Source organism: Toxorhynchites rutilus, chromosome 1 (genome assembly GCF_029784135.1).
Source record: "Toxorhynchites rutilus septentrionalis strain SRP chromosome 1, ASM2978413v1, whole genome shotgun sequence".
Lineage (NCBI taxonomy): Eukaryota > Metazoa > Arthropoda > Insecta > Diptera > Culicidae > Toxorhynchites > Toxorhynchites rutilus.
The window spans coordinates 48,899,546-48,971,634 of record NC_073744.1 but is presented as its reverse complement, the minus strand read 5'-3'; the positions used below and the strand labels follow the sequence as shown (position 1 = coordinate 48,971,634).

Below are 72,089 nucleotides of genomic sequence, written 5' to 3'. Positions count from 1 at the left end.
CCCCTTCGTGATGACCGGCACGGTAAACGGGCAGGTTTACCTTAAGGAGTGCCTACAGAAGCGCTTACTACCACTATTGAAGCAGCACGAGGGCCCGACCATCTTCTGGCCGGATCTCGCTTCGTGCCACTATTCAAAGGACGTGTTGGAGTGGTACGAAGCCAACGGGGTCACCTTCGTGCCAAAGGAAATGAACCCGCCCAACGCGCCGGAGCTTCACCCAATAGAGAAATATTGGGCGATTATGAAGCAGGCCGTTCGGAAGAACCCAAAAGTTGTCAAATTGGAGGCGGACTTCAAGAGAAAATGGATTTCTGTTCAAAAAAAAACTACAACCTGACGTTGTACAGAACCTTATGGACGGGGTAAAGAGGAAGGTGCGAGCATACGGGCTTGGGCTCGAAGTATGAATAAGAAGAAAATGCCAAAAGTTGTTTAATAGTTTTTATTTTACTGTCTAAAATGTTCAAAAGGATCGGTCTACTGGGCGAATTTCTACAGCGTTTTTTCCGTGATGCAATTTGATGTGACACACCCTTTAGCACCAATGAAAATGTCGTGGTAGTTAATCCAACGAATTTGAAACTCTGCTACCCTTCATCTAGAAGACAAGCAAAGCCGGAAGAAAGAATGCTTTGCGTCAAATGAATCAAAGTTAATGGAGCGGCTTCTAGCAGCAAAAGCGGAATCTCGATGAAAACTTTGGAAAACGCACAAAGGGAAACCGAAAGATTGCAAGAAACAATCGTTTGTTGAAATCGTAACAGTTTCGTGAAACTGATCTACATTTAATTTATTGTAAGATATCGACAGACGTTCATAAATTTAATTGTTTTAGCTAATTAAATGATTTAAGGACTACAACTAAAGAAATAGTAATAAATTGATTATTAGTTTCCAACTGGAATTTTTCTGAAAAATTACTGAAATATCAGGGAATGTTAGGGATTTTTTTTGGAGCTAAAGGTGTCTCCCGAGATAAAGGCAAAATATTCCAAGATGGCCTCTAAGCTTCGCGAACCTGGTCACGACAATAAGGGCCCGTCATTTCAACAGAAACTAAAATTTCAGTATTTTTGAAGTGTTCTAAACTTAATTGCAATTCAATTCTACTTCTCGTTACGTCGTCCAAAAACGTAAACGAACTAAGTCAGAGACACACAATATTTTGTTCCTTTGACGGATAAACATTTGGCAGTGCATGGGATAAAAGGTTGCAAGTTTTTTTCATGTAAAATCTTTTCAAGTTGATAAATTGAATTGACTCCGTATGACTTAGATTGAGACGAAAAGTTTTCTGCTTGAGTTTTAGTTTCTGCTTGAGTTTAGTTTTAGTTTCACGACTGAAGTTTTCAGCAACCTAATGGTGAAAAAAGTAATTCCAATTGTTGACAAAAGTCAAACTTCCATGAAGTTGCTTTAGAATCCAAACATAGTAGACATTAGAATACTATTTCTGAAATCAAAGAAAAAATTAAACATTTTAGTTCGTGATATGTTCTGTTTTTTTTTTCAAAATGCGAAAAATATGATTTGGAAATCTGTAATTAGCTTCCCCTTTCAACGTTATTCGTTGACACATTCAATTTTCTACCATTTGAGTAACTGACTGGTATGCCTGGTATGTGAACTTCCTATCTTACTGGCTACTAACACAATCAAAGTTCAACACAACCAAAACCCGTGAATCTTCCCACCTTCTATTCTTCATCTCGGGTAAAAATGCGAAATACGCTTCATGGGACCATCTGTCATTCAACAGAGCTGCCAACTAGGCAAAACATAAATGAATTCACACAAAAGAAAAAAGAAAAAAATGATCGGTAAAGAGTAGTGCCGTCTAACGACTTTCCACCATCAAGGAAATAGGAAGTGCGCGCCGGAACAAGTAAATTTTAATCGCCAGAGTGCATCGAAAGCAAATAGAAAAAATAGAGAAAGATTGTTATAAGAAATAAAAGGTTAGTGGAAAAGGAAGGAAATATTAGTAATTCAATATTTAATTTATAGAAATTATAAGAGAAAAGATAGGAGAGCTAGAAAGAAGAGGAGAACCGGAAGAGAGAGAGAGAGAGAGAGAGAGAGAAAGAGAGAAAAGATAAAGTAGTGTAATGACGAGAACCAAGAATAAGAAATAATGCGCTGGACAGGTCCTTTCAGAGGGCTTTTTCTTATATTTCGTTTTTCTTCTCCTTCGACAAGTGTAGTATCCGCCATTTGGAAAAAGGACGTTCCACTGAACTATCCGCCATTGTTATTCGGCGACGATTCAGGATACTGGAACCAAAAGAATCCGATCAACTCTTGGTGGCTACAGCGGGGGTCCCGTTAATACCACGGAGAAAGAACAGAGAAGGAGAGAAAGATACGAAAAATACTCCAAGTATGGAAGCATGAAAGTCTGTGACGGATATATGCGAAAGTAGTAGGGAAAATAGAATAGGGACAAAAGTAAATAGGAAATAAGGAAATAGGGAAGTAATGGGGAAAATAGAATAGGGACAGAAGTAAATTGAAGAGTAGATTTGAAAGGAAGGAATAAACGAAGAAAATTGTAAAAAAATCACATTTATCTCCTCTATTGCGGTGTTGAAAAGGAGTCGCCAGCCCTCGTCCTCGATTGGTCAGCGGAGTTGACTAACATTGCTGAACCTTTGAGCCATTGTTGAGTGTAGGCATAGATGATGGCTTTACAAGGGTGCGTAGATCTAGTGGAGACGTACAAAACCGAAACTGCTCCTTTTTGCTGGAGGAACAGATGTTTGCGAGTAACCAGCAGCAGGTTAAACGACCCTGAGAAAAGGAAATCCGAATTAGAGAGTTTCATCCTCAAATAATGTGAATTGTAGGTTCTGATGGGAAAATATGATGAATTTACTGCAAAGTTCTACGGCAAACTCAAATATTGAGTGATTCGGCCCTATAATAGTAATAACAACACCGATAGGTGCGCAACATGCTATATTCCGATAACCATCTGTGTAAGCCGCAATAAGGCGCAAAATTACACATCATCTACCGATAGTTAATTCAGTTCCACGCCGTTTCTAGACGTGGTTTTCTCAATAACCTGTGACTTTCGAAATAATATTCATTCAGTCATTCAAACTTCGGATTAATATCCGCTGCAATGCTCAACGAACCACATTGGGCGGAATAAATTTTCCGATGGCTCCCAGAGCTAACGCTTCCGTCTTGAGGTGACCTCTGGAACTGAAGAATCGTACAACAAATGCGCACACATTTCGACCGTAATTAAAATTCTATCGGTTATTGTTCTCTTAATTACAAACCCAGCAAGAACTTCAACGCCGTACCATTTAGCAAATGGGTTTTCCCAGCCATCAACTATCGCCAATTCTCGGCAGCGCTGCGGAGAAGGTTTTTATCATTTTCTAATTATTTGAAATTCATATGCGTTTGTTACTGCATGGCTCCATGCTAGGAGCTATGGACAATCGATTCGCCAGTCACTGCTGCCGGCAGTGCTGCTTACGATCGCCACCCGCAGAATGTCCGATCGTCACCCACTGCAGCGAGCCCAACATAATCGACATCCGTGTAAACATTAAATTGGACAAACCCGAGCTATAATAAGAGATGAGACATTCATGTATCACGTTTTATTTTCTTCCCGGTGCTCGCTATGTATGGATCTGTAGCATCTCGTTTAGGTTCCTGTTTTATTAGGCAAAGCGAATCCCCCAACGTGTCCCGGTCGGGCCCTTCACCCGGTCCGGGCTCTTCCCATATTAATAACGGTTGACAGTAACCACATCGGGAAGAGATGCCCTCAGGTCTGCGGGCAAATACTGCCGCAGAACGCTCGTTATAAATGTGTCTCCGCTAATTATTGATCATGTAAATTTCCTTATTGCGTATTGCGTTACGAATCGTAAATAGCCTTCAATTACCTCCGGCACTTCGGAGCGTGGTGCCACTTGGCACTGCGGGACTCGGCCGCGATTGTCATCTCTGGTCGCGCCGGTTTGTTCTATTGAAATATGCGATCAATAATTGGACAGGGATACACCCATGCGTCAGTTATCGAATGAAAAATATAATTCGATTTCCTTTTTATTTGTCGAACTCTTGTTTCGATATGTGGCTTAATTTATTGAACTAAAAGTTTTATTTATTTATTCTTATCAACGGGTACAATTATGCCCTAATGACGATCACTTACTGAACTAAACTTACATTTTACTTATATATATATATATGAACGTGAAAAAAAAATTAATCGCTAATAGCAGTGGCTGTAATTGCGGAGGTGTATCGTTTTTTAAGTAATGCGCGAGACAATCCGAAATCGAAGAAACGACTGTAGCAATTGAACTCACGGCACATGCTCGACAAAGGCTCATTGTAGCCATAGTTTGTGTTAGAAAACGGTATTTGAAGGAAACTGAGAGACCTCAGGTTTCTTGTTTGCACGTTGAAATTAACCTTCTGCAGAAGCTCTGGACAATCAATATGTGACAATATCAAATCTGATATGAAGCAGGTTTTGGCAATCCTTCGACGATCATGCAGTGTTCCTATTCCGATAAGTTTGCAGCGATTTTCATAGCTGGGGAGATTATGAGGATTACTCCACGGTAGACGGCGCAATGCAAACCTCATGAACTTCCGCTGGACAGCTTCCACACGTAGAATACCGTTTTGGTAGTAGGGTGCCCAAACAATAGAGCCGTACTCCAATAATGAGCGGACCAGGGCATAGTATAAAGCTTTTATGCAATAAATGTCCCTAAAATGATGCCTTAGAAATTATGTATGCGCTATGCTCACGAAACGTAAGCCTTGAGTCCAGTATGATTCCTAAGTCCTTAACACAGTCAACACGTTGTAGAGTTATGCCTTTAAGCTTATAAACATAATAAGCTGTTGAACGTTTACGAGAAAAGGATATTATCGAGCATTTGTTTGGGTTCAAAATCATCCTGTTCGCGTCACACCACGCAGCAAAGGTATTTGTTTGTGTCTGAAGAAACTCAGCATCAGCTTCACATTCAATCTGATGGTACAGTTTGAAGTCATCCGCATACGATAATTTCTGGCACTCAAGAGAGAAATTGATGTCGTTGAGGTAAAGTAAGAAAATATATGGACCGAGATGACTTCCTTGAGGAACTCCTGAAGTAACCCGAAAGGGCTTCGAGATAGTGTCACCAATTTTCACTGAAATTTTTCGGCCTGTCAGATATGATTGCATCCAACCCAGAAAAGAGCCACTGAAGCCAAGACATTGAAGTTTGGCGATTGTTATCTGGTGATTTATGGAATCGAAAGCTGCTGAAAAATCAGTGTATATCGCATCGATTTGTTGACGCGACTGTAGAGCCCGTGTTATTGAAGATGTGTAAACGATCAAATTCGTTGATGTGGATCGATTGGGAATGAATCCATGTTGCTCTTGGACTATGTAGCTTTTACAGTAATGAGAAATGCAATCCAGTACAATTATTTCGAACAATTTCGAAACCGCGCATAAGCAAGCAATTCCTCGATAGTTTTTACATCCTTTTGACGTAGGACTACGTCTAACCGGAAGATATAGGGGGTGAAATGGAAATCTAGGCACTGAACATGTAGGAAAAAATGCAAGATTTGGAACGCTTATAACTCGAGCATTTCTCAATAGATCGCAAAGGTTTTTGCAACAATTGATAGGAAATATATCTACGCATCTATCATAACGAATAACATTTCATTTTTCTTGAGATAAATAATTGAATAATTGTGAAATATCAAGCATTGTCCAAATGCACTATGTGCCCATTTTTGATTGGTCCATTTTGTGCTCCTCAAATCGTACCGACCAAAACGGGCAATCAGAGCAGCAGCGAAATAGAATGAAGCACGATTGGAAAGGAAAAAGAAAAAAAAATAGGGAAACATTGGTCGCAGTCTGACACATGCGTAATTCTCGAGCCAGCCAGTCAGCTTAAAAATCCCCGCTCCGCTGCCGTAACGATCATTCTCATCCAAACCGTACACCACATCGGTTCGCATCACAACACATCAACAAACCAACCCAAGCAGCCATGTCTGGACATGGTAAAGGAGGAAAAGTGAAGGGAAAGGCAAAATCCCGCTCGAACCGTGTTGATCTGTAGTTCCCTGCAAAGGTAGCTAGGCCGAGCGCGTTAGTACCAGTGCACCAGTCCACCTAGCCGGCGTTATATAGTTTCGGCCGCCGAAGTGATCGAGTTAGCTGGCAAAGCTGCTCGCGACGATAAGAAAACCCGCATTCGGAACAGAACACATTCGGTTCGGTGGACATCAAGACAACAGGCAGTTGCAGCGAGTGGCGAGTGGCAAACGCAATCGCAAAACGGCATCAGGTAGCAGAAGAAAAAAGTTTGTTCTTTATACAAACTGCTTTGGTGGCAAATCCAGAACAAGGCGGCATCGAGGGCGTTCGAAATGGTTTTTTTCAAAACCACGAGTACTAAGTTTTCTAAATTGGAACCATTCCATAAAACAAGGCGCTTTTCAGGGCCATTAAACCTTCCAAAAAAGAGTTTAGGAAATACAGTTCAATGCTTTCTAAAACAATATCCAAAATAATAATAAAACACAAATTGATTTTTTCATAATTTTTTTGCCAGGATATGATGAGTATGTGAATTTGGCAGTTTTTCTGAGCTTATTGATAGTTGGGGACTTTCCTGATTATTCAATTTTCACCAATTCTTAAATTGTTTCCAGATTGAAAGTACAGTAATTTACAATTAGTTCGACATTTAGTTGATTGGACGGACATGTAATGCGACTTATTTAGTTGGATATTTTTGTAAACATAGAGATCCAAATTATGACCCCACATTGAAAGTCGACACTGTACCACTGTCATTGCAAATGTTCAATTACAGGTTAAAATTACCTCCAATCCGACACTGAGTGGTGGTAATGCGACGTACAATTGAATGTAATTTACTGTAAAATATGTCACAAGCTGGATGGGAAGAAATTTTCAACTGTGAAAGCGGTGGCGAGTGGCAAATGAAATCGCTAAACAGAAAGGTTTTGCCGAACAAGATGGGGATATCGAGTGATAACTCTCTTTTAAACTCTTTAGATTGAAGATAATTTTGTGATCCTGAAAAGGACCCTTTTTAGCCTGCATGTGAATCCAACGAGCGAAAAAATCGTAATGAATGTATTTTTTTGCCATCGCTCCCTTTTAACGCTCATTCGTTCGTCTCGTTGGACTCGCCCCTTTGGCTGAGTCTGCCGATTTGTCTCTATCCTGTGAGTGTGTACCGCTAGAGTACAAAACCACTGATGACCACCTATGCATTCCCTATCACAGCCATCATTTTAATTGTACGATATGTGCATACGCCAAACGTTGCCCGGCGTTGATAATTACAAAGGTTTCAGAAAAGATCAAAAATCAACTAACAGATAGTGAGAAAAAAATAAAACAATATATTTAAAATATATATTTAACGGTAACGGTATTGAATTAAAGAGACTTTAAACTCAGAGAGTTCATTCGTCTCTTATATATTTAACAAAAGCTGTCCCCTTTGTATAGTCCTACGTCACTCCGGTTATGTCCCCGACATTACCCACCCGTCTTTTTGCAACCCTTCTTGAAAACAGGGAATATGAAAGAATTCTTCCATGTTTTCGGAAAGATGCCACATTGGATGGAGCAGTTGAATATGATGCTTAGTGTTTGAGACAAACTTGTCGAGCACTTCTTCAGAATGATGGCGGGAATGCCATCAGGTCCAGTATTTGTAGACTGTTTCAGCTTACTGCATGCTGCGTCCACGATATTGGGACTGATCATAGGAGGTGTAACAGGCGAGTTAAACAGGGGTGTGTTATTAACTGCAGCGGTGATTTGATCATGATCAAGGTACTCTTCCACTAAAACGCTATTGAACTGAACTCGGAACAGTTCGCAGATATCTTCTCTAGCCGAAGCTTCAATGTTGTCGCGCACCATTACAGTCGGTAGTCCGGACTCTCTCCTTTGGTCATTAACAAATGACCAGAAACGTTTCGGGTTGCTTTTCAATGAAGATTGCATGCGGTCCTGATATTTGCCGAATAATGAACTGTTTAGGCGTTTATAATTGTTGTTAGATATTGTATGACGTGCTTTCCACAAAATACATCTATTTTTAGAATATTTCTTTAAAACGAATCATTTAGTTGTTTTTAAGCGTTTCAACTGATAATTTGACCAAGGTGGATGAAGGGTTGTACGATTCCTTTTTTTCGGAACAAATTGGTCGATGGCATAGAGCAACACATGAGAAAAGGCTAGAGTAGCTGCCTCTAAATCTGAGTAGTCTAAAATTTCGTTCCAGTTCATGCTCAAGAAAAATCTATTCATTGATGAGTAATTAGCTTTCCTATAATCGTAATATACTGATTCTGTCGTGCGTGCGAATTCGGCTGGATGTGGAACACGTAACGAAATGAGAATGTTTCGACAAAGTATTACCATTAAGCCATGTTTCAGTGAAAGCGATGCAATCGTAAGAGGCACCGGAGCAAGCTTGATAATAATCCGAAATTGCAGCATTCATACCGCCGACACTCTGATAGTAAAGCAGCATTATATGATTTACACCAGCGACACTTCTACTTGACGGATGCTGCCATGGTTCAGAGTGTTTGGGAGATTGCGGAGGTTTTCCAAGTACAATCGCTCGTTCGTTGCTCTAGTCACAATGAGTGTGGGCTTTTATAAAAAAGCTGATTGTTCTGTTTGAGCAATTCTTCTTTGATGATCAACTGACACAGCCCGTGGATCGTCAGGTGGCATTAGCTGCACTGCATCAGCTGGTGGTTTCCGTTTCAAAAATGGAGATATAGAAACTCCTTTAGGCCAAAAATCGTCGGATAAAATCTGTCTAACGATTGTCTCCGGAAACACTTATTTTAAATGATATGAACGATAAAGGCGGCTCATCTTCACGGTTTCGACGTAACAGCTTGTGGCATCGAATATTCGAAGGATCACAGTTACACCTCTTCGAAATATAATAAGTTATGTTCTCAGTTGTTTCTGTTGGCATGAATCGAGTTAAATAAAACCAACTAAAATCTGAATCAAAGTTTCAAGGGAAACAATCCGAACAATAGTATTTTGAAAGAAATCCGTGCCTAATGACTCCTTGCAAAGCTTTATATTGGTTTTTCATTACTTCACCACGGATCTACGAGACCGTAAATTATTTTGTATCTGTTTCGTAGAATATTTTGTGTGTGAATTTTTGGACGTAGGACTACTTTCTTCATTCCTGTAACTTAAAATAACTTAAAATAACTTAAAATTTGCTTATTATTTTTTGGTTACATTTTGGACATGGACATTTTCGAGGAGTCTCTATCGCATTGGGCTCGCAGCAAACAATCTTTGTGATTGTGGCGATGGCTACCACGACATCGAGCATGTTGTCTGGTCGTGTATCCGGTTCCATGCTGCTCGCTCTCAGCTCTCTAGAGCACTGAGAGCAAAAGGCAGACAATCGGATATCCCCGTCCGGGATATCTTAGGTAGCCGGGATCCTGATCTTCTGCTTCATCTATACCTGTTCCTCAGAAACGCCGATGTCAACGTTTAATGATGTTTCCTTCGTTGTGTCCCCGTTTCATATCCCTCCTATCCGATCGATAAACTTTTACTTAGTCGCGGCAATACATACACACACTCTTTACAGATGCACGGGCCAAAGGTTGTGCAGTCCACTGATCATTCAACAAGAGCCAAAGGTTGTACCGCTCATGACAACTCTGCACGAACTGATGATTGCGCCGGCTAGTGACCATTCTATCCTGGATTCCTCGAGTCGAGAAAGACGCACCACGCTAGATATGGGGTACAGACTAGGGAGCGTTGCTGATTAATGGTCAGCTGCATCCCAATAGGAAGTAGCCCGTGTCGGGCACACGTATAGAGCATCGAAGACTGCAACATACCAATTATGAGAACACTTGTAATACTAACCTCGAGCCAACCGCGAGTAATCGGTTACATATTACTAACATAGTTGTAAGACAAAAATTGTCAAAATATTGGACTCCCGGCCCCGTCAGGCTAACGCCACATGTGCCTTAATAAAAAATATATTTTGGAAAAAAAAAAAATTTTCGAGGAGTAATCAATTCCCCCCTGAGAACGTTAATAGTTCTTTTCCTGCTTAAAAGTGGTATGGTAATCATTTTATTCGAATGATAAAATGTCTAACAGTGATATACTCGCTATTTGTTGACCCGATAAACTTGTTTCTATAGCTTTAAAACAGCTTTGAAGACAGAATAATTGAAAACACAAAAATCTGTATATAAATGGGCGCCCGCTCGGAAATCCATTTAGGGACGAGTGACCTTCGGGTTAAAAACAAAAAGAACAGAACATAGCTGGAAATCCATTTGGTTATAATTGTGAAGCTGGTGTAGAATGTTTCCGCTTACTCACCAAAGTACTATTTACCGTTTCTTTTCTACTGCCGATCTGATTGGAGCCTCTAGCGCAGGGGTGGCCAAACTTTTGGGCATTGCGGGCGACTAATCGTTCAAATGTTAGGCTGCGGTCTACCAACGTTGACTGTATCAAAAAGTCATTATAAAACAAGGAGTGGGTTATATATGTGATATAACCGCAAAGTAGACGTAGGACTACCATTGGCTCAGTAATCATTTATTTGAAATTGCATCTGAATCAATTTTTGATGCATGAATGAATGAATATTTTGAAAAATTGCTGAAAGTTTTTCTTGTTAGTGTGTGGGTGAATGAGTATAAGTATAGAATTGTTGTTAACAGAAAAACTCAACTCTTTCGAACTTGTTGGTGGTCCCGAAACGAACCGATGGAATTTGAGTGTAAAAGCAACTGAAGATGTTTGATACATGATTCATTTTTGTTTTCGTGAGAATAACACGAGCTTTTTCATGATCACTCCATGCGCAGAAAAGAAACTGAGGGCGGCATTTCACGGTGAAAACGAAATAAATTCTAATAACCTTGCATAAAATTCATTTCGTTTTTATCGTGATGTGGCAATTTTTCATGCAGAACAGAAACATATGCCTATTGAATTGCATCACGGGAACACCAAGTCGAATGCGTGAATGGGTACGAATACAGCGAGGACTCGATTATATACAGTTTTTGATTTCTTTTCACTGTATATAATCGAATCCTGTATATAATCGAGTCAAAAAAACATTTATTTGTTTTTTTGCATGTATTTTTCGATTTTTAAAAATAAAAGAGGAATTTGATTTTTGATTCATCCCCTTAAAATCAGAAAACACCTTTCTGACATGAAAAAAATACAATTATCCAGATTATCTCAGGAAGTGATAGACGATCATATATGATGAAAAAAATCCTCCTACGCATATGTTCGAATTTCAACAATGACAAAGTTATAGAACTTTTTTTTTGTTTCAGAATCTGTTGCCTCAAACTGGCTCTACATTAAAAAGTCCGCTACGGAAGACAGTTCTGATGCTTTCATTTTAAGATGAGAGAATTTAGTACAGTATATAGTAGTGGAACAACTAAATTAGAGGATTCTAAAAACATTTTGGAAGTGAAAAACTTAAAAGTTAATAATTTTCAATGTGTTATTATTAATTTCATCCTAAAAAAAATTATTAAGCTAGATTGTTTCTTTCAATTAAATTGAAGTTCTTTGATCGCTCTACAATTTGTTCTTTGACACCCAACTTCTATCTTTCTTAATTTGGCTGCAATATCGATATAAACAATTCCTGGTGAAAATTTAAGCAAAATCTTCAAAAATCACGATTTTTACCCCACTGTTCATGTAAAAGGCACTTAAACTTCACCTTGACGCTGAAAGATTACATTTCTTCTTGAAATAAGCCATATTTGAAATATAAAAAAAAATTCCAAACTGTATATAATCGAATCCAAAATTGTATATAATCGAATCACATATAATCGAGTCTGTATATAATCGAGTCTGACCTGTATTCGCCTTGCCGTGTGTCTGCTATGGTTTCCCAAACACTAATGCAAGCGAGCAAAAGAAATCACAGCTTGCATGTATTCACTATGACGGTTTCTCCAGGTGCCTAGATTTTGCGTCCGTGTTCGGAAACACATTGCGATCACCAATCATCATCAATGAGCTAGACTGTTATGATTTCAATAGCTTGCTTTCAAAGCCATTTTTAAGCTATTGAAACGATTTTTTGGACCAATAAGTGGCAATCATATAATTCGTTGACATTTTATCTTTCGAATGAAGTGATTGTTATACCACTCCATTCAGCCGTTAAAGAGGTATTAACGTGCAAAACCTTGCAGTCCAGCGTCACTCTCTCGGTTTCGAAACTTTGAACTTACACCCCGGTACAGAAATGAGAGACGTAGTCCTACGTCAAAATGTATTCAGCACTAAAAGATAGAACAAAATTTTAACCCTCCTGTGCTCGCGCGCCAAGTCATAACTCGTATGACTCGTGCGTGGCTTTGTAGTTTTGCTATTGTGTATTTGTAGGCGTTATTGGTAGAGGAACTGGTTCAAATTCGGTACCCCGTGGGTAATTTGGTACCCACCCGGATCTCCGGCGGTAATGAGCGCACTCTGGTGGTGAATAAAAAAAAAGTGTTCTAGTAATGTAGTAGCAAACGTCAGATGCCAAAAACCCAGAATATCTGTGTTTTTAAAAAAAAATCAAGTTTTGTTGTTTTTGAAATTTCGAAAATTTTCCATGTGCGTCCTTTGAAAAATCATTAAAAATCGAATAGTGAGCAAAATTCAAATATTAAAGCAGATTTGGATCAAGAAATTGATGTTCTCCAACAAATTCGAGTAAGTGTATCGAGATTTTAATCACAAAATTCATAGATTTGATTCCAAAATGAAAATTCGGTATGCGGGTAATTTGACACCCCAATGTAAACATAGATTTGATGATACTCTATGCTAAGTATTGCATGCCCATGCAGTAAAATTTTTACTTTACTTAATTTTTTTAGTTAGAAATAAATCGAGATGAAATTTGTTCACTTTTTCTTGAAAAAATGGTTTTTTTTTTGTTCCTCTTTGTTTTGTAAAATTGCATGCTTTTTCGTCAAAGTTGAGTTAATTTACGTAAGATAGTGTACTTCACATCTATTTTGTATGAAAATGTCAAAAAATACATTTTCAGTGATTTTAGGACGATTCTTTTAATTTGAAAAAATAAAAATAAAATGGGGTGCCAAATTTATACCCAGGCATCTCGGGTACTCGAATTTGAGTTGTTTCACTTCAATGCTCAAAGTTCCGAGCCAAACCAAGATTTTTGAAATCGTTTTGCGGGGAAATGTCCGCAATAGATCCCTGGCGTAATATTAAGAAATTCAAACCATTGGCCAAGAGCTTAGTTCAAAAAAAAAACAAAATGGGGTACCGAGTTTCCAACTTCATTCAGTTTCAATTGTCATTTAACACGTTGAGCCTCCACCGAAATAGGGGACCGACAATGAACTTTTCGTCTGGCCCGTGTCGGTCCCAGCGAATCGATAGTGGGCTTTTCAAAATATAATTTTGTAACTTTGTTGTTGCTGTTCCCAATGCCGACACTATCCGAATGAGCGGTCTGCTGTGAGATAGGCGCAAATAAAGACGGACATTTCAGTGTCAGTCCCCCGAGACCGACGTGGGCCTTAACGTGTTAACACAGCCTCCTCAAAACAAAATTATTGATTCTCGGTCAGTGATATCGTATGCTCGAGCATAGAAGGGTTAATTAAAGGAAAATCATAGGTTAAACTAATAAATATTCAATGATAAATTATTCTAAAAAAATAATTATCGGTCACTAAATAATTGATAAGTTATACTTTGTTTTCTGTAAAGTCTCATCAATCAATATCGTTTATTTTTTGTCAAGGGAATTGTCATTTATATTTTACATAGCATTTATTTTTCATAAAAATACACCCAAGATGATTATTCTATTCCTCAATTACCAAAAGGTATAAGAACTAGAGATGGAACGTCTATCTGGTAACTATCCGGCCAATAATTGCTATCCGGCCGGACACCGGATATTAGAAATAAATCAATAATTTCTCATTAACACAAGATGATTTTTTTTCTCAAAATTAGGTTAATATTAACTCATAACATTAATTCATTAACGCTATTACTTTTATTATAATGTTTTTTAAACGACCGATTACGCTTTGCTTCGTACTCCAGGCTAGTTTCAGAGAACAGTCTTTCACTGTAAATACTACTGCAAGGAACTGAAAGATGAACGAACCTTGCAAATTAAGGATACTGCTTAGATTTTGATAACCACCAAAAGTAAAGAACGTGATTGCGATCGATTCGAAATGTTTTCGCCTGACAAATTTTCGTATTTTGTAATTCGATAGACTATTATCGAATCGAGTTCTTTCTCGAACGTCATGTGTTGGGAATTGCATATTTCGAATTGTTGTAGAAATGTTTTCTAAGGGAAAATATTAGGAATGAAACAAGCAAATCAAACAACTCGAAAAATAATGCCGACAACTTTCACCCAACTGTATCTATAACAGCAAAATAGAGATGACGGAATAGGGCCCAATATGTAATTTTAGAAATTTTTAGTTTCTCATTCATCTCTGTTGTTCTATTCATGACTATATTTCTTGAAAGAAATTAGCACAATTAATTCACATTACTCATCTCATCCTTTAAATAAAAGTAACAATACTTCATTAAAACTCGCATTCGCAGTTCTCCTCAAAAATTAAATTTTTCTTGATTTTACAAACCTTATGACGAATGTGTCCAGCATTTTCAAATGGTCATTTAGCAAATGATATGCATGGAGAAAAAATTTTAGACATTGTGTTTTATTACAAGTTTATTATTAACGCTCGAAGGAGGAATCGATTCCTTCTCGGAAATACCCAGCGCAAATAATATCCCCTCCCCAAGCCTCGACAATTGGAATCATCGGTCCGACCAGTGGCACTGGTGAGCATTCGATAATAGAATTTCTGTTTTCGTCAAACAATGCGGCTCCGTTCAGTCCGGCTGCAGAAAAGTAATGGAATTGGGATAGAAGGACATAATTCAATGGTGTGTGAGAGCGTTACCATTCTTATCTCACATCGCAATTAAATGGATTGGACTGACTGACTGACTGACCGATATTGAATTATAGAGACTTCAAACTCTGAGAAGTCCATTCGTCTCAAGTCCTGATGTGATGGCCAATGTGAACAACTTCAATCCAAACTCTTCCTCCAACTGCCTTGACAAAGACACTCCATTGTCTTTCGACGCTTCTCAGCAAATCGAGTCTGCTTTCGGCACCACCAAACGAAGATCTGTTGAATGATGGATTTCCGAGCGGGCATCAGCTTATATATAGATTTGTGTGATTTCAATAGCCTGGTTTCAAAGCGGTTTTTAAACTATTAAAACAATTTTTCGTGCCATTAAGCAGCAAAAATATAATTCTTGAACATGTTATCTCTTGTTTAAAATAATTATCATACCGTTCGTTGATTCGGAGCAAGATTATTAACGCTTAAAAGAGAAATGGTTTCCTCCTCCGAATTACTTAGCACAAATAATTCCCCCCTTCCCAACAATTAGAAACGACGTTCGATTGCAGCATTCGTAAACGAATGACTTTATAGCGTCACTTTCATCAATCGGATTTCTTTGATATGGTAAAATATTCACTACACCATATCAAACATTTCGTATTCTTCGCTATCAAATTTATAATCAATGACGCCCATTTGTATTAAATTATCATCGATGCTTCGATTTTCGCTAGTAGCGAAAATTTGGAGAGTTTGCCACGCCACCATTGTAAGTCAATCTTTGTTAAATTGTAAGGGTTTTCCAATAAATCCATACCAAAAATAAAGAATGAAGGAGAGCTGGTGTTTTGAGATACCAAAGTTTTTGATATTAAATTCAATTTTCGAGTGAGGTTTTCCATCAGAGCACTTGTTATTTTTCTCAAACGGTTCATTAATTTCCCAACAACTTTTTGAAACATTATATTTTAATCAGACATCTGAATTTTGAACTACGCTTTTTTGAAAGAAAGATCAATGATTTTGAATATGCTATTTTCAAAAGCAGTAGTAATTTAAATCCCTATAAATAAAAATGATTTGGTGTCCCTCACGATTTAACTCGAGAACGTAGCAACGGATTTCAACAGGCAGTTTCAGGTTTGATGCGTCTTAGTCTGCATCAGGTTTATATGCCTAAAAAAATAATGTACCACGAATATAGATCACGTACAGTAAAATAATTTCTGTGGGGACTTAAGTGTTCGAAATTATTTAAATGAAAATATCAATTGATAGTTCGCCGGGTCAGCTAATATGATAATGAAATTTGTGATTTTAGGCAACTTCCAGCATATGTACCAAGTTTCAATAAAATCGAAGAGGGTCGCATCAAAATTTGCTGTTACGCTCATTTGGCGTGGAATTGCTCTATACTAAAATACACACTTGGAACACACCTTTATCTCTGTAGTCATTATAAAACTGCGTATTTCATAATCTTGAAAATCCAAAATGGCGGCCGCTATGAAAAGGCAGATTTCATATTTTTCCTAAACCCCATCAATAAGGGTATCAAACGAAAGGGCTTGACTATCAGAACACAGTTATTTATGAGAAATTCAAATCCAAAATGGCGCCATATATATTTTTTCCAACCCTCATTAATATTGGTATCAAATGAAAGGGCTTGATTAGTCGAATACAATTATTGATGAAAAATGTAAATCCAAGATGGCAGTTGCTACAAAATGGTGGAATACATATTTTCCCTAAACCCCATCAATATGGATATCAAACGAAAAGGGATTGACTAGTAGAACACAGTTGTTTCTGAAAAATTCAAATCTAAAATGGCCGCCAGCACAAAATGGCGCTATATATTTTTTTTCCAAATCTTATCACTATGAGTATCAAATGAATATTGATTAGCGGAATATAATTTTTGATGAAAAATGTAAATCCAGGATGGCGGCCGGTACAAAATGCTGGATCACATTTTTTCTCAGAACCCCAGCAACATGGGTATCAAACGAAAGGTATTGACTAGTAGAACACAGTTGTTTCTGAAAAATTCCAATCCAAAATGGCCGCCAGCACAAAATGGCGCTATATATTTTATTTCAAAATTGAATCAAAATGTGTATCAAATGAAAGGGCTTGACTATTAGAACAAATGCAAATCCAAAATGGGCCACGTCAGATTTCCATTACCTACCGTTAGTTGTTTCGTTACATGCTTCACGATTTTTTTTAGTCTCATCAATGCCCTAGATTAATGAAGAAAGAAAACTTGCCTAATTATTTTCTAGCTTTTAGTACATCATCAGTATTGTTATTGTGTTTAATCATAATGAAACCGTTGAACTTAAAGTGTTTATAAATTATTTTATTTAATTATTTTTTTAAGTTTGATTACATTACCTATATCATTAGTATATTTCTCTACAATAAAACCATTCATCAATTTCTTCAAAATTTGCATTTTCATGAATAACCGTGGTCTGCTAGTCAATCTCTTTCGCTTGATACCCATATTAATGGGGTTTTGAGAAAATATGCAATCCGCCATTTTGTAGTGGCCGCCATCTTGGATTTATATTTTTCATCAATAACTGTATTCTACTAGTCAAGCTCTTTCATTTGATACCCATATTGATGAGGTTTTGAAAAAAAATATGGCGCCATCTTGTAGTGGAAAAATTTTGGCGAAAAAATCATTAAAAATTCATAAAACCAAACTAAACATTCAATTACAACCCTGACGGCCAAGATGATGCCTTCCCGACGTATTTCTGTGACTGATTTCAATTAGAATCATCCTAACTGTTTTCGGCGTTATTTATCGTCATTCCCCTCACGCAATTTTCCCTTGACTGCAAAATAATTCATTACACCAAGTGGGGTGATTTTTCTCCACACATTTCCTGCTGTGTCTCCTAAGTGCGTCCGCGCAATGCTGGTATGCTAATTTATCTTCCTAACACCAAGCAAACAAACCTTTTTATTTCCTGGAGAGCTTCGAGATGGCGCGGTACATACTGATTACGATCGTCAAGGTTCCCAGCGACGGGCCTTTGCAACCATTACGAAGCGCCATTCTCGGCGACATGAATGAAGTGTACCCTGAATGAGTTGTATCCCGTGGAAATCGGAAAGCAAACAAACAAGCAAGAAATGAATCTGACTCAGATTTGTATCGTCGAAAATGGGCGCGTTTGTTCTTCACTGAACCACGTGAGGTATGCAACTAAACATTCCAGAATTCGCTATACGAATCTCGATAAGATTAGATTTTGCCCTTCTCATTATTGAACATGACGACAACTATACAAAATAATAAATATAAGTGAATTTAGCGGTAAACATGATGGAAGGTTATTATGCGCACCTGGTAATTATGGTTTTACAAATTTACCTAAATCTGATCGGTAACCGCAGCCGATGGTTCTCCGCTTTTGTACCACAATGCGAATATTTATGAATACCACATACTAATTACCCGTTTCAAAACTGCAACCATGCCCTGAAGGCGACCTTCGCTATGATTCATCGGAGGTTTCCGCGGAACATGCGTCAGGCAAAGTGCTTCATTTCCATCCCATTGATGTTACCGGTTCGAGCGCTGTTTACGTGCATTACACTTGTGAACTCCGAATGTGGGGTAGTGTTCCAGCCAGCATCATCTTGATTGGCCTATATATCACGTTGTATGCAGCCTGTTTATCTGTGAGAGTCCCACCGCCATTGAAAAGGGGGGAGTGGGAGGTAACAATCCGCTATGACCACCCACACACCGGTTGAATGAGGGGTTGTTCGGCAATTCGCTGCGCAACGCAATAAAGAAGCGCAATGGAAATCTTCCACAAAAAGCGGAACGAAATAAATAAACTAAACAATGTAATGTACACAAAATACATCAAAAACATGTTATGCCACAGCGGTCGGGTAGCACTTTGCGAACAACAGTTTGTGGTCCCACCTGAGATGAGCGGTTAGATGTTGCAAAAGTGATGCTAAGACCGTGCGAAACAACGCTACACGCGAATTAGCAGCGAGAAACAGGTAGTCATTCATTATTGGCCAGAGTTTGGTTCGGAGGAGAAAATAGTTTCGTTCGGGAACAACCATGTCGGTAAGCATCGCACTAACTGTTCATTTATCTCGATTACAGCCCGACTTGCATGTGTGTCGTTTAGCAGAGGTACCCATTTGCATCCGAAAGATGTTCGGTCAGCATTCCTTGCGCCGATGGGTAGGTGGTTTCACTGGAATTCGAATGTGTCGAACATTGTCTGATCTGCTAGTGACGTCGTCTCAGTGGTCGCCTCAGGTGGTAATGCAGAAATAATCGCATAATCGAATCTTTGGTGGGAGGAACGCGATGTGCGCATCAATCTGATTCAGCCTCGATGCGCCCGATGTTTACGGTATGCAATGTTTGGCTTGGAACGTTACACAAGTTACAGACATTAGCAATGGGATAATTTCGTTTCCTAGTACAAGTATCGATCGACGACTGGACTGATACTTCGAATATATGAACATGATGTCGAACATGCTTCCATACTCGAGCTTGGATTCACTGTAAGGTAAATGGTTTTGGTTTGTCCAGTCGAAAATATGATCATGGTTTGTCCACCTTTCTGAATGCTCCTGTTCAGCGCACCTGTGTTAAATCAGGTATTCAAATGTTTCAAAACATATAAATAAAAGTTGACGGATCTGAGCCTAGGGGAACGGACGGGATCTTGACATAGGACTGTGATTGTGTGTAGTAATAGTACTTAAATTGAGTTTTTCATTGTTCAAAATCTGTATTTTTTTTCGTTTGATATATCAAATGGATGCCCTGGAGAAACCGTTTCCTGTATATACTTGTATCCTTTAAACGGGTTAGATGACATAACGTGTTACAATTCGGTACCGTTATTTATGTAGGTGTATATTTATGTAGTTCTTAACTATTTAGACTTGTGTTTAAAAATGATACATGATGACTCTTTGTCTTCTTCTGCATGATTGAATAAACAGAAGAAAAGGGTAGTAATGGCTTTAATGGTAGTTTTGTGTATATTTTTGAACAGAATGCGGTACAAAAAACTCGGATAGCCAATATAAAAAATAGCAAAAAACTCGGATAGCCAATTTTCACAGGCCTCTTTTGTGGCTAACTTCTGACTACCTAGCTCGTTCGCCATGGACAAAAACAGGTGGTAGTCACTTGGTGCAAGGTCCGGACTATACGGCGGATGCAAAAGAACCTCCCATCCGAGCTCCCGGAGCTTCTGGCGCGTCACCAAAGAAGTGTGTGGCCTGGCGTTGTCCTGATGGAAGACAATGCGGCCTATGATTATCAAAGATGGTTGGCAGTACAGGTCCGAATTGAGCGTTTGGCCATAGGGAAGCAGCTCATAATAGATTATTCCTTGACAATTCCACCAAACACACAGCAGAACCTTCCTGGCCGTTAATGAGGGCTTGGCCACCGTCTGAGCCGCTTCAGCGGGCTTCGACCACGACCGTTTGCGCTTCACGTTGTCGTAAGTGACCCACTTTTCATCGCCAGTCACCATCCGCTTCAGAAACGGGTCGATTTTGTTGCGATTCAGCAACGATTTACATGCGTCGATACGGTCAAAGATGTTTTTTGCGTCAACGTGTGTGGCACCCATACATCGAGCTTCTTTGTGAATCCAAGCCTCTTCAAATGGTTAATAACGGTTTGATGACTTATCCCCAGCTCTTGGCCGATGCTACGGCTGCTACTATGCCGGTCTTTCTCGGCTAATTCAGCGATTCTGTCGCAATTTTCGACGACAGGCCTTCCGGAGCGTGGCGCATCTTCGACGACCTCTACACCAGAACGAAAACGTTGAAACCATCGTTGTGCGGTGGAAATGGAAACTGTATCGGGTCCATAAACTGCACAAATTTTATTGGCAGCTTGAGATGCATTTTTGCCTTTGTCATAGTAGCACTGTAAAATATGTCGGATTTTCTCTTTATTTTGCTCCATATTTGCGACACTATAACTCACGAACGACTTAAACAAACAAAACACTGTCAAGGACTATATTATAGCGCGCAAAAATACCTTTCCAACAAGCTATAGTAAGACTCGATACAATGAATACAACTAGAACTACGCGCTTACAACGACACCTCGCGGAAATACCGCAGGACTTTTTTGACAGCCTAATATATAAAAATGGATTTCTGTCTGTCTGTCTGATTCTTATGGACTCGGACACTACTGAACCGATCGACATGAAAATTGGTAAGATGAGGTTTTTGGGGCCGGGGAAGGTTTTCGTGATAGTTTGAGACCCCTCCCCCCTCTCTAAGGGGGGGCTGCCACACAAATGAAACACGAATTTCTGCATTACTCGAGAATTAATCACGCAAATGGAACGAAATGTGGCATGTGAAGGTTTTAGGGGGCAACAAATGTTTCTATGGTGGTAAAACACTTCACCCCCCTCTCTAAGGAGGGGCTGCCATACAAATGAAACACAAATTTCTGCATTACTCGAGAATTAATCACGCAAATGGAACGAAATATGGCATGTGGAGGTTTTAGGGTGCAATAAATGTTTCTATGGTGGTTAGACACTCCACCCTCTCTCTAAGGAGGGGCTACCTTACAAATGAAACACAAATTCCTGCATTACTCGAGAATTAATCAAGCGAACGAAACCAAACTTGGCATGTGGAGGTTTTAGGGTGCAATAAATGATTATATGGTGGTTAGATACTTCTCCTTCCTCTCTTAGGTTGGGCTGTCATACAAATGAAAAACAAATTTCTGCATTACTCTAGAATTAATCACGCAAATGGAAAGAAATGTGGTATGTGGAGGTTTTAGTAGGCACGAAACGTTTCTATGGTCAATAGACACTCCTCCCCCCTCTCTAAAAGGGGAGGAGAGAGAGGGGTCTGTGTCCGAAAATAATCTGATATTATAATGATGAGTTTTGGTAGAAGTACTAGGATTTTTTTAGTAAAAGGTAAATTCAACGGGGTCGATTAGAAGATCAATCAATGAACAGTTCTGCGATTGGACTTATGAACATGCGCTTAGTAAGAAAACGTCTAAGTTTGAAGGTATTGATAACAAAAAACAAATTTTGGGCGGGACGAAGTTTGCCGGGTCAGCTAGTTATAGATAAAAATAGCATTATCTTCTCGTTACCACGTTGTCCGGAATATTGTTTGTAATAACTCTATAGCCCTGTAAGATCGCGGCTACTCAAGCTATCATAATCGGATTTACATGGGTATGCCCTTTCGATCTTCTAAATCAGCAGCCATTTAAATTCATTTATTGCATTTTTACATAACCAAACAACATATTCGATATTATGACATCCTGGACCACAATTACACAAATTGTCAGTAGTGAGACCTACACGAAAAAAACATACAATTAATATAAAATTAATGCCTATTATCGGTAAATGGAGAATAATTCATTATACGCATCAACTCACATTATGAGCTAACGCCCGAATTTAGGCAAAAAAATTGCTAGTTGCGTCGGGGAGGAAGCTAGTGGATAGTGCAATCGAAAGAAAACATACCCAATTAACACGTTCATCGCCCAAAGCGGCTTTCCTAAGTTTCTGACGTAGCCCAACTTGCGGATAAATTATTAAATGAAGATCAAACTTATTTTGTAGACAACTTTTTTATGATCTAGCAATATTTTATTTAATTTGAAGATGAATTAACAACAATAACACATGCCAAAGTCATATTATATGGGTTTTGCAAAAAGCTGCCATACAAACCATCCGCACTATAAATTAATGAAAAGTATAGTATAAATATTATAATAATATGGTTATAATTTTATTATTTTTCTACATATCCTATAGTTACACCTAGGTACCTATTCTATCAAATTCCAATATTCAATTTGAACGAGGAAAGTGTCACCCATATCTGGGTCGAAAGTGTTAAATCGTCAAATTGTTAACTTTTTTACTATATTCAATGTTCATGTTTCAAGCAAAAAAACATTCTGGATAAATTCCCTGTCTAATGATATATAACACAACATATATCGCGATAACCATTTTGAGTAATTTTCGTTTGAAAACTCTTAATAAATCGTTACATTTTTCGTAGAGTGACCCCCCAATAGAAAAATCAAAGACATAGTCCTATGTCAAAATTGTCTTTTTCATGACTAACAGTAGTTTTATAGTAGATTTTTACGGATTCACATGTTTTAAAGGATTCTAATATCCACCTTCTATTGGGGTCAAAGGGCCCCTCATTTGAGCTAACTTTTCAACAATCCCCAGATGATTATTTGGTACGTAATCAGTCCTTTTCTGGATTATAACACTTACAAATATTGTAAACATCATGCTTGCACACCTTTTGTATCAGATTTGCATAGCTAAACCTTGTAATTATTCCATTTCGATGACCTCAATTCTGATGATGAGTTGTCCGATTCACTTAGCGTGCTACAATTTGTTTATGGTGTACTCCTCGCGTAGCAAAAATAAAGTTTCTCTGTGTTGAGTGTATTGAGGTGAACACTTTTAAAATGCCCAAGAAAAGGCAATATTATGAAGAAAGCCTAAATTATGAATGGATCAATATGACGACAGTAAACACAAACAAAGAAAAATGCAACATCTACTTGAAAATTCTAATTTCTTCATTAAAAATTGGTGATTTCTAAAACCGGACAAACCATGATCAAAATTTCTCTTTGTGGAAAATCGTTAAAAAGCATAAAAATACAAATAATTTCAACACCTTATGGTAGTGTAAGCAACTAGAGACATGGGGCTTTTCAACAAACCCAAACTCGTCTTGATTATATGTGATTTTCATGAAGAAAAATCAATTGGCATTTATTTTTTTTTTCCTTATTCATTTGATTTATTTCATTTTCATCAGTTACAATTCATTACCTGTGCTTTGAATTTGCATTTTTGTTTGCTAAAACGAGTAGGAAACCTTAACCTAACTTAACCTACCTTAACCTAATCTAAACCTAAGGTTAGCAATACCGATTACCCGCGGCAACTCGGGGTTAATACTTAACGTATTACGAACCAGTGAAACCCAATTTCTCCAAGCAAAACCTAACCGACCTTAGCAGATATTGGAAATTCCTTCTTCTTTTTCCTAACCAGCATATTAAGAACTAGCGAAACCCTATTACTCCAAGCGAAGCCTAACCGACCTTAGCAGATATTCAGAAACCCTATGAATTGTTTTTCAAATTTTTTCTTATTGTTCCGCCGTACTTCTCGTATTCCATCTTTGAACGCTATCAGATAATCATTGCGAGACTTACTAAAATTATTCAAATTGAATTTAATTCCCTCTACAGTAAGCCAGAGGGCAGCTTTCGATCTGTAACATTTTTCAGAAATTTGTGACGTAATCTACTCCTCTGGATCACTGATTTGTAGTTTCATCCGCAAATGTATTATAGACTTGATCCACGACCAAACCGTCAAAGCTGAAGTACAAAGTTTTATCCTGTGTTTCAGTGTGTCGAGACTACCACAAATGCTGCAAAGAGGAGAATCTATTCCTGCTATTTGGTGATTGAACATTTTACTACGCGTAGGAACTAAATCTTTATACATCACAAATAAGGCCGTTTTTTGATCAGTTGAGAGGAAGGTTTTACTGAAATTTTCGTACAGAATTTCTCATTGCACGTTGGGCAGTTCTGTTTGTAAACGAGGTTTAATATTCATCGCATTTTGAAAATGGTGATATATAGTCCTACTTGTATTCAAATTTGAATCCCCTTCTAAACTTCTAGCAATAACCAGCCATACCCTAGCGTTAATTCAACATAAATTCATCGAGGTTGCGTGAAAACTCGTGAAAACATTAGTTGCGTGAAAACTCTATAAATCGGACAAACCAAGATCATTTACCCTACGTTTTTCTTCTCTATATTATAGTGACTTTCAACACACTTTTGGCTGGTTCGTCACATTACTTCCATTTTTGGAACAATGCCGGGGTGAGACTTGAACCCATGACCTTTAGTGTGAGAAGTACGGATGCTAACGCTACACCAGATCGCCTCTACTGTACGTTAGACTGACTCATTTTTGTATGGGAAAAATTGTTGTCAATTTTTGACGTAGAACTACGTCTTTCATTAAGGGTGCCAAATCAGAAAACAGGTCACGTTTTTATGAAATAAAGTTAACGTCAATAACTATTTTTGCCGCGAGCGTATTACGGCGATTTACATACCAAACGAATCAGAAATTCCCTAAGATTTGTTTGACATGCTATACATTACAATCGCATAGTCTGTAAGTGGTTTAAATTGATAAAAATTGGAAGCATTCCCATTTCCTCATACACATGTCCTGTTCTTTATGTGTGCTTTCCCGAACAGAGCTGTCAATATCGAGCAACTTATCGACGAGCAACGAAGGGGAAATCGTAAGATGTAAAGTCTCCGTGAACAAAGGAAAGGAAAAAGAACGAAGGAGAATATTTGCCTAGAGTATACACAGTGGATCTCGCTGATGCAAACTTTCATTCTTCGTGAGGAAATCGACTGAACAACATCGTTGCTGGGCGAGCTGGACGGCGAGGAATCGAATGCCATTCTCAAGACAATGGGGGTGGAGGAGTAATATGATGGATAAAGTAATGTTTTCCAAGGGCCTTTTTAAAGATTAGAGACGAATGAACTGAAAAAGTTTAAAGTCTCAAGCAAGGAGGGAAGGCAAACTTTCAGTATCGTTCTGTATTCAAGGCAATGAATATCGCTTGTTCATCGTTGTTTTGCGTCATCACATGTCTTCGTACCGGATTGAGCTGTAGACGCGACCAAATTACTCACTCGCTGATGTCTCTGGCATTGCAATCATTACATCAAACTGACGCATCAAGGTTCTGAGCTACACAATTGTGTGGGGAATCATCAAGCTATGCTATCGTCAGCTCACCAAGAAAATAAATATTCTGGAATTTTGTCAGTGATTTGGTTTCGCATGACGGTAGGAAAACTCTCTCCACAAAGGATGACTGCTCAGCTTATCTAGATTGGCAATATTAACAGAAACGGTTCCTGTTGAAAGGAGCGCAAAACGGTGATAAGCGTGTATATATAATAACCCGTACGTATAAATAGAGCATCTTCGCTACGCTGAAACCCCATTTGTATCTGTTCCCGTGTGCATTGGCCCTGTAACGATGCAATAATCGCCTTATTTGACGATTGTTCAGTATTGCAAATTATGCAGTCGTGATGATATATATAAACAATGAGGGGAGATAGCGGGAGGGAAATATTTACGCTAGGGTATTAGTAATGAATCTCTGCTGAGGAAAATATTCAGTCTTTTTCCAAGCAGTTAACGTTGTTTCTTTCTGTCACCAATGCTTTGAACTGACGCTATGGTGAAGCAGGTGTTAAGGTTGTGCACCAAAAAAATATTTGGGGATTACAAAGTTATTCAATAAGTAATATTAAGTTATTAATTTATTTGGACTCGCGTGCCAGTCGCAAAACTGCTTTCAACTAGGATTGCATTCTCGCTAATCTCGATCATAATGAAGCAGTTCTACTCTTTTCGAGGTTGTTGAGATTAACAGATAGTGTTTATTTCGTCTATTTAGTCACCAAGAAAGTAAGTATCGTTCTGAAATTTTGTATGTGATTTGGTTTCGCTTGCCAGTAGCAAAACGTTCTCCACTAAGGATGACAGCTGCGCTTATCTCGATCATGTATTGTTCTGCGAGCACAAGAACAAATCATCAAACAATTATCGTCAATAGATTCTACAATAAAAAAAACATTTCACAGCGACCAAACTGGTGGAATGGTTAATTCAAAATTTTCGTAGCATTATAAAATAATATCCGCAGTTATACACAAGCGACTTGACAGCGTTGTTCTACGTCAACAATACGGTCTTGTCTTGAACATAACCTCCTATATATGTTTTTCTTCTGCTCTCAGCAACCATAGCAAGGAATCATACTAAATACTTTATTCAACGATGTAATAGTTTACATTTTTTCTAAACGAATTTTATTGCCTGGTGACATTTTTCACGAATTTATAAGAAGTTTCTATGAATAATAGGTAACGGTACTCGGTATGAGCAAAATATTATTAGCGTGGAAATATAAGAGAATCCCTTCCAAGGGAAATTAATTCCGACCTCAAAGGGTTAATATAATATATTATATAAAATGTATCAGTTTTACAGGTTTTCCTTCTCAGGATGCCTGAAGATAATCTCTGCCGCGTATTGTAACACGTCAGATTTTAGAGTTTTTGTTTCATCGAGTAGTCAATAGCTCACATTTACATAATCACATCACTTACCGCAGTGAATCCTGATTTTTCTTAACCATTCCCACTAACAACTATCCCTTCCATGATAAACGCTAGGGAACCACGCTATAGAGGCGACCCTTCTGGCCTTCGGGCGGCGAATATCATACTAACATTCCTTCCCTTCCCCTGGTGACTGTAAAGAAGTGGCCAGCGTCGTTATTACCCATTTAAAGCTCGAATCACTGAAAATTGGACAACGAGAATGATTTGCTAGTCCCATGCGTCATTCTGTGCGTTCTTTGTGCAATTAGGTTGGTTCCGGTCAATCAAGGAGAGCAACTACGAATTGTACAGTCTACCCAAGCTCAAGTTCAAGCAAATTCATCGAAGATTTGATCCAAAAACACCTGAAACACCTCCGACGTCGAGTTCGTGATAATAGAGACAACCTGGCGCAAATAATCTTGCAACACGACAACGCTCATCTACACACTTTGCGTGCAACTGAAGATGTTTTGAAAAACCTGATGTTTGAACGAATTCCACCCCCTCCGTATTTTCCCGAGGATGCGCCCTGCGATTTTAACTTTTTTCCTCTACTCAAGAGCGCCCTTAACGCGTGATCATTACAACTTTGACAATACGGTGAAGACAGCTATCGAGTCCTGGGTTCGAGAAAAGTCGGAAGAATTGTTCAATGACGGTATAGAAAAACTTGGGAGAAATTTTTGATGCTTAACGGTGACCATGTTGAAAAACTACATACATGATTTTGAAGGATAAGACTTGTGATTCAATTTGTTTTGACGTAGGACTACGTCTTTCATTTCTATACCGGGGTGTAAAACCAAAGTTTCGAGAACGAAAGCGTTACGCCGGAGACCGAGATTTTGAGCGTTAATAGCTCTTAAACAACTGAACGAAATGGTATGATAAACACTTCATTTGAAAGATAAAATGTCTACGCGTCATATACTTGTTACTTTTTCATCCAAAAACTTGTTTCAATAGTCTTAAAATTGCTTTCAAAACAGGCTATTGAAATCACCAATCGGTATATAAGCGAGCGCCGCTCGTAAACCCACTCAGTTATGATTGAACAGCGATTGGAGCATGTTGTCGCTGTTGTTGTGAAGCTAATTTCGTTTATCATGAAAGCGCTGATGAACGGTGTCACCAAGAGCCTGTTTGTGCACCTAAGGCCAAAAGGGAATCCATCAGGAGGAGAGTGATGCCACGGTTCCGCTTGAAACATCGGAGCAGCCGCCACACACACACACATACACGTGCGGAATTCTCGTTGCTGAAAAATAATCTGCCGGTTCCCCTGGGAATTGAAAAATACATTCATGCGAAATAGTTTATTTTAATGTTTTCTATCCATATAACACTGTGACCAAATACATTTGGTTTTGTTATTTTTCAATCAATCGCAATTAACAGGAAAGCTTCTGAATATTTTTTTCCCCATCAGTGGAAATTTTCGTATCCAATGTTGGATGCATAACATGAAAAACGGAAAATGTTTTACATCGCGAAAATCAAGTCATTTTCGAGCGATTATTTGCTTTCTACTCATATAATGCTGCGACCAAATACATTTCGTTTTGGATTTTTTCAATCAAGTGCGATCAACGTAAGACCACGTCTTTCGGCAATTTATTAGAGGTGCAATGAATATTTAGGAATTCCCGCTCTACGCGCACTGGCAAACAATGTTTACTCAACAATTTCTCAAACTAGAAATGGGTGTTGTGAGAAAGGATTAGCGAACGCGAAAACGACAAACGGGAGAAAGATACGTTTGGAGGTTGAAGGAAATTGGCAGAAAACTTCTTCATTCTATCATTCAAATAATGTGATTCTGGCAAAACGATGTGCTATGAAAGAGATTATTAATGCTCAAAGGAGGAATCGAGTCCTCCGAGGAAATTACCCAGCGCAAATTAGAGTCGACTATCGATTGCGGCATTCGTACACAAATAATTTTATAATGCAGTTTCACCAAAGTGATTTCTTCGGATATATTCACTACATCATGTCATGTATTTCATATTCTTCATTAAGAAATCCATATTCATGGCACCTATCGGTAACGAATTATTATCGAAACCACGATTTTCGCTAAATGCTCCTTTCAGTTCGGCCTGTAAAAAACTTTTCTGTACTCTAATCCATCAAATTTGGAGCCCTGAAAAGGGCTGTTGATTATATGCTAAGCTAATATAGCACGCTCTCCTCGGATACGATGGGCCAGCTAGATGTCCTTGGGCATGATGTGACGCGTTGCGTTTTGCATGGATAGCACACAAATTGGTATCTTCGAATAAGCCTCCTGCAGCGTCATAGCCGCGGAACTTTGGAAGCGCAAGTCGGTTTTGAAGTCCTGAGCAATTCCACGAACCAAATGCTGCAAAGGTAGCTTGCGGATCAGCAATTCGGTCGACTTCCGATAGCGATGAATTTCACGCAAAGTTCCCGGTCGATAGCGATGTGGCTTCTCCACCTATCCTGCTACTGGTGCGCTTATCCGAGCTGACTTCGTGTGCCTTACCACCGAATGACTAACGAGCTGTCTGCGAAAGACTAACGAGCTCGAGTCCTCACGGTGCGAGAGTACAATAAGAAATGAACTAAAGCAAAGGAAGCGTCATTTTATAAACCATAAAAGTATAGAATCTAAATCCCACCCTTATTATATTCGTGAGTATACAGTAAGCTTATACAATAAAGAGGGTGGGGTTTACATTCGATTCTTTTATGTTTTATAAAATGACACTCCCCTTGCTTTCGTTCATTTCTTACTCTACTCTCGCACCGTGAGGACTCGTTTCATCGGGACTAAGCAGACAGCTCGTTAGTCTTTCGGTGGTAAGGCACCACGAAAGCAGCTCGGATAAGCGAATCAGCCGCAGGAAGCGTGAAGAAGCCACATCGCTATCGACCGGGAAATTCGCATGAAATTCGTCGCTATCAGAAGTCGACCGAATTGCTGATCCGCAAGCTACCTTTGCAGCATTTGGTTCGTGGAATTGCTCAGGACTTCAAAACCGACTTGCGCTTCCAAAGTTCCGCGGCTATGACGCTGCAGGAGGCTTATTCGAAGATACCAATTTGTGTGCTATCCATGCAAAACGCAACGCGTCACATCATGCCCAAGGACATCTAGCTGGCCCATCGTATCCGAGGAGAGCGTGCTATATTAGCTTAGGATATAATCAACAGCCCTTTTCAGGGCTCGAAATTTGATGGATTAGAGTTCAGAAAAGTTTTTTACAGGCCGAACTGAAAGGAGCATTTAGCGAAAATCGTGGTGTCGATGATAATTCGATACCGATAGGTGCCATGGATATGGATTTCATAATGAAAAATATGAAATATATGACATGATGTAGTGAATATATCCCCATATCGAAGAAATCACTTTGATGAAACTGTTTACCGTTTGTCGTTTTTAATTGTTGGGAAAGGGCATTATTTCTGCTGACTAAATTCCAAGAAAAAATCCATTCCTTCTTTAAGCGTGATTCATTCTGCTTCGGATCAACGGAACAGTATGATAATCATTTCATACAAAAGATAAAATGTCCAAGAGTTATATGATAGCTATTTATTGAGTCAAAAAAATGTTTCAATAGCTTAATGATAGCTTCGAAAACAGGTTATTGAAATCATTCGTATCCGTATGTAGCGCACCCACTTGGAAACCCATTAATCTTATTGGAATGTGAGATGGGGAAGCTCATGCTGTACACTACAGACTTTTTTTCTCCGTACTGATTAAGAAGCCGACCGAACTATCGGTCGACAAGTCAGTCTGCAGTCGGCGAGGGCTCTTAATTTCGTTTTTGCAAGCCGAACCGAAAAAATTTCAGTCGAGTTAACTCTTTTTTACAGTAATGCTTTTGAATCCGGACACTTTGCATTACATTCAATATCATACCACAGCCATAACATTTTTTTCATGTTGAATTTATGCGATTAATAGTTGCTAATATAGTTACTGATAGTTTCTTGATAGTTATTAATCAATCGCATTAATTCAACATGCAGAAAATGTTGTGGCTGCGGTATGGTATTAAATGTAACGCAAAGTGTCCGGATTCAAATACATTACTGTATACTTACTTCGATGTTATTCGTTTCTCTCTCAGGGTAAGCAACGAAGGGTGGGGTTTAGATTCTATACTTTTATGGTTTATAAAATGACGCTTCCTTTGCTTTCGTTCATTTCTTACTCTACTCTCGCACCGTGACGACTCGTTTGTTTGGGACCAAGCAGATAGCTAGTTAGTCTTTCAGTGGTAAGGCACACGAAAGCAGCTCGGATAAGCGCACCAGCCGCAGGATAGGTGAAGAAGCCACATCGCTATCGACCGGGAACTTTGCGTGAAATTCATCGCTATCGGAAGCCGACCGAATTGCTGATCCGCAAGCTACCTTTGCAGCTTTTGGATCGTGGAATTGCTCAGGACTTCAAAACAGACTTGCGCTTCCAAAGTTCCGCGGTTATGACGCTGCAGGAGGCTTATTCGAAGATACAAATTTGTGTGCTATCCTCGCAAAACGCGTCACATCATGCCCAAGGACATTCAGCTGGCCCATCGCATCCAAGAAAAGGGTGCTATATTAGCTTAGCATATAATCAACGGCCCTTTTCAGGGCTCCAAATTTGATGGATTAGAGTTTAGAAAAGTTTTCTACAGGCCAAACTAAAACGAGAATTTTCGTTTGGATGCCATACAGCATCGAGAAAATTCCGGAAAGATCTAATCGTTGCTGAAAAATAATCTGCCAGTTCCCTGGGAATTGAAGAATACATCCATGCGAAAGAGTTTATTTTAATGTTTTCAAATTATATGGCGAACACAGCGACCAAATACATTTGATTTCGTAATTTTTCAATCAAGTGTAATTAGCTGGAAAGCTTCTGAAGATTATTCTTTCCCATCAGTAGGATATTTTCGTATCCAATATTGGATGCATAACATGAAAAACGGAAAATGTTTCGTATCGCGAAAATTATATAATTTTCAATCGATTATTGCTTAGTCGCCGAAATTTTCATACTCAGAGAGTTCATTCTCATCTAGTTTGCCTTCCAAATTGCCATCGTAAACCACACCTTCTCTCGATTCAATCACGCACGAAAAGCATACTGAAATGATATTCAACATCGTTACTGAACGAGCTGAACGGCGAGGGATCGAGGGATTCATTACCTGGCCTGACCTGACCTGAAATGCAATCAGTTTGTTTTAACTGTGAGGGAGCGCAGAAAAGCCGATGCTGATACTCTCGTGACCAAGAGAGTATCAGCATCGAAATACGGTTCCTCGGGAAGACATAGAAGCAGCCGCCACACCCACACACATACACGCGCGCAACTCTTTTCATTTGCTGGTTATCGAGAGGAAACCTGGAAAGAAATGATCGTTGCTGAAAAATAATCTGCCAGTTCCCCTTGGAATTGAAAATTACATTCAAGCGAGTTTATTTTAATGTTTTCTATCCATATAATACTGCGACCACATACATTTGGTTTTGTGATTTGTCAATCAAGTGCAGTTAGCAGGAAAGCTTCTGAAGATTATTCTTCAGAACAAGGTTTTTTGTATCCAATATTGGATGCATAAAACCTTGAGTCTCCAACGTAACACTCTCGTTTTTTAAGTCACCCAAATATTTATTTATTCATTCATTCAGGATGGATTTAGATTCAACTTCAAACAAATGATCTCTAAATCAACGATAGTCCTACGTCACCCTTGCGGTTATACCATAGATATAACCCACTTCCTGTTTTTTATCCAATCGTGCTATTTGTTTTTGTTCGTCTTCTACAAACATCTGTGCATTACTTATCAGCCTTCCCACGTATATTTTACTTTTGACTGTTAATGCTTATTAAATAAAGACAGATTATTTTTTAGAAATCGTTCACAGTCATGATTATTCAGCTAAAAACGGGAAAAAAGCGTTTTCCATCAGTTAGTGGTGTTGGTGATTACGTCAACCCTGCGTTTTGGGCAATATTGACAGATGTTGCCCTAGTAGTACCGTAAATCGTAAATGTTGATTCTAAAGGATGATTTTTTAAGATTAATGAAGATAAGCGAAGCGTCCTTGACATGGTCGATTTTTCGATTTTTCAATCGCCTTCTGGGACATTTCGGACTCATAATCATGAATAGGTATGATAATAAGAGAACTATAAGCCATCTAAATGCGGAGAATTGTTTGTAGTTTCCAACGCATATTTTGCAATATACACTAGTTGAATACAGAATACAACATATACCTCGTATAATAAAACTCTTTCTAAGGAAAATTTCAAAGTTACCCTTGTTTTGGCCAACACAAAACGGTGCTTGTCAACAAAACTTTGTCCGTGTGCTGTCATAAAACATTTGATTGCTTATGCAACCATGTAGCACAAAACCTCCATCGACAGCACGTGGTTCAATTTCGATTTTTTAACATTTAAATTTATTTACACTTTTAATAGTATTTATGGTCAATTGAAACCATTTTTCGAATACATTAAATTCGTATTTGATAAACATAAATATAAATAATTGAATTATTGTGATGAAAAAATGGATTGAATTCGTGGACGAGAATCACTTTTGTGTTTGAAACTTGTATGTAACAGTAATAACAGATGTAAAACAAAATACTTCCGTAGAGCTGTCCGGAAATATCCTCTTTTCACTAGCGATACTCCGAGACTTATACAAACATATAACAAAACCAGTCCATTGCCTAATATTTTCAGGCCACATATGATCTTCTCCTTAAACCCATGATTTAATAATGGGATGATCTTCTTTGGACATCAGCATTAAAAACCGCCGCTAAAACCCGCTCACTCATTTGAAGCATAAGCGCTGCTTTTATTCGAAGTCCGACGCGACCTAGAATCCGATTGGTGCAGACAACCGTTTTGCCGACACACACGCAAACTTTGAAGTCCAAGGCAGGCAAAGACAGCTGATGTTGTATAACTTTATCGGCAATAATCGTGATGTTTTATTCCCGTGAAGATTCCCCGGCCGCACTCTAATAGCAGACCGTCGAAATCTGGAGTACGTCCCTTCGGCCGACGCAAACGCCGACTCATCCGTGGAGGCGGAGCGCGAGCTTTCATTAATGTTCCGATTCACACGGATGCTTCAAGTTCTCCTCACTAGCAGCCACGAATGCATGCACCATATCATCATCGCCATCATCATCATCTTCAGCCATATCAACATCACCACAGCGTCGAGTGTCAACATGATATTTGCAGTTGTTTACAGCACTGATCCTCTAATTAGTGATCACTTCTAGCACTGATGGATCCAGCGCGCGCGAAGTTCCGTTCATAATTGCCAGGGATCTGGGCATCATGGAGAGGAGCAATGGTTACGAAATAAAGTTACTAACCCAAGCCGATGTTACTGGGCATAGGTCGCGCGTAAAGGCCGACCTTTTGGCCCAAATAACAGCGGAAGATCTCTCTAATGCATGTTGTTTAAATTTAGACCTCCTCAATTATTGGGTCAGTCAGTCAGGATCATGGGCAACCGAAGAGGGAACATTGATCGCGTTGCACAATCTCGCATTCCCAACAGGTCGTGAAGGACTTTTAAACATATGATATAATGCTATGGCTACGTAATTATGCTGTAATGTCAAATGTATGGCAGGTTCAGTATAAAGTATAAAAGCAGTTAGACGATCGTAGATAGATTAAAGTTGAAGAGCAAATTTTGAATTTAATCATAAAATCATACACCGCACGATGTGTCATGATTCAGTTTCTCCTATTTCCAGAAACAATTACACTTTTGATACATCGATATCTTATCATATAATTGTTCTTCCAAAAGATTCTCGAAATTTCACTGGACCCAGTGTGGCCTCTCAAACTGCAACATGAGACCGAGCGTTGTCATAAGCGTTGTCATAATGAAAAATCGTCTCTACTCGTGTCTGGGCTCATAATTGTGTCCGTTCTAGCAACATTTCGCATATGAAAAATCGCCGTTCGACATCCTCTCCTTGTTTTTGGATGTTTTCTAGGACTTTCAGTTATTCAGAAATGATTTGTCGAGTTACTCCCAATGATTTTCTGCAAGCCCTGTTTGCATTTGACACGAATATTGAACGAGAAATGTCTCTTATCTTTAGTCTTCAAACTTTTTCGTTGACCCGGACAGTTTTTGTTTTGACGTAGGACTACGTCTAACCGGAAGATATAGGGGGTGAAATGGAAATCTAGGCACTGAACAAGTAGGAAAAAATGCAAGATTTGGAACGCTTATAACTCGAGCATTTCTCAATAGATCGCAAAGGTTTTTGCATCAATTGATAGGAAATATATCTACGCATCTATCATAACGAATAACATTTCATTTTTCTTGAGATAAATAATTGAATAATTGTGAAATATCAACCATTGTCCAAATACACTATGTGTCCATTTTTGATTGGTCCATTTTGTGCTCCTCAAATCGTACCGACCAAAACGGGCAACCAGAGCAGCAGCGAAATAGAATGAAGCACGATTGGAAAGGAAAAAGAAAAAAATGAGGGAAACATTGGTCGCAGTCTCACACATGCGTAATTCTCGAGCCAGCCAGTCAGCTTAAAAATCCCCTCTCCGCTGCCGTAACGATCATACTCATCCGAACCGTACACCACATCGTTTCGCATCACCTCACATCAACAAACCAACACAAGCAGCCATGGTTGGATATGGCAAAGGAGGAAAAGTGAAGGGAAAGGCAAAATCCCGCTCGAACCTTGATCTGGAGTCCGTGTTGATCTGGAGTTCCCCGCAAGGGTAGCTAGGCCGAGCGCGTTAGTACCAGTGTACCAGTCCACCTAGCCGGCGTTATATAGCTTCGGCCGCCGAAGTGATCGAGTTAGCTGGCAAAGCTGCTCGCGACGATAAGAAAACCTGCATTCGGAACAGAACACATTCGGTTCGGTGGACATCAAGACAACAGGCAGTTGCAGCGAGTGGCGAGTGGCAAACGCAATCGCAAAACGGCATCAGGTAACAGAAGAAAAAAGTTTGTTCTTTATACAAACTGCTTTGGCGGCAAATCCAGAACAAGGCGGCATCGAGGGCGTTCGAAATGGTTTTTTTCAAAACCACGAGTACTAAGTTTTCTAAATTGGAACCATTCCATAAAACAAGGCGCTTTTCAGGGCCATTAAACCTTCCAAAAAAGAGTTTAGGAAATAAAGTTCAATGCTTTCTAAAACATTATCCAAAATAATAATAAAACACAAATTGATGTTTTCATAATTTGTTTGCCAGGATTTGATGAGTATGTGAATTTGGCAGTTGTTCTGAGCTTATTGATAGTTGGGGACTTTCCTGATTATTCAATTTTCACCAATTCTTAAATTGTTTCCAGATTGAAAGTACAGTAATCTACAATTAGTTCGATATTTAGCTAATTGGACGGACATGTAATGCGACTTATTTAGTTGGACATTTTTGTAAACATAGAGATCCAAATTATGACCCCACATTGAAAGTCGACACTGTACCACTGTCATCGCAAATGTTCAATTACAGGTTAAAATTACCTCCAATCCGGCACTGAGTGGTGGTAATGCGACGTGCCATTGAATGTAATTTACTGTAAAATATGTCACAAGCTGGATGGGAAGAAATTTTCCAACTGTGAAAGCTGTGGCGAGTGACAACAAATCGCTAAACAGGAAGGTTTAGCCGAACAAGATGGGAATATCGAGTGATAACAAAAACACAACACCAAAGGTTCTTTTCAGAACCATCAACATATTCATAAAGAGTAAACAGTAAACTAATCCATTTTTCAGGTAGATAGGTAGGTATTCACGTAGGTGAAGAGAATAAAACAATATATTTAAAATATATATTTAACAAAAGCTGTCCCCTTTGTATAGTCCTACGTCACTCCGGTTATGTCCCCGACATTACCCACCCGTCTTTTTTTTGACACTAAAGTCAACATTTTCAAATTGTTCAAACCATTAAGGGAAGGGCGGTAAAGACGGATACCTTAAGTAAAAGTTGATTTTTTTTCGTGAATTTCACAAAAAATATCTATAGCTATCTCGTCGCGAATCGATAGTTTCAGTCTCTTCTCGTAATAAAAATTGCTTTTGAGGCAGAAATTTTGAAAAATTTATATGTCCGGCATCTTTGAAAAAATAAGAAAAAAGTCGGGAAAGCCGGACATTTCACGCCTGGGATGAGAAAGATGGACACTAACTTTAAAGTTATATTTTGAAGTTCAAGTTGATTTACTCAATAAGTTCTGGAGGCCTTCAAATAGCTTAAGGCCTATTTGAAGATGATTGAACAAAGAGACTTGATTCAAATTACCTAGAAGAGCATTGTTATTTTTTCTCATTGTTTCCACAATAGTTTCCAGCATCCGGAATGGCAGGTTCAAATCACACTTTAAAAACCGCTAAGCCGGGATTTCTCAGCCATCTGGGGTAGTTTTTTGAACGAACGCTACAGTCCGTGTTTTTGCGCCAGTTCGAAAACTAATTTCCTGACTTCCCATAGGTCGAGGAGATGTTGCACTAGCTCTTGTTCCTGCTGCTGATTGAAAACTGTTGGAAGTAATCCTAGCTGTGGTGATTTTTTTCGGTGACGTATAAGTGTTGTTCTTGGAATGCTGGAATTAAACGTATCTGTGTTCACGGAATGTCTGGATATCTCGAGAACTAATCCAGCAAATTGAGCCATATTTGGCATGTGGAAGTGTTAGGAGGCACGAAACGTTTCTATGATGATTCGACACACCTACCCCCTCTCTAAGGGCATGTGGGCTGCTGGACCCATAAATATTTTTGTTTTAAACTAGCTGACCCGGCAAACTTCGTCTCGCCCAAAATTTCGTTATCACATCCACGTTTTCTTACAAAGCGCGTGCGAGACGAAGTTTACCGGGTCAGCTGGTTTAAAATAAAAATGTAATTTATCAATCATACATAAAAATCCATCTTACCCGCCCTGTCCGTTTTTCCCAACACTCTCCTACATACAAAATCTGTCCGATGGTGCAGAGTCACCATAGACTTCCACAAGTATTCGATGCGCTTCAGCTGCATTTGTCTTCCAATGGACACAGAAAATCAAAAATTCCCTCAAACGGTGCTTTTTTGCAACGAAACTCGACATTTTCTACGCAGAAAAAAATAAACTTGTTGTGCAATACTCAATGACTTGTAAACAATAACTGGTTGACAGATGTCGACACTTTCCGATTCAGCAACAATCAACTGTCGCCTTCGACTATTTATAGCACCTTCGGCCATCTTGAATAAATGGAACGAATTAAGTAATACAGGGCAGACTCGATTATATACAGTCTCCGATTTCTTTCCACTGTATATATTAGAATCCTGTATATAATCGAGTCTAAAAAAATGTTTTTTATTTATTTGTTTTTTATACATATATTGTTCGTTTATTGAATATAAAAGAAGAATTTTATTTTTAATTCATTCCCCTAGAGTCATAAAATACTTTTCTCATACAAAAATTCCGATTTTTTTCGGGAGGTAATATAGGAACATATTTGATGAAAAAATCCTTCAAAAATATGTTCAACAATCAACAATGACAGAGTTATTGAACTTTTTCTCTGTTTCGTGCTCTGTTTGCTTTAAACAGGCTCTAATTTAAAAACTACGCTACGTAGGACACGTTTTCGAGACGTTTTTCTTAATTTTATCCAAAAAATACATAATAAACTTGAATGTTTCTATCAAATAAATTGAAGCTCCCTAACCGCTCTACAGTTCGTTCTTTGACACCCAAATTCTATCTTTTTTCATATCGTTGCAATACCATTCAAACAATTTCTGGTCAATCTACAACTAGGATTTACCAAAATCACGATTCAGTTGGCTGTTATGAGTACAGTGATGTAACTGTACTCATAACAGCCAACTGACTTTCACTTCAACGTTAACATATTTCTTTTTTTTTTCTTGAAATAAGCCATATTTGAATTATTAAAAAAATTAATTAAACTGTATATAATCGAGTCTAAAATTGCATATAATCGAGTCCGACCAGTATATAGAATGTGTGAAAATGTAGCACTGTCTGTACATTGAACAGTCAATACTTGCATTCGATAGTAAGGCAAATGATGTTGGTTGGCCCGATTCTGAGTGTTTTCAAGCAACTAGTAAATGCAAATCGTGGTATGCTAATAATACCATGAGTTCAAGTTGTTCAAGTGTTTATGTTTTTAAACGGTTTTATTTAGCTTGCCCTGTTTGTATATTTGTATGTTTGTATGTAACGTGTTTGTCTGTAGTACTGTCTCACATCGATAGAAATTTGATCCCTCCTGTTGACCGATTTATCTGAAATTTGGAACACATCTTTATCTCAGCCGTCATTATAAAACTGAGTATTCCATGATCTTGACCCATTCCATAAGGTTGTACACCGATGAATCGTATTTCAAGCCAAGATTAAGGAGACAATTGAAAACGTTATCTGAATAAACACTAGTTATAACATCAATTCTTTGAAACAAAATTGATTTTCATACGCCAACCTTTGAGAGAGACGAGTTTAAAAAACTACATTATTATTTTAAAATTATTTCAGGTTATCACAATTTGTTTGTTTCTTGAAATTTCTCTGCACTTGCTTAACAAAACATCAATGTCTAAATACCATTGAATGGATAATAAAATAATTGTTTGAAGAGCCGTGGATAGGCCTAGGTATCATTTTGTAATTTATGAGAAAGAAGCATTGGAAAAACAGGTATTTTGAAGCGTTGTCACGTCACAAAAATAGAGCATTTTTTTAGTTTATCTGATGAACCTAGGTTCAAAAATTCTTATACTTAGGTTTCTCTGAGCAAACAATGAGGATCAACAACCCACGAAACTTAGTTAAAATCGGTTCACAGATTGAGGAGTACCAATTGTCTCAAGAAGTTGTTGTCACGTCACGAAAAATATACCATATATTTTAGCGTAACGTGAGAACATGTTTTTTTTATCCCATTTATTTATTTATCAGGCTCATTAGCATTATATCTGTAACAGAGCCGGGTTTTTATCGTGTACATGTACATATGTTTATGTTTCTATAAATTGTAAATTACACAGTAGAAGTAGTAGCCATTTAGGCGTTAGGTTTCCTGTTCCATTACATTATGGTAAATTACACTGTAGTAGCCATTTAGGCGTAAGAGTATTCTATCTGTTCTTCCATTGTTCAGCAGACCGCACAGCGGAGACAGTTGATATTGATCATTGTTGGGTTATTTATAGAACAGCAGCCCGACGTTTCTTGCAGAGCAGAGCAGTTGTATGGATGAATCGATCTTTGTACCACCGTGGATCGATCTCCATAGCTGATGATGGTTGCGTGGACATAGTTATTCTATAACAACACAAAGATGGTCAAATTGAGGGCCCTGAGTTTGAACCCACGATCGATCGCTTAGTAAGCGAACGCGTAACCAAGTGGCTACGAAGACCCCCTAATGACAACATGGTGACTCACTACAAACCCTTTTTTCGCATAAATCACACAAAATTAAACGATGTATATTTTTGTATAATTGAGTATTTGTATAATTAAGGAAATTTCCTATAAAAATCATCAGTTGAAGTACATTTGATAGTTAGATTGGCTTGTTGTAAGTCAAATACTTTTGTGACGTATAATCACCTGATTTTTTGCTGTTTCGGGGTGTTTAACGTTAAGGATTAATTTAATTAATTACAGTTCCGTTTCAAAACATACAAATGAACTTTGTTCTATGATTTGTCAACAATAGATGAAAGAAGATTCCAGAACATAGAATATACTCTTATTTCGACTTCCGGTTTATTAATGTTAGTATTAAATGACAAAAAAATGTGGAAACCCCACACGGTATGGGTACTGGGTGCAAGGCTCTTACTAGCGTAAGTCGAATATCGTATTCCGATGCCGTTTTGGAATCGAAGATGTTGACTTCCGCTTCGTTAAAAACAACTCTATAAGACCAGGAATGGCATGAAATCCTACAATACGATCGAGAACGATGGTCTTGGTATATATTCTTGGAGCGCGAAGAAAAAATGAAAAAGAAAATAAAGATTTATGAGCAGATAGAATTTGAGAAAGAAATAATGTTAGAGTGGGAAGAACGACATTTAGACAAAAAATGCACATTCAAATGCACACGCAAACGTCAACGGTCAACGGTCAAAGTCAGCGCCAACGTCAACGTCATCTTCAACAAGCAAACATAAACGCCTTCGCACATAATGTTAGAGTGGGAAGAACGACATTTAGACAAAAAATGCACATTCAAATGCACACGCAAACGTCAACGGTCAACGGTCAAAGTCAGCGCCAACGTCAACGTCATCTTCAACAAGCAAACATAAACGCCTTCGCACAGGTACGCATACATCCACACACAGATGCATACATAAAGTGAATCAAATGTTTCTGATAGCAACATCAAATGCGTTTCCCGGTAGCGAGCGCCGCTCGCTGAGCCAGGCTGTTGTGAGTCATTGATGGCAAGCGTCAGAGTGATCGTGTTAAATAATCACGATATAAAAACTGGATGTCGGTTTTTGGAGATCGGTTCAGAACCACCTTGTCTTTTTCCAAATAACGACATGCCGTGTACTAGAGGTAACAGATAAATTCAATTTTGATGTACATATCATAAGCAATTGAAATTGCCTTGTTTTGTAATATTTCGCAATCTAAAAGAACTTGAACTCGTTTTCCATACCGTTCAGACATATTTCTTCTATGTTTTAAAAGCAATGAAAACGCAAAATGGCGCTAAAACACTAGAATGAAGAGAGTTAGAAAAAAAAGTCACCATATTATCAAATTGTGAGCGTTGTGACACCTTTCATTCGACACTATTGAAAATTCGGTAGGTAGCACCGTTACTGAAATACAAAAGGAGGAAGGTTCAGGACCACCGATCGGGCTAGGACCACCATCCCTTATAGGATGGACTTTTGGAAAGGAAATGGGAGGTCGCAGAGGAAAGTGAGAAGTATTCAGAGTAATAAAAAAATATAAAAATAAGGATATAGATAACTACAATATGGTAAATTCTTATTTAATACAACTTATTGATTTTGTGACGTGACAACGCTTTGTGGAGACCAGAGTTGCAAAATCTCACACTCACTTTACTGACAGCGCAAGATATTGAGACAACATCAAAATCAACCACCAATTCCCCTGCAGTTCATGACAAATGAACCAAACTTAATTCCAAGACGGGTCTATGGTACTAGGTGCGGCCGTTTCGTCACTAAGTTGGTTAGGGGAGCGGTATATGAAAACAGCACGGAAGAAAGTAGAAGGGGAATTATTTGCTTGTAGCGTGAAAGAGACAGACTGATCACGAGCGACCTTCGGCAATAGCGTATTGTGTTTTGTTTACAAACAAAACACAGTAGACTTCCAAGATGGCTGAAGAGTGGTTTTAGCAAGTTGGCCCACCTTAGTATATACTTCTAGGCGCCTTGCTTAATTCCATGCCGTCACGTGGAACATTTGGTTTTTGCATTATTCCCCACATTCATTCGTTCCACTGTCTCACTGAGAATTTTCATACGCATCTTCGATCAGCTGACAGTGGAAGGGAACAAAATTCCATACAAGGAAATATCATCTCACTGACACCGCGTCAGACGTTTAAACGCGTGTTCGTGTGTGTTTTCCTAGTATGTTTCTACCCTTAGAAAAATCCTCGGTCGAAAACTACTAAATACATTTGGTAATGCAAAATTAGTAGAATGTACAAATTTTTTGTACATATTGTCAACAAACCCGCATTCCTACCAGAGATTAGTATATTTTACTCGATAACATTAGTAAGCTTGGATATTGTCATATCTGAAAATTGGAGAGAAAAGCGCGTATTAACCATTTTCATTGTTCCTATAAGGCAATACGGAGGTATAATAAGGATATAATTCTGATACGTGAATTTTCGGCGAGAAAATGTAGCCGATATTGGGCTTCCGAATCATTGTTCTGCTTGACATATGTGTTTATTAGTACGGTCGAAAATGACTATAGATTGGTAGTATTTACCAAAAAATTCGTTATATTTACTAATTATTTCTCTCAGTGTAGCCCCGGTCCCATTTTTGTGCCGCTTTTTGCACACACATCGATGGGCAACGGCACATTTGAGGGCTATGTTTATGGGTGTATGGCCAACGAAAATTTCACCAGGACGCAATGAAAGGTGATATTTTCGGCTTGAGCATTCACTGACATCGAGAATGAACTGATATTTCTGTTGATGGAACGAAAACTATATCAAAACAAACGAGATGGTGAGCCAGCGGTCATAGGCACAGCGGCACCGCGATAGAAAGAAGTGAAGAATGTCGGTGGAGATATTTTGCACTGATAAAAATTGCTTTTCGATTTCAACATGTTCTTTCGAAATTTTACATCCTTGGTGGAGACTGTCTTTTCACACAGAGCGTGTTGTCACGTCACATAATGCATGCCAAATTTTGTAAAGTTCTAGCGAGTTCTTTAAAAAAAACTGAGTACACAGGAATCTACGTTCATTTTTCGTTGACAAATCATGGAACAAAGTTTATTTGTATGTTTTGAAACGGAACTGAAAATACAACATTAATGTTCAAAATTCGGAAATCATAAAAAGACAGGTGTTGTCATGTCACAAAAGTAATATTCTCCAACTGAAGATTCTCGTAGGACATTTTCTCAATTTTACAATTTTGCAAAATTGTAGGTGAATTGAATATTTCTTGAAACTTAAACTAGAATAAATAATGTTTTAGCTTGAAGCTAACAGCATATCAAACCAGCGTTTGCTAAAAAGAGTTGGAAACCTTGGTATATCGTGTACGTTAGATTGATAAAACTAGATTCGAGAAAAAAAACCCGTTTGAAGTTAGTTGTTATGGTCGTACCAGATACCGCATCACTAAAATAGTTGTAACCGGTGTCTCAGAATATCAACAAATATTCACGAGTAACGAACATGATTTTATTTCAGTGTAAATGACTTTTTTTTTACCTTGAAACACAATGCCCTCATTATATTGATGACAATAACAGACGAGTTCATTTTGTTCATATCGCTAATGCGTGAACTAATTCGCTATAATGAATGAATGCGGCATTGAGTGGGGTTCATAACTTCGCTATTATTTATACTTCAAATATAAAAAGCAACAAATTGATATTCAGCACATTCGAAACGATATTCGTTCTGGCATTGATTTTGAGTCAAAATTCAAAAATTAAACAAAATTGTCAGACTGGACCGTTTAGAGAACAAAATCGCCAGAGTTCCATGAAACGAACTTTGCGAGAAATCGCGTTGTTTGGCGAGACGGTAACTACGGCATAAATAAAAACCAACCGCACACAGCTGTCTTAGGTTAAAAGTAAACAACAGCTGATATTCATTTCGCTAAAATGAAATTTAATTCTGGCATCTTGAATAATCAAGATGAAAATGACACTGAGTGAAAAAATAAACTTCAAAACATATTGAAGAACAAAAGTTCATTTACTCATATTCACTGGTTGTCTGGATCTGTGATTTTAATTTTCGTTTGGAATATATAGGTTTTCAATGCAACCTAAATACTTTGTCTCAAAATCGGAACACAATTTTCACGGATTACGTAATTATTTCATTAAATTCGCCACTTTGAATTTTATTTTATAACTAGCTGACCCGGCAAACTCCGTCCCGCCCAAAATTTGTTTGTTGTTATCAATACCTTGAAATATTCACTATGAGTAAGTTCATGGGTCCAATCGCAGAGCTGTTCATTGATTGATCTTCCATTCGATTCCGTTGAATTTACCTATTACTATAAAGTTCTAACAAAACTCATCATTATAATATCAAATTATTTTCAGACACAATTCTAGTTCAAGATTTTTCAACCACTTGCAAATAACACGTTTCTCCGTTACATGGAATAAATGTTTTGTACAGAAAATATGATAGAATAAAGACAGTAGATTTGGTTTCATTTGCTCGATTAATTCTCGAGTAATGCAGAAATTAGAGTTTCATTTGAATGGAACAACCACCCCCCCCCCCCTCTTAGAGGTGGAGGTGGAGGTGGAGAGTATAACCACCATAGAAACATTTATTGTACCATAAAACCTACATATGCCTTATTTGGTTTTATTTGCTTGATTAATTCCCGAGTAATGTAGAAATTTGTGTTTAATTTGTATGACAGATTCACCACCAATCCGTTCGGCCTAGTTACCCTTGCGGAGCAATCAGTGAATGCGACCAACAGGGAACAGGAGACCTGCACGGTTCGAGTGAGGCTTTGCCTTTCCCTTAACTTGTCCTCCTTTGTTACGTCCACGATGCCGATGCCGTACAACCACACGGATTTACGGTTTGAAAGAAAATAAGATATTTTTTGGGGTCCGCGTGTTTTATACTCTAGCGGTACACACTCACAGGATAGAGACAAATCGGCAGACTCAGCCAGAGGGGCGAGTCCAACGAGACGAACGCATTGGAGGCGATTTTAACCTGTAATTGAACATTTGCGATTACAGTGGTACAGTGTCGACTTTCAATGTGGGGTCATAATTTGGATCTCTATGTTTACAAAAATGTCGAACTAAATAAGTCGCATTACATGTCCGTCCAATTAGCTAAATGTCGAACTAATTGTAAATTACTGTACTTTTAATCTGGAAACAATTTAAGAATTGGTGAGAATTGAATAATCAGGAAAGTACCCAACTATCAATAAGCTCAGAACAACTGCCAAATTCACATACTCATCAGATCCTGGCAAACAAATTATGAAAAAATCAATTTGTTTTTTATAATTTTTTTGGATAATGTTTTAGAAAGCATTGAACTGTATTTCCTAAACTCTTTTTTGGAAGGTTTAATGGCCCTGAAAAGCGCCTTGTTTTATGGAATGGTTCCAATTTAGAAAACTTAGTACTCGTGGTTTTGAAAAAAACCATTTCGAACGCCCTCGATGCCGCCTTGTTCTGGATTTGCCACCAAAGCAGTTTGTATAAAGAACAAACTTTTTTCTTCTGCTACCTGATGCCGTTTTGCGATTGCGTTTGCCACTCGCCACTCGCTGCAACTGCCTGTTGTCTTGATGTCCACCGAACCGAATCTGTTCTGTTCCGAATGCGGATTTTCTTATCGTCGCGAGCAGCTTTGCCAGCTAACTCGATCACTTCGGCGGCCGAAACTATATAACGCCGGCTAGGTAGAGTTAGTACCAGTGCACCAGTACTAACGCGCTCGGCCTAGCTACCCTTGCGGGGAACTCCAGATCAACACGGTTCGAGCGGGATTTTGCCTTTCCCTTCACTTTTCCTCCTTTACCATGTCCAGACATGGCTGCTTGGGTTGGTTTGTTGATGTGTTGTGATGCGAACCGATGTGGTGTATGGTTTGAATGAGAATGATCGTTACGGAAGGAAGGAAGGTCTTGTATTATAGAGACTTGAAACTTTTGCAGTTCATTCGTCTCTAGCCTTGAGAAAGGCCCTTTGAAAACTCTACTCTACTCTATTACTCTACTCCAGCGCTACCACCTCCGCCCTCTGCCCTCTTGCCTTGAGAAAGGCACTCGATCCCTCGTCGTCCAGCTCGTCCAGCAACGATGTTGTCCAGTCGGTGTCTACACAAAGAATGATCGTTACGGCAGCAGAGCGGGGATTTTTAAGCTGACTGGCTGGCTCGAGAATTACGCATGTGTGAGACTGCGACCAATGTTTCGTTCATTTTTTTCTTTTTCCTTTCCAATCGTGCTTCATTCTATTTCGCTGCTGCTTTGGTTGCCCGTTTTGGTCGGTACGATTTGAGGAGCACAAAATGGACCAATCAAAAATGGGCACATAGTGCATTTTGACAATGCTTGATATTTCGCAATTATTCAATTATTTATCTCAAGGAAAATGAAATGTTATTCGTTATGATAGATGCGTAGATATATTTCCTATCAATTGATGCAAAAACCTTTGCGATCTATTGAGAAATGCTCGAGTTATAAGCGTTTCAAATCTTGAATTTTTTCCTACTTGTTCAGTGCCTAGATTTCCATTTCATCCCCTATATCTTCCGGTTAGACGTAGTCCTACGTCAAAAAAACAGGAAGTGGGTTATATCTATGGTATAACCGCAAGGGTGACGTAGGACTATCGTTGATTTAGAGATCATTTGTTTGAAGTTGAATCTGAATGAATGAATATTTGGGGGACTTCGAAAACGAGAGCGTTACGTTGGAGGCACAAGGTTTTATGCATCCAATATTGGATACGGAAATATCCTACTGATGGGGAAGAATAATCTTCAGAAGCTATCCTGTTAATTGCGATTGATTGAAAAATCATAAAACCAAATGTATTTGGTCACAGTGTTACATGGATAGAAAACATTCAAATAAACTCTTTCACATGAATGCATTTTTAAATTCCCAGAAGAACTGGCAGATTATTTTCAGTAACGATAAAATTGTGGAGCTTCCGATATTCACTGCAAGGGTTCCTCAATGCCGGTAGTATAAGCCTACAGTGAAATCACCCGATACAGAGAGGAAATATTGTGGCTTACCTATTCGACCGTTGTCTGCTGAAGGAGGAAATGATGTGACATATGTGCTACTACTACTGCTATGATATAACACCAACATCACTGTTATACTGTCAGCTGCGAGGGGTAGGGCATTGTGCATTTAATCTCTCTTCTACGCACCACACAAAAATATTTCCACATTTTCCTCGATACTGGAAGCCCACCAGTGGTTTATGCTAACTCGATAACCATCTGTTAATAGCACTTGATTGAAACATATTTGGTCACAGTGTTACATGGATAGAAAACATTCAAATAACTCTTTCACATGAATGTATTTGTAAATTCCCAGAGGAACTGGCAGATAATTTTCCGGATTTTTCTCGATGCTGAATGGCATCCAAACGGAAAGAATTCCGTGCGTGTTTGTGTGCGTGTATGTGTGTGTGTAGCGGCTGCTTCGATGGTCACCTTCTCTTCTCCTGAAGGATCGGCTTCTCTGTGCTCCCTCACAGTTTCAAACAAACTGCTTGCGTTTCAGGGCAGATCTTCGCCGTCCAGCACCCTCAGCAACGATGTTGTCTTGTCGATGTCCTCACGAAAAATGAATGCATCTCACCACCAGAATATCGCTTAAGTATGCTTTTTGTGCGTGATTGAATCGAGAGAAGGCGTGGTTTACGATGGGAATTTGGAAGGCAAACTAGAGGGGAATGAACTCTCTGAGCTCGGAACTTTCGGCGACTGAGCAATAATCGATTGCGGGCGCATACAATATTGGATACGGAAATATTCTACTGATGGGGAAGAATAATCTTCAGAAGCTATCCTGTTAATTGCGATTGATTGAAAAATCACAAAACCAAATGTATTTGATCACAGTGTTACATGGATAGAAAACATTCAAATAAACTCTTTCACATGAATGTATTTTTAAATTCCCAGAGGAACTGGCAGATTATTTTCCGGATCTTTCTCGATGCTGAACATCCAAACATCTAAACGCCAGGAAAGAAATCCAGGCATCCAAACGGAAAGAATTCCGCGCGTGTATGTGTGTGTGTAGCGGCTGCTTCGAGATCTTCCCGGGGAACCGTTTGTGGCATCACTCTCCTCCTGATGGATTCCCTTCTGGCCTAAGGTGCACAAACAGGCTCTTGGTGACACCGTTTATTCGCGCTTTCATGATAAACGAAGAGCTTCACCACAACAGCGACAAGATGCTCCAATCGCTGTTCAATTAGAACTGAGTGGATTTCCGAGCGGCGCTCGCTTATATACCGATTGGTGATTTCAATAGCCTGTTTTGAAAGCAATTTTAAGACTATTGAAACAAGTTTTTGGATCAGAAAGTAACAAGTATAGAACGCGTAGACATTTTATCTTTCGAAAGAAGTGTTTATCATACCATTTCGTTCAGTTGTTTAGGAGCTATTAACGCTCAAAATCTCGGTCTCCGGCGTAACGCTTTCGTTTTCGAAACTTTGATTTTACACCCCGGTATAGAAATGAAAGACGTAGTCCTACGTCAAAAACACGTATTCTCTCGTGGTGCGAAATGTATCAAATTCATAAACACGAGCATGCCGAATGAGCACGGTGCAGAATTCTGATACTAAACATCGCATCTCACTTGTGTTATGCGCGCCTTATTTTATACACTCACACATCAAAATCTAGCGCCTACTTTGTCCTCGCTCGTTCTAAGCAAAGCATAAAACAACAGCGCACCTCCATACCAACCGTATGCGCTTGTACGCGCTCACCAGAGAAACCAAACCATACTCGAGCGCGGTGCAAAAAATGTATAAAAATACGGCGCAAAACAACAAAACCTTTCATTTGTGTTTCGGAGCGTGCTCATTCTCCAGAGCGCATGTGTATAAAATAAGCGAGAGTTCAACTGAGTGCAAACAAATGAGCATTAGATCCAATTATAATTGTCAGATATAAATCACCTTTTTTCACATCGTCATCGAACCATCGAATGTTCAAGAGTGCAATGGAAGGTGGAATATGGAAACGCAACTAAAACCTGAGAACAACGAAAGGCTCTTTATTACCAAATCATAGTCTAGCATTACGGTGAATGGCCAATACGCCATCTTCAGCATTCGCAGCAATGCGAATATCAGCACGACCATCGCTTCCCACACGAACGACACCGCCGGTACATCTGCCATTGATTTTGCTTCCCGATATAACATCACAGTAATCTCCCGCTGGCAGGCAAGTTTGTAGATTCTGATTCAGATCAAAACTCTCCAGATTGAAGGCAATGAAACCGCTGCCTCCTCGACAGAATGCAATCTGTTGGAAGCCATTATCCCACCAGTCGTTGATATTGGTTCCCGCTACAACGTTCCGGAATTCGACCATATTGTAAATCTGACGCCATCGATGCTCGCAAACCCAACCATTCCCACAAGTGTTATCGGCGTTGATCGACGGTGGGATCAGATTTCCATCCGCATCCTGTGGCGGTCCCTGATCACCGTGGTTGAAAGCGAATGAACTCATCACCCGGGGGATACCGAATGGATGAGCTAACATGAACGCTGAAGCCATTTTGTAGTTCTTCGGGAGCTTGTAGGTGAGTATGTTATCCCCTCCGGCACCATGTCCACGCTGGTTGTCATGATTGTCAACGAAAACAAGAGCCAAGTGCGAAGGCAAGAATCCCCATCCCTCACCCCAATTGATCAGATGCCTGAGACGATCGCGTCCATGGAATACGCGTCCAATTTCAGCAGAGTGTCTGAACTCCGTAATCGTTCCTAGATGGGTATATTCATCTCTACCAATAGCTTCGCCACCCAAATCGATAACCTCTTGGGTTAAGAATGCTTTTGCGCCCACACGAAATCCGTGGTTGACATTGAGATTACTCAAACGGTTATAGATCAGCTCTAAATCTTCAGGCCACATGTGCTTGACGGCATCAACGCGGAAACCAGCGATTCCATAATCGATACACTTGTTCATCAGATCTACTATACGATCACGCACCCACGGCACACCTTGATTCAAATCCGGTAATCCAACTAGCCAACAGTTGCGAACCTGGTATCGATTTCCGTAGTCGTAAATTCCGCAAGCAGGATTGAAATCATTGCGTCCATACGGTACGGCAGGGAAGTTCAACCCTTCGACATCGATTACGGAACCACCCGTTCCGACTCCGGACACAGCCGCCATGTGATTAATCACGATATCGACATAGATTCTCACCCCAACTTGATTACACCGACGAACCATGCTGGCGAACTGCTGTTCAGTGCCGGATCGTGTGTTCAAATGGTATGATGCCGGCTGATAACGCTCCCACCACGGTCTGTTCGGGATTATAATATTCTCTGTCGGAGGTGATACCTGGACTCCTGCATATCCTCTCGGGGCTAGGAATCGCTCGCACTCATCCGCAATGTCGTCCCATTTCCATTCGAATAGATGCACGATACCACTACGGTTGCTCCACTGGTGGGTCTCGAATTGGGCCAAAGCCTGGCTCCCGAACGCAACAACGGCAAAGAATATTGCCAAAATACGCATTTCTACTTTTTTATTTCTTAACAAATGTTACCACCTCAAAGGAGGAAACTGCTGTGGGATTGACGAATTTTCGATATATATAGTAAGGCACTTATCAGAAGCGACCGCTTGATTCCTGTTCAGATTATATCGATAAGAAATAATTTGTAATCAAACTTATCGGACAATAAATCAGAACAATTTTGCGAATCACTGCTCGGACTTCTGATAGCGAAATATATATAGCGCTGTATTTAATCTAAAAAATCCCCACACGGGGTGCGCTTCGTTTAGAAACGAAAGAAAGGTGTGTACTTGTTATCATCTGATTAGGAAATATTTACTCTCAGTGTAGTTAGCAGTGAATATCTCTAGACAGCATAGCGCCAGTATGTTTATGTTTTATAGCACCTGTAGAAACTTAGAACTCGGAAATATTAGATCATCCGTCCCATCTGAATTTTGATAAAATAAAAATCGAAACTTCCCACCAATGACGACAGGCTGAGTCGAAAACTGGATTTGCACAATTTTACAATATTTTCTCCCAGTTTATCTTCGAAACGATCCGCAGGTGTCAACCCACGCAAAGCATTAACGTCATCACTAGAATCGTTGTGCTAAGCTCTAGGAACACATTTCAGATAACAGCTAGTCGATAAGATATTCATTGCAAAAAATCAAACTCTAAACAAACCTTATGACGTATGATATTGTGGGATATACGCGCACGAAACGTGGGAACTGCGTTCTGTTTATGGATTCATCAGTTATCGTCGAAGCTCAGCAAGATTAGTGAGAAAAAATGTATTTATCGGTGGTGCAAATAGTACAAAATTTCAAATCATAACCCGAAATTATTTCTTGCCATTAATTTGGAGTTTGACGTGACCTTGCCCCATTAAGTGGAAGGCCGACCGCGCATAAATTGATACTCAAACTCAACTTTAGAGCCGAATGAACAGCAAAGTTTGAAGCCTCTTAAAAACAAAAAGCCTAGTCAAACTCAACATGTAATTTACACCGAACACACTGGGGGTTAAACAAAAAAATACAAGTTTATTTCATTATAATAAGTATTATCTATAAGATAAATCGTCCTGCTCAAACCTTTGTAGGGGTATGAGGTGGGCCATCATCGTACCATAGTACGTTTATGTAAAGGTAACCTGGACTCGAAGTGTTTAACGACACGATTCACTTATACACTCTCAACTATGACATCCTAGCTTTGACAGAAAGCAGCGATCGCAAATCAATTCATAACAAGTGTTTTTTTGTTGTTGCGAATGTTACGTGTTCTGCTACTTTTGACGTAGGATTCCATCTTTCGGGAATATATTGGGGTACAAATTAAAAATCGAAAATCTAGCACATCGGGAAAATTGTCCAATTCCAAACGCTTATTGCTCAGTCATTTCATGATGGATTGATGAATTTTTTGCGTCAATCGATTTCGGCACTCCATAACATTTTTTTATATTGAAGAAAATAATATATGTCATGAAAATAACTATCGAACAATTGAAAAATCTCACCCCCTGTCTTAACGGAAATACCCACTTCTGATTTGTCGAAATTGACGACACATGCGTCGGGTTCCTAACAGAGACATCAAAACCAAGCTGCCTGGGGGAAATCGACAATGCAAATACATGAAAGTAGGGGGAACTTTTGTTCCCACCGAAATGAGTTCCCTAACAGAGACATCAAAGTTCTGGCCGGGGGATTTTTCGCCAAAGAAATTTCCTCCGACTTACACTGTGATCACGCGTATACTAGAGCTTGCCACTCCAGAATACATTCAAGGCGTGTTATACGGCATAGAAATCTCGACTAGGTACTACTAACAAAATGACGCAAGTTATACCTATGTTGAGAAGGCAAAAGTTCGACTGGGAACGTTAGTACCATCCAAGAAGAAGAAGAAGGGTGAGTGATACGATTAATTGTAGCAAATGAAATTGAAATGGAACTTCAATGTTCGTGAAAATTCATACCAATGACCGATCGTGTATTGTGAAAAATTTAGCACAAGTGTAATTGTAAAATTGTATAGGGTAGCAGTTGTGTTAAAAATGTATTGATATATGAAACAATTTATTTCAATTTTCATAAATAAAAACCAAGGTGTGTTTCCGCTCGAGAACGGATCGTTCGGTTTAAGCTGTCTGTTTTGTTGTGTTCATTTTCACCCAAGGAAGAAAGTTCATGCGTCGAGAACAAATTGGAAAATTGGAGAAATATTCGAGAAAGTGATTTCCTCTACATATATTATTAGTTGTTAGCCCAATTAAAATTCGCATTGGGTTGAAAAAACGCTCAGAAAGTAAAAATTAGAAAACAAAATTACCTTTTCCATTTCAAATATGTTTTCTCTATATTAAAGTAACATGTTTTTACTGATGAGAAAAATTGATAATTGTATTCGGTATTGGTAATTATCTTATATTACATTGGTGAGTTTTTTTTTCTTCATTTCACCCATACATAACACAGGAGGCATCTCGTCTAGGGTCACAGAGGGCAGTTTTCATCATATCTCATTCCACTTCGGCATCTTCTATCTGATACGCACCACCCACGACTGTTTACCGTACTTCTGTTATCATCACTTGGTAAACACTGGTGGAATGAACAAACAATACCCAACTACCAAACAAAATTGCCCTTCTCAGGGCCACCAAATCACGATGTAATTCTTCAAACATAACCAAAATCAACAGATAGCCCAACGGAATCCTACGTCAACTATGCGGTCGTGTCTCGGACACAACCCTCCTTCGAATTTTTTTCCGGAATCCGTCAATAATACGTGAGATAGAGGAGTTAGCGAACCATTAAAGTCAAAATAACGAAACTAGTACCCAGGATGTGTTGTTTCTGTGCTGCTTTTAGAAACTGCTATTTTTACGGTGGCACGACTGCGAAGGAATATATATATATATATATATATATATATATATATATATATATATATATAATATTTCCATTTTCAGACAACTCTATGGCAATACAGCGGATTTTTGTATTTCAAAAAAGCCCTGGCCAAAAACGTTTTCAGCCCCTTTTTGTGCGGATCACGTGCGAATAACCATTCCATGGGTAAGTCGCTCTTTAGGTAAAACCGAGTGATCATTTGAAGCCTTTTTGCGAAACGATTAAATACTTTTTGTTTTGAATTCCGAAGGGTTTAGATTTGATGGACAGCGATCGCCATTCTCGGATGCAAAATCCAACCGTATTATACCAAGCACAGTTGTGCGTGAAAGTATCTATCTGGAAGTACTATCTGAAATAGAATTCAAAATTAATAAATACAAAGCAAACATAGGGCCCTATTCCAGAAAACGAGACGAGCAATTCATCTCGTCTCGACTTCAGTCACTGTCGAAACGAGCAAAATATCCTATTCCAGTACACGAGTTTCAATGGAATGTTTTATTAGGTAGACTGGTAGAGCTCTTTCATTTTTGACGGATATAAATATCAATATTTACATTTGGTTGTGACAAGATGTGTATATTGGTTGTGATCAAGGTGTATATATATACGTGTATAGGTGTGTATATATATGTACACCAGCATCATCGTCACTTTAATATGAAGGGAAATACGGTTTGTAGAGCAGCGGTTGTTTGTTTTGTTATTGCCTGATACCTGGTGTCCAGACCAAAAATAAGGTGTTTACTCGAATCATTTTATTGAAGAGAGCTATGAGGACCTGGGTGTGAAGATTGGGGCTAGACAGCGCAGATAATTTTTGGAAAATATGGTGGCAGAAAACTCAAATTATAAAATGATATTCAGAACGAATTTCACTTTTAGCATTACCAATCGGCCCTATGAACCAGGATAATACTATATTTTATACGTTCGAGAATTCATTATTGAAGGCAGCTTATTACCGCTGCCATACCATAGTGAGTGGTACACCTAGCAAAAGCATGTGCAACAATAACAACAGGAGCAGTAGCAAAAATGAAGACATCCTATGAAACAGCTTATCCTATATAAAACATAGGAGTAGATCGCTTATCTGTTTCTGTGCAAAGTAAAAATTGGCCATCACAAAGTTTTAGCGAATTGTCAATGCGCAAGAAGCATTAAAAACCAACAAATAATGACTACAGAGTGCACTGCCGACACCTTGCGTGACCATAAAGGGATATAGAGTATGACGAGTATTATGGTTTCTTGATACCCAAACTGTTCGATGTTTATTTTTGAAACTTTTACTTACTGTTTAATATTTCTACGCGGCGTGTGAGGTGAGATGACAATTGTCACATCACCATCACGCAACTCTCCTCACTCTATTCCTGCAGTCGTATCGGATGCCGTGAGAAGTTCATTTTATGAATGTGAGAGGATGAACAGCAAGCGACAAGGTGTTCATTCTGCTGGTTGCCAAATCAGATCAAAGATGTCACATTCGCACATATGTCTACGAATTCACAAACATTTAACTTATGTCACAATGTTTTATTCCAGCTGCAGGCTGTTTAAAATAGTGACAAAACATTATTGGTTCCAAATGATAAACGAAACTGGCCAGTTTTGCAGACATTAGTTCATATTTACAGATATTTGTAATTTTTTTCGCAAAAATTTAAGATAAAACATCTGGCATCCCAGAATTTTATTTATTTCGCTCAGAGGTCAGATATTTGTTTTGTCACAGTCAGTGCTTTTTCGTTGTGTATCGGGACATTCTGTCAAATTTGCAGCCATTTGATTGGGATTTAGTTTGCTCAACAAGCAGAGTAAAACAGATTATTGTAGCCTTTCGTTTGTTTTTGTCGTAGTTGCTGCTGCTCTCTGCGCTCTGTGTTCAATTGTTGCTCTGGCTCCGGTTCCGGCGTTTATCACGGCTCCTAGGATGTGTAAACGTGAAGAAGGAACTTACGCCATTCAGTGGCGTCGACTTTCGGATTTGGTAAATTAATAAACACAAACGCTTATTCGTACAAGCGTCGCCTCTCTACTGTATACTGTCAACTGACATCTATATTCAAAGAAAAGACTCTCGGGGCTTAAATACTAGTTTACAAAAATAGGCTTAAACTCTACACAGAATATTTACAAATTATGCTGGGCGGAGCATCGCACCAGCAGTTAGAGTGGGCTGTGATGGCCTTGGTCAGACGCGTTCTTCGGAGAGAGAGAGAAAGCACTTCTTTGTGGGTCAAAGTAAATAGGAAAAGAAAGTGCTGAAACATGTGTGCCGGATGCGCGCCACATGTTTGGTTAAATTTCTGCTGCTAGCTAAACTCGCAGCGGGGCGGAAGGAAGACAAACTCGCCGCTGCCCTTGGTGCGCGTCGAGTTATACAATCATAAATAGTAAACGAACCCTTGGGCCAGATTGCTGGCTCGGGTATCGTATCACATTTTATGTTTATATCGGTAGTTCGGTGATGACTCGGTGCTAGATAGACGAAACGCAAGATCCACGTAATAGATAAATTGTAGAATAAATAAATTGATTCCATGTGATGGAAATATTTTCGGAGTACTTATTCGTTCGATCGAGGGATTTCAACACAACAGATTCTCCACCACCTCCACAAGAAATTCAAACTGCTTGCAATTCGTCACAAGCACTGTAAAAATTGATGATAAATTGAATTAAATGATACATTCAATGCCATAACTATCGACTCTTTACGACCAAAACGACACTTACTATTTCTCTTCCATTTTTCATTTGTTTTTGTGCCTGTCGACACCTCAAGACATATCGATGATTGTCTCCTAGAAATCGCAGTTCATGTGACACTTGTCACGTAGATTTGAGAGCGGGAATGCGGTGAGAGTTGATTCAAGTGAGATTTCTCACAGCATACACCTGGTAGAATCGCATGACATACGTGACAATTGTCATCTCACCTCACACGCCACGCAGAATCAGGCCGTCTATGTAGGCTTTACATATATCATAAAATATCTACGTAAATATCATTTTTGAAACCAAGAGTGGAACTATATTATCATTTAATCTGGTAGCGGTAACAAACAACGCATACTGTTGCCTTTTCATGCAAAAAATTGTATGTGTGATAGATGAAAGTATTCTAAAAACTTCCAGTGAGGGTGAACATTGAAAATAATGTCTGAATAATTTGAAAAAAAAGCCCGTGAAGCCCGTTTAAAGGCGGGGTTAGGTTGTAGAGCGTTAAACGTCTTCGGAAAATGTGGATGAAATCTGAATGAATTATTGAATAGACCTCGTTTTCATCAGCTCGAATGAGTTCCAACTTGCAATTAGATTTCGTATTTTGAATTTCAACATTTTTCAAATTTTAATGATTTTTTTCCTGAAATATATTATCTGTCAATGTTTACAATATGAAAAACATCATGTTCTCACATGTGTGTAACCGTATGTGGTATTTCATTAAACCTCCGCCCGCGAGGCTTTTCTGCTTTTATGACGGATTTTCTTTCGCGGAACATCCAAACTACCTCTTCTTGCAGCCGGAATTATTAAGGTGTTGTTTTCTTCTTCGTTTTTCGTTTTTCATTTTGTCTATTGATTAGCGTTTCGGGTTACTGTTCGATTGTATCCGTCTCGGAAATGTTATCATTATTTGACAGCTGGCGGCCATCAATCAATAACTCTGGCTCCATCTCGGAAATGTTGTTGACGGTGGCACGTAGGATAAACTACTTCACTGCGGAGTGAAACTGCTCAATTTCTGCAGGATAGGTTTTAGTATCTGCTCTTGATGGTGAATGCATTGGTCACTCTTGAATATGCATACGGATTAAAAATACGGCTAGTATTGAAACGGTTTCTCAATAAACTTACATGTTGTAGCTCAAAAACGCCATCCCACTCTTCCAGTGCAGTTTTATATATCCGAACAAAAGCTTTTTTAATAGCTTTGTCGACAGCTACTTTCTTCATTTGATTGAACAGTTCACCCTTGCCGCTTGCATCGAACCAATCCCAGATTTTTCTGGTTTCATTCACATTCGCCGCTTCGAATCATAACAATACTTTCCTTCCATTCTTGGTATGGTTTTCAGAATAACACTTTTCTTTTAAGACCACTTGTAACATTAATTCATTAATTTACAAACTAAAAGCATCTAAAGCTTAGACTCCGTATTAGATTGTATAGTATCTCCAATCTGTATATTCTATGGGTGACTTAGTCGGCGACAGTCTGTTTGTAAACAACACCGACAACAATTCCAGTATGGCTCAAAGTACATATCGCTTGATTACATCACCTGATATTTATATATATACATTTATATATACACACCTTGATCAAAACAAACTCAGCTCGTCGGGTTGACAGTTCAGTCATCCGTCGGCTCAGACGAGTTACTCGTCTGTTTTTTGTCGAGCTCGTCATCTGGAATACCAAAACAAACGAGACGAGCGCTCGTCTCCTCGACTCCTTTTTCTGGAATAGGGCCCATATTTTCTATACTCACGAAACCTGACCCTCAATCCAGTTGTTTTTGTTCGAGATGACAGTTTACCATTGAAGAAAAAGAAACCACCAGTGATGCCGATTCGTTTCGCTAATCATTTCGTATTTTCGTTCAAAGAACAAGGGGAGGCAAGACGGGAATGTTGTTCCATGTTAGGTCGATATTTTGGTCGTCGACTGGATTGTGGGTCATTGAGTGAGATGCTACGGTTTCATCGATTCTCACCCTTCGGCTAAACACAGTTACTCGGAAAGCCTCCACAAAAGATCGGCAACAGGATTTCTTGTAAATAAAACTCACGAAATGTAAATAAAACTCACGTTTGCAGCCCTCATGGAGGATCGAAAAAGAAAGCTAAGCAAAAGGGGGGAAGAAGATAATACAAATTGCAAGTAGTGTTGCAATGGCGATTCTTTTCGCATAACCAGAACACGATTACCGTCAATTGTAGAGCACAATAAAATCCACGGCATCGTTGAACCAGTTCTACCAACACAGTGTGTCAATTCGCTTCCGGATACGATTTAATCAATTTGTGAGTGGCCATAAAATTGTACAGCTTCCGTTAGGTGAATTGGCACTGTTCGTATTTATGGCCCGTTTTTTTTCTAGAAGCTACACAAACTTGCCTCCTCATTTGTGATCATTAGTTACATTGTTGCAATAGAATCGTACGGGAGGGTCAGGAAATACTTCGATTAGGAGGATCCAAACAAAAAAGAACATTGTAGAGCGATTGTGGGCACGTTTATCACGAGATTGTGAAAAAAACGGATACGGAAACGGAAAAAAGTACATTCGATTTTTTCCCTTGGAATGAGGCAAGCTGATGTTCTATTTGTCCAAACCTGTCTACATTGTATCCAACGTATTATTATAATTTGCACTATTTGTGTGAACTAAGTTCCGAACTTCGAGATTCAAACGAATCAGAGGCTGCCCAGAATCGCTTCTACGGTAACTTTTTCCATTACTTCATTACGACCAATGTTAAGTCATTTTAATCTACGGCTTATCGATTCAAATAGTACTATGTGCATCCTATGAATTGTTCTAATGGACTGTTCAATCGGATAATCGCCTCTTGAGGAATGGAAAACATTCACAGCAACATCAGAAAGGCAAATACCGTCGGCATGAGAATTCAATTAAAATCGCATAAATATAATTGATGATTCTATTATGAAACGGCGCAAACTCCACGAATATTTACGCGCAAGCTGAAAACACAACACCGACCACGTCATTAATGGTCATTAATCTGCACATTAAAATAATCTATCACCAATTATGCCGCGTTGCGATACCTTTTCAGTCTCTTCAGTTTACGTGCGTATATTCGCATTTCGCATGCCTTCTATGGAAACCTGTTCACCTGATGGGCTGCCGATGGAGATTACCGGCGTGTCATCTGGTGGCTTTTAGTCAGTGCATGTTCTCAGGTAAATTCATCGTGAAATTCATCATCATAACAGTTACTATTAAACACTTTGTAAAAAGCAGTACACGCGAACCATCGTTTAGCACGGGCAGAAAATCATAACCTTTTGACAGCATCACGAAGAAATTAGTCTACATACTATAATAATTTTGCCGGACCCATAGAAACGTTAAAGAAGGTTTTTCAAGATTCTGCCAGCTCAAGTAACTATATAAGAAAATACGTCGAGTCAGGTAGAATTCATGATTCACGTTTTCTACTTGAACTTCAGCGCCAACACTGGTGTATCTTTCTCACAGTGCATCAATTGATCTCAGTCAGTTGCCCTGGCATAGCAAAATACACCAATTATGTCACATAAAAGTCATCAATGATAAACGGTTCGAAGGCCACGGCTTCTGTTCAATCCCCTATTCCCTCGACAAACTCATGTTTGTGCTTTTCTACGCGCGCTCAGGGGTTCGATCCATCCGCCCGTCTATAATTAATGTCAATAATCATTGCGAGTCGGTTCGACCTGCAGTTGCAGAAGCACTCCACTCCTCAAAGTGCGCCTAGAAAGCCGATTAGGCGACATCCAATTATCGGTCCGGCGCAATTGAGTGATTTAATTTGAGCGCTTATCACACCTGCTCACAACAACAGCTCGAACGCTCTCACTCTCAAAGAGGGGGAAAAAGCAAATATTTTCACAGTCACTGTCATACAATCCTGCGAATAGGAAAAAAGGGGTTTACAGCCCGCGGCAAAGTCGTTGGCAGGACAATTACCCAGTTTTCAGAGAAAATTGTCTTGCATGTTGCGTTGACACTGACAGCGCCGTTCTTGTTTTTTCCTAATTGGTGCTTAAAAGGTAAAGTAAATATAACTACGATTACATGATGGGCTGGGAGCGAAGACTACTTAAAATAGAACGTTCTGTGTTCTACACCGCTTTTTCTTGCTTACGCGGAATGTCTGAAATTCGAATGGGTATGATGTTTTTGGCAATAGGTTTGTTTAAGCTAGACACAATTAGGCAACCCTCAACCATAACTTGGCAACCACACCGGGAGTTGTCATTCTGGTTAGTAAAAGAACAACCTAGAACAACGCACCCCCAGAGTAGCAGCCGGTTCATAAAGTTGGCAACGCAGTAGTAACTTCATCGCAAGGATGCTATTTGCAGCAAACGTCAAAACTTTGTTTGGTTCTCTCCGTTCAGCACTGGTTGTGATTAAGTTGTTTTATAAAATAGTGATTTTTACTTTTCTTTTGACGACTCGTGAGTTTCTCAAAACTCGGAACAAACAATCGTAACAACAAAAACAAACATCCTCGTTTGATAACCACCTGTGCGCAAAAGAAGATAGTTAAATGGCAACCATGATAGCAACAACCGGTGCGAAAATGGGTTGCTATCCAAAATAGCAACGATTATAGTTGCGAAATAACCAAAGCTTATAGCAACCCACCGGTGGGGATACTCTAATACAGTAGTGGTTCGCTAACTGAGCTGGAGAGACAACCCTATTATCGAATTCCACTCGCTAACTGAGCTAACATGTCGAACGTCAAATAAAACTGGGAGAAACTCCAATAATTTTTTTGATTGGCACTGGAAAAAAAAATCGAGCACTTGTGAACGCTCCAATTTAACCATAAAGGTTATCTGTACAGTGTAACGTTTCTAATTTCATTTTCTCAGCGTTAAACATCGTGAAATTGGATAAAGGGTGTGTCACATCAAATTGCATCACGGAAAAAACGCTGTAGAAATTTAATTTTTAGGAATTATATCTTCAGCTTTCGCTTATAATCAGATAAGAGTGTATAGATCACGTTGGCCATGCTTCACTGTCAATTTTTCGTAAATTTGGAAAAATGTCGTCAAACGAAAAAGAGCGTCGTGAATTAATCCTGTGCACTCATTTCGAGAATCCGGAGTTGTCACATCGGGACATCGGTATGATGCTGGGAATCGTCCAATCCACGGTCAGCAGAGTACTGAAACGATACTTCGAGAACCTAACCATCGACCGGAAGGTGAAGAACGGCAAAAATGGATGCTCCGTCAGTGAAAAAGATCACAAGCGCGTAGTTAAGCAGTTTAGACGTGATCCGAGAAGTTCGGTCCGAGATGTCGCCAATAAGCTGAATTTGTCAAGTTCATTCGTCCAGCGGACCAAGCAGCGGGAGGGCCTGCGTACATACAAGGTTCAGAAGGCTCCTAACCGCGACGAAAGGCAAAACATGGTGGGGAAGACGCGAGCCCGGAAGCTGTACACCGAAATGCTGACGAAGCCGCATTGCCTGGTAATGGACGACGAAACCTACGTCAAAGCGGACTTTCGTCAGCTGCCGGGCCTGTTGTTCTTCTCCGCAGAGGACAAATTCAGCGTTCCGGAGAAGATTCGCAAGCAGAAACTATCCAAGTTTGCCAAAAAGTACATGGTGTGGCAAGCGATCTGCTCTTGCGGAAAGCGGAGCGCCCCCTTCGTGATGACCGGCACGGTAAACGGGCAGGTTTACCTTAAGGAGTGCCTACAGAAGCGCTTACTACCACTATTGAAGCAGCACGAGGGCCCGACCATCTTCTGGCCGGATCTCGCTTCGTGCCACTATTCAAGGGACGTGTTGGAGTGGTACGAAGCCAACGGGATCACCTTCGTGCCAAAGGAAATGAACCCGCCCAACGCGCCGGAGCTTCGCCCAATAGTGAAATATTGGGCGATTATGAAGCAGGCCCTCCGGAAGCACCCAAAAGTTGTCAAATCGGAGGCGGACTTCAAGAGAAAATGGATTTCTGTTCAAAAAAAACTACAATCTGACGTTGTACAGAACCTTATGGACGGGGTAAAGAGGAAGGTGCGAGCATACGGGCTTGGGCTCGAAGTATGAATAAAAAGAAAATGCCAAAAGTTGTTTAATAGTTTTTATTTTTCTGTCTAAAATTTTCAAAAGGATCGGTCTACTGGGCGAATTTCTACAGCGTTTTTTCCGTGATGCAATTTGATGTGACACACCCTTTATACAAAAGTTTTCCACTTCGAGCACATCGTGAAAATTGTCCAATTTTAAACGCTTATTGCTCAGTCATTTCATGATGGTTTGATTAAATTTTGGCGTCAATCGATTTCGGCACTTCATAACAATTTTCTATATTGAAGAAAATAATATATTTCATGAAACTAACTATCGAACAATTGTAAAATCTCAACCCCTTTCCTACTGGAAATGCCCACTTCTGATTGGTCGAAATTGACGACACATGCACGGGTCCCTAACAGAGTCATCAAAACCAAGCTGCCTGGGGGAAAATCAACATTGCAAATATATGAAAGTAGGAGATACTTTTTTTCCCATCGAAAAGTGTTCCCTAACAGAGACATTAAAACCAAGCTGCCTTGGGGGAAATCGACATTGCAAATACATGAAAGTAGGGGGAGTTTTTGTTCCCACCGAAAAGTGTTCCCTAACAAAAACTAAAACCTGGTGGCTACCTGAGGGAAATCGGCATTGCAAATATATGCAAGTCGGGGGCATTTTTATTTTGCAAATAAGGTGAGTGATACGCATTCTAGCAAATAAAATTTAAATTTGGAAATTTAATGTTGGTTGCTCCGTGAAATTTCATTTCAATGACCGATCATGCATTGTGAAAAATTTAGCACAAGTGTAAGTCTAAAATTTATATGGTAGCACTGCCGTTCTACGCATAGTTGTCCCATGTTCCAGAATCAGCAACTGAGAAAAACGCAATCAATGTTTTCTCGCATGTTTGTCTACCAAAAGCTTTAAGCATTTCAATTTAGCGATACACCGGGTTTTTTATAAGCACAATATTATTGTTTGATGAAATGTGATGATCCCCTCACTGAATCAATGAAGCGGGTTTACGGGTTTACGGGTACGGGTTTAAAAATTCATGGTGGGACTGTTATGCCTAGAACATCAACATGGGACTATTGAACTTGATGTTGTTTTATTATATACTGGGAACAAACGGGAACAATTATGCATAGGAACATCGTTTTATGAAGAAATGAGCGATTTGCAACACCTTTGTAGAATATAAATCTCATTTTTAATAGGCATTCGCTAACAAGGTGTACACGTGTTCTGTTAAACTTTTTCTTATTTGTTTGAGAATTAGTTCGTTCTTCCAAACCAGAGAAGAGTGCATTAGCCCTGCTGAAAGCGTGGTATTAAATTCTTATACTTGAACCGATTTATTTATTACGGATCGTCAAAAAATACATGGCGAGACAAATCTCAAAAAAAATCAAGCAAGAAACCGGCTGTGCGCCGCAAAGTGGAAGAGAGACGAAATTGCCGAAAAAGATTGCCTGACTAATTTCCAACAACGATGAGAATGTGAAACTTTCATCAATTTCATTAATGACATTTGTTAACTGTTTTTATTTTAATTTAATTATGAAAGATTCGTTACTTTCGTTTTTGTGAGTGAGGAGTGCGTAGGAGGAATGTGGGAATGTGGAAATGCGTATGTTTACGTGCGAGTATCATCCCTCTTTGCAATCATCATTCTTACAAACGCATTAGAACAAAAGTCGTTCATTTTGAGAGTCGCGTAGCATTTTGTATTTCTGGTACAATTTGCAATGAAGTGCTCCTCTAATTTACTCCAAACTTTGAAATCTCGATTAAAGAACGACTGAACGCAACAAAACATTCACAGGTGTTACATGGATACACTACGCTAAACATTTGCCTGTTAACATTAGATCTTACTGCAATGTTGGCAAAATTTCAGACGATTTTCTAAAACTTTTCTGATTTTTTTTGCCAAAGCAAGAAATTAAGATTCTACAGAAGTTATTGGAGTTTTCAAAACCGCCTCCAGATTTGTGGTGCGATCACTACTCATTCAATTATTCATCATCAAAGACGAAGGGGTAATTTTTCATTCAGACAAAAAAATCTCTGTATGGAAAGGTCCTACAGGAACGTTTCAGGAACCAAATGAAGGCTGGTTGATACGGATTGGATTTTTATTTAATTTTTGGATTTGCTATTGATTAGGTTAGTGAAAATTGTGGTAGTCTACAAAATCTTTGAAAAACAGAAAAAAAACGATTTTTATATTTCTTCGCGATATTGTTGCCCACTACACCTGCACACACCAAGGTAAAAAAAAAACCTTCTTCTTCTTCTTCTACTACTACTACTACTACTACTACTACTACTACTACTACTACTACTACTACTACTACTACTACTACTACTACTACTACTACTACTACTACTACTACTACTACTACTACTACTACTACTACTACTACTACTACTACTACTACTACTACTACTACTACTACAACAACTACTACTACTCCTCATACTACTACTACTACTACTACTACTACTACTACTACTACTACTCCTACTACTACTATTACTACTACTACTACTCATTTTTATTACTACAGGCTGGACTCGATTATATATATTCGCTATTTCACTTTCAACGTTAATTTTCGAATCCAATACATAATCGAATCACAAACAAGCTATTTTTCTATTAATGTTTGGCATTAATGCAATAATGAAAAATTTTTTTTCTTAAGATTCGATTATGTACAGGATTTCAAAATAATTGTTGAAAAAAATGGTCGACTATATACAATCGAGTCCGACCTGTACTTAGTTGAGATTTCTATGCCAAACAACACGCCTTGAATGCATTCTGAGTGACACGCTCTAAAATACGCGTGACCACTGTGCAAGTCGAAGGAAATTTCTTTGACGAAAAATTTCCCCGACCAGAACGGGAATCGAACCCGAACCCCCGGCATGTTAGGTTTGACGCTAACCACCCGGCCACGGGAGCACACAGGATCAATATATGTGTTCAAAAGTATGTTCATCCTTTTTGTATGCGTTGATTTTTCACGAAGTGATTATTGACATTCACTTAAAATTTTTGACTTCGCACTCTGTTGTTTTAATTTTTTTTTTGTTGAGTATAGGGTAAATGATCTTGGCTTGTCCAATTTGGGGTGTTCAAATTTTTATGTTTTTTAACAATTTTCCTTAAAGAAGAATTAAGATCATGGTTTGACCACCTCTGATCATGGTTTGTCCGGTTTTAGAAATCTCCATTTTTGAATGAAAACATTCGAACTCACAATTAGATGTTGCATTTATCATTGCTTGAGTTTACTGTCATCATATTGATTCATTCATAATTTAGGCTTTCTTCAGAATATTTCCTTTTCTTGGGCATTTTAGAAGTGTTCACCTCAACACAATCAACACAGAAAAACCATACTTCTGCTATGCGCAAAGCACACCATAAACAAACATAAACAAACTGCAGCGCGCCAAGCGGTTGCCATAGAAATCATGTGGACAAAACAACATTCTTGAATTGGACAACTCATGATCAGAATTGAGTTCATCAAAATGCGTTAATTTAATGGTTTAGCTATGTAAATCCGATACAAATGGTGAGCAAGCATGATTTTTACAATATTTATAAGTGTTGTAATCCAGAAAAGGTCTGAATACGTGCCAAATAATCATCTGGTGATCGATTAAAAGTTATTGTGTTATTGTGTTATTGTGTTTTATGTGTTATTTTCGAAATAAAACAAAAATAGAAGTTTCTTTTAACAGTGCACACTTTCTCCATATCCGCGTTGACGACATTAAGTTTTGTATTACGAAATGGGGGAGTAGGCATGACAATATGGGTTTCCAGAAGAAATAAAAATAAAAATTATGAATGAAGATTATTTTTCCCAAGTTAGATTAGTACTCTATGTAAATGAAAATCAATTTTGCTTGCTGGTAGTGAAAAACTATCATACAAAAATTGATAATTATAATTATAATGGTAAGTTTTGATGAGAATATCTGAAAATTCATAGAGGATAGTTTAAATTAGGGTCATAACAACGTACTTCTAGTAGGTAAATAACGTCAAGAAATTTTTTTTATTCAAATCTTATTAATTTAGAACTGCCATAGGGCCGACTAATCTGATAGAGAAGAGATGACCTCATACAAACTAATGTCGTATCCAGATGTCGACACCATTCCTCCGTCAACGCGAATAGCCCCAATAACTTCAAACATCACGGAAGACACCAAATCAATCAGACCAACTGTTTCTTAGTTATATATTTTTGAAAATTATCAAACATTTTTTGCTTAGGCCCTTCTCAAAAGTAAGACTGGAGTCAAAATGGAAAACCCATAATTCAAATTGGCTTTTTGATCATAAAGAATTCGTCTGCAAAATTTGAGCCAAATAAAAAAATTTAAAAAAAAATCGGAATGGAATCGCTCTTATAATTAAAATCAATTCAAAATAACTTTGATTTCAAATTTGATTTGATGGTGCTTCATGAGGTGAGCCAAAACAATAGGGGCGCATCAAGTTTTCGTAAATTTATTTTACAGTAATTTTTCCACACTAATCTTTCAAAATATCTTTCCAGAGACAAACACCTGCGATTCATGCTAAATAACATCTCTGGAAAATCTACACGATATCCAATAACAAAACTTTACTCATTCAAATCATTCCACGAACGCCACAAAAATTGTTTCACTGAAAACAAGTTTGCTCTATTTCTTGGTGCGATAAATCACTGCCTGTTGGCGTTTGATGCTCTACAACTGGTTATTGGTCTGTGATGATCCTACATAATAGCAATAAATCTACGGGCTATTGCTTCCTCGAAGCTTCACAATATATCTACGGACTTAACCAGTAGGCTAGAATAAGAGTGAATTGTCATTGTAACGAGTGTCACTTTATCACTTTCCAACTTCACAGCGCCCCCACAGAGTCCCGAACGAGCGACAGACCCAGCCGCCACGCAAGTTCTCCCGTGCACAGATTCCTCCTCGGAAGACGATAAAGATTTATAGCTATGCCATACTTTCATGAGGGTACCAATGGCGAGAAAGACTACACAGCGATTCGCACGCATGCTCACACTCGGCGCATAATGCATGCACGTGAGGTGGAACCGCAATGTGCCTGGGTTGATAAGCTTTCCACCTCTATAAGATTGCTCCTGCTGGGCCACAAGTGACTCCCAAACGCGCGGTGTGTGGCTTTCGTTCGCAAAACAACATTTGATGCATCGAGGTTTCTCGCCCTGGCGAAACTTGGCTATCAAGTTTTCGGAACGGTAAAATCCACTTTTTCCAATTCATAAATATAATAGCACCATTTGGCACTAGTGGCTTAGTTTCGTACGTTACATTCACAGTGGTGCAGTGTAGCGCCGCGGGGGAGCTCCGATGATGCAGAGCAGTGGAAGTTAGGTCGCCAGGTTTTCTCTTTCATTCGCAGGACTTGATGCGGGTTCAATATCGATCTCCAGTTGCGATTAACAATAAAATTATATTTTCAATATATTTCAGTTCTTACGACGAGAGTCCACTGAGGCAATGATGTAGTCTGCGACATGACCGCACGCTAACCACAATCTTTTCATCGAATCAATCCTTCTACAGAAGAACCATTCCAGTGTGACATTTTTTTTCTCGTTTTTGTTTATAAATCACACGATTTCCAAATAGCAAACTTTGACAAAGTAAAATTGAGACAATTTCCTACAAAAATCTCCAGTTGGAGAATATTTTACAGTTGAATACTAATACTTTTGTCACGTGACAACGTCTCTTTTTGCGGTTTCTGATAATGACGTATTCTCAGTCTCGTTTCAAAACATACCAGTGAATTTTGTTTTATGATTTGACAACACAAGGTAAACGTGGATTCCTGATATTCAGTTTCTCCGAAAAACTCACGAGAACTTTGCAAAATCGGCATGTATTTTGTGACGTGACAACACGTTCGAAAAAACAGTCTCCACAAAGCGTTGTCACGTCACACAATCAGCAAGTTGTATTAAATAAGAATTTCACCGTATTGTAGCGAGCTGTATTCTATTTTTTATGTTTTTTATTACTCTGAAAACTTCTCACTCTCCTCTGAGATCTCCCCTTCCCCTTCCAAAAAGTCCGTCCTATAGGCGAAGGTGGACCTAACGCGACCGGTGGTCCAGAACCTACCCCCTTTTGCTTCCTACCAAGTTTCCAGTAGTGTCAAATGAAAGGTAATGCAGTGACCTTTTTCTGGCTCTCTTCATTCTAGGGTTTTAGCGCCTTTTTGCGTTTCCATTGCTCCAAAAGTAGAGATGAAATATTTTTGACCGGTAGGGAAAATGAGTTCAATGTTCTCTTAGATTGCGAAACATTACAAAACAAGGCAATTTTTTTATTATGGCATGTTCATCAGAATAAGCTATATAAATTGAATCTACCTGTTTCCTATACACTGTGTTTCACATCTATAGAACCACTCATTTTTTCCGAGTTTCCAGAGATATGTAAGAAGTCGGTAGAATTGAACTAATTGTAGAATTTTGCAAGGCCTGCGACCAACCCCACTATCTCGCAGGGGGACTATCGTGATACTGCTGCTTTACGTCCCGAGTACCATCAGGACTGGGCAAAAACGCTTATAGCGGCGCCAATTCGCTTAGAGGAGCTGTTTCCGGTTTTTTTTGTGACTTTTCTTGGGGACTGGCAATGCCCAATGCTCATCCCACCACACCCTAGACTGTTCCCCTTCACCAGTGCAAGCCAGAAAAATGATTTATGACGATAGAATTTCTGACCCGAACGGGAATCGAACCCCGAAGCTCCCATCTTGGCAAGCGCAACGCTTACCACTAGGCCATGGGGACCGCTATATAGTGTAGAATATTATAATTATCTTCATTTAAAAGACTGGCAATTTGAACTTTATTGTTGTGTTCAGGCGCAAAACAATCAAAAAAACCAAAATTCCAATGTTTCATAACTATACAACCAGATGGAAAAACTATCACTCCTTTACAAAATCAACGCCAATTTAACATGAATTACGATAAGTTTCTAATTCGCAGGTCATCTTTAGTTCTCAATAAGTTCAAATAACCCATTCATGGTTGTTACGACCAAGCTGCGCATCTCGTTCTACGCAGAGGATACTGCTGGTTCAAGCTCTTCAAATCACTCATACTGCTTGTAAGCTGCATCTACTATTCGTACGATCCCCCCTCATAAGGTCTTGATAGGGTTGTGATCTGGTAAACAAGCTGACCAGCCCAGAATCTGAAGCCCCTATTCAATAAACTATGTCTTGACTTTCCGGATTTCATGAATTGATGCCAAATTACCCAATTATCACGGTGTTATTGATGTAAAAACCAGGTGTATGGCACGATTGTCGCTATCTCACTCTACCTACCGTCATCGCATATCTCACTATCCCTCTGCTGTTAAACTTCATCATCGACATCACGATCAAGGCGCGTAGAAGTATATCCTAAGGTGGGCCAACTTGCTAAAACCACTCTTCAGCCATCTTGGAAGTCTACTGTGTTTTGTTTGTAAACAAAACACAATACGCTTCACGGAAATAATTCCCCTTCTGCTTTCTTCCGTACTGTTTTCATATACCACTCCCCTAACCAACTTAGTGACGAAACGGCCTCACCTAGTACCATAGACCCGTCTTGATCACGATATGTCAGATGGTGGTAAATTGGTAATTCGCGATGGTGTCGACGTCTGGTGGCGACTTCAAATTAGGGCCATAATTTGTGTCCCAAACTCGTTAGTGTAATCTCTATCAGATTAGAAGACACGAAGCCGGTTTTTAAATTTCAAAATTTGAATGGAAATTTTTACATCATGTTATTTAATTACTTAAAACAAGTATTTCTTACTTACATTCAACCATATGGCTATACAATTCCAAAATTGTTGCTGAATTTTTTCATTATAATATAAAATTGTCTTCATAAAAAATTTTTGGATGAGACTTTTTCACCAACTGCAAACAAATTTTTTTTTAATTCAAATAGAATACTAATTTCATATGGAAAAGCTAATTTTCATTCATAATTTTAATTTTGGAAACGTTCATTCCGACTGCAAATCAGCTATTCGTTGACGCTCCCCTAAACTAGTAAACGAATCACAATGCCGCCAACGCGGATCGCTGTTTTGAAGAAAATAAATGCTTTTGACGTTTGAGATGTTGGCATCAAAAACATGGCGGGTGTCATACAGCTGGTACAAACAGAAGTAAATCATTCTGAAGTACTTCGTTGCACTTCTGACTGTTCATTCTCTCATAAGCCTCTTTACAGTTTCCGGGTTAACTTTTCGGCTTGCAGATGACCACATTTTCTAGAAGTCATCGATTGAAAATTCTCCGCAAACCATAAAAATCTCATCTTCAAAGCTCCAAACACTGATGTGGAGACTAATGCCATGGGTTTCACTATTTCAGGAGAACTTCTCTAATAAAAAGAAATCGAGCTTGAACAGAATTTCTTCATACTGGAAGCACTTACCGAACGTGTCATGTAATTATTCAACTAGTAACTTCGCAGGCGGTAGTTTGATGGCTTGAGGAAAATATTTTCAAAACGGCCTGGTTCAGATAGCTTTTCATCAACACCAATGTACAATCAGAAGTGCAATGAAGTACTTCAGAATCATTTACTTCTGTTTTTGCATAAAGGAGGAGTGATCATACGAATAGTAGATGCAGCTTACAAGCAGTATGAGTGATTTGAAGAGCTTAAACGAGCAGTATCCTCTGCGTAGAACGAGATACACACTACAACATGGCGCAACTTGGTCAAAATCACTCCGAATGGGTTATTTGATCTGATTGAGAACTAAAAATGACCTAGGAACTAGAAACTTAATGTAATTCATGTGAAATTTAAAAA

The 72,089-nt window shown here is 38.9% G+C and overlaps 1 protein-coding gene across 1 annotated transcript; it reads right to left on the bottom strand.

Annotated features, from left to right (window-relative positions):
- Positions 1-49,951: 49,951 nt before the first annotated feature.
- Positions 49,952-51,500, bottom strand: LOC129775604 (alpha-amylase A-like). Its single transcript, XM_055780539.1, has one exon. It carries the CDS (start codon positions 51,460-51,462, stop codon positions 49,978-49,980), a length of 1,485 nt encoding a protein of 494 aa, XP_055636514.1. The 5' UTR covers positions 51,463-51,500; the 3' UTR covers positions 49,952-49,977.
- Positions 51,501-72,089: the final 20,589 nt, after the last annotated feature.

What these genes read in the sequence shown, in the direction of transcription:
- LOC129775604 (XM_055780539.1), bottom strand. Translation starts at nt 51,462, where the DNA reads ATGCGTATTTTGGCAATATTCTTTGCCGTTGTTGCGTTCGGGAGCCAG.